The following is a 56,345-nucleotide window of genomic DNA, read 5'->3' on the forward strand; positions in this document are numbered from 1 at the left end:
AGCCGTAGGTGATGCCGGTAGAGAACCCATGATTCAGAGCCGAACAGGAATGTGGGTATGACAACGGCTCTGTACACGCTGATCTTTGTGTGTTTCTTCAAGTGGTTGTTTTTCCAGACTCTTTTGTGTAGTCTTCCAAAGGCGCTATTTGCCTTGGCAGTCTGTTGTCTATCTCGTTGTCGATCCTTGCATCAGATGAAATGGTGCAGCCGAGGTGGGTAAACTGGTTGACTGTTTTGAATTCTGTGTGCCCGATGGAGATGTGGCTGACTTCCAGGCCAAACATTTTGGCAGTTTCCGCAAAACAGGACGTCATGCGCTGGAGAGCTGACTCTGAATGGGCAACTAAAGCGGCATCATCTGCATAGAGTAGTTCACGCACAAGTTGCTCTTGTGTCTTGGTGTGCCTCAGATTGAAGAGACTGCCATCCGTGCGGTACCGGATGTAAACAGCGTCTTCATTGTTGAGGTCTTTCATGGCTTATTTCAGCATCATGCTGAAGAAGATAGTAAAGAGGGTTGGTGCGAGGACGCAACCTTGCTTCACGCCGTTGTGAATGGAAAAGGGTTCGGAGAGGTCATTGCTGTATCTGACCCGACCTTGTGAACAAACCAAGGTAGGACGTACACAGTAAATAGGAGTGCAGTAGAACAGAGGAATTTGGGAGTACAGATTCAAACTTCCCTGAAAGGTGGATAGGGTTGTAAAGAGAGCTTTTGGCATATTGGCCTTCATAAATCAAAGTATTGAATATTTGAGTTGGGATGTTATGGTGAAGTTGTACATGACATTGGTGAAGCCAAATTTGGAGTATAGTATGCAGTTTTGGTCACCTAACTACAGGAAAGATATCAATGAGATTGAAAGAGTGCAGAGAATTTTTTTATTAGACATACAGCATAGCAACAGGCCATTTCAGACCATGGGTTCGAGCTGCCCAATTCATACACAATTAACCTGCACCCCCAGTACATTTCAAATGGTGGGAGGAAACCAAAGGTCCAGGGGAAAACCCACACAGACACGGGGAGAACATACAAACTCCTTACAGAGAGAACGGGATTCAAACCCGGTTCTGATCACTAGCACTGTAAGGGCTTTGCTCTAACTGCTACATGAACCGTGCTGTCCAAGAATGTTTCTGAGACTTGAGGAACTGAAATACAGGGAAAGGTTAAACTGCTTAGGACTTTATTCCCTGGAGGGGTGATTTGATAGAGATGTTTAAAATTATGAGGTACAGATAGAGTAAATGCAAGTAGGCTTTTTCTACTGAGATTAGGTGAGATACTAACCAGAGGACATGGGTTAAGGGTGAAAGGGAAAAAATTAAGGGGGAACATTAGGAGGAACCTCTTCATACAGAGAGTGGTGGGAATGTGGAATGAGCTGGCAACTGAGTGGTCAATGAAGGGTCAATTTTTACATTGTTACAGAGTTCTGTGTTGTATATTGGCCTATGTGTTGTGTGGTTTTATGTTAAAAAGTGACAGTTTGCCTTAGAGAGTCAAGGTGAAGGTGGACTGCTGAGAGAGTGGGAGACAGACTGAGCATGTGCGGAAAATGATCTAAAAATTTCTGGACTTGGATGATAAACCACCACTGGGTGGTGCTGTGGAGTGGAAGAAGGCCCAGAGCATGAGTCATGATCTGGAGGACAGTTTAGAATGTTGGGATTTCAAAAAGGATGAACATTCCGAAGGCTGCCAGAAGGATCCGGACCAAGCCAGTTGTTCCTCTCTCTGCAACACAAGACAATTTTGAATTTTGTGCTCTCTCTCTCAAAGATCTTTTGGGTTCAGTTTACCAAACAAACTGAATTTTGTTTATGATCTTTGCTTCAGTTGAGATCGAAGTTTTGTGAGTCTTGTGTGTTTTTGTGTTTGTTTTGAGTCTAAGTTTTTCTGTGGGCTGGTTGGAAATATAACTTAGACTTTGATTACATATGTTATATTTAGGCTGGGGAATTTATTAGTTTTACACTGTTATAGAGATTTGCATAGTAACCAGTGGGCATTGTTATAAAAGGTGGGGGATTTTGAATTAAAGTTTGAAAGTGAATTTTTTGTTAATAAAGTAATTGTTCATCTTTACCCCTGTATGATATGCCTTCTTTGTGGTTGCTGGTTTGATCTTGTAACAACATTAATAAAGTTTGGACAAGTACATGGATGGGTGGCATATGGAAGGCTAGTGACTGTGTGCAGGTCAGTGGAACTAGGCAAAATAATAGTTCAGCACATATTAGAAAGGCTGCTAAGCCTTAAGATGGGTTTAAAATTGTGATCTTCAAGCATTCGTTTCTCAGGTGGTCAATATTTTTGCTGGAGCACCGGAAGTAATGATAATTCCATCTTTGATGTCTGATTTCATTGAATGGTTGATCCCAAGGTTTGTGTGTGTGTGTTAGTTACAAGGAATAAATCTGAGATATGAATGCAAGATGTACTCATTTCCCACCTTATTTCAAGTTCAAGTTTGTTTATTATCATCTGACCGTACATATACATCCCGATGAAACAACATTTCTCTGAACTGCGGTACATGAACATTCACAATACACATAATAATCATTTATGTACATCAAAATTAACTTTAAAATACATACTGTGTATGTGTATATAGATACAGATATATATATATATATATATATATATATATCTATATCTATCTACACAGTATATATTGGAATAATTTTCTTGGTCACATGATACTGTTCATCAATCTCAGAAGCTATTTCCCAGCAGTAAGACTTGATTTTGATGCACTTGTACCTCCTTCTAGATGATGCCTCAGAGTGGTAGTTTTACACAACTGTTTGTCTTTCTCAACCATTTTGGGCCAGTGATGCTCAATGATCCAATACTTCTAACCTCTCCCAAGGAGAATGCCTCCAACATGGCTTGTCTCGGTCACTGAGATGCGTCAGCTACACCTTTAAAGTGCTCAGGGGTGATGCATCCTTGGGCAACTGAAATCTAATAGAGAAATTCAAACGAGGAAGGCCATTGTGCAGCTATCCGACCGAACCTATGATCCTCACAACACAATCCCCGCTTCAAATACTCCAGTCTTATCTGTGGTATTGGAGTGAAGAGGTTAGCATTAGTTTAAGCAGCAAACTTTCACCATCTGCAGCTCATAAAGCAGAAGAGATTTTGGTTATGGGGGAAGGGCCATGTGAAAAGTAGGATTAGGTTTGAGCATCCTGTCCATTAATGAACTCCACACATTTGCAGACCCCGTGACAGCTGCTCCAGCAATGGAGAGCACTCTGTCCTACAGTCCGATGTGTTGTTGGTGCTGCGCTTCTCCTTCACTTATGTGCTGCTGGCTCTAGTTACCAGCTAAGAACACAATGCTGGGCCAGTCAAACTGCATACTTTATGTAACAGAGATAAAGATACATAGCCAATGTTTTGTGCTTGAGCCCTTCATCAAGTTGTGAGCAAAATGTAGGAAGGTGCCTGATCAAAATGGTAGGAGGAGAGGGCCTCCATTCTGCTCACACCTTTTTTTTTAGACATGCAGCATGGTTACAGGATATTTCAATCATGAGTTTGTGTCACCCAATTGACCTACAACGTTTGAAGGGGCCATAAAATCAGAGTTCCCAGGATAAACCCATGCAGACACGGGGAGAACTCCTTACTGACAGTGCGAGATTTGCATTAACCACTATGCGAAGTGTTCCATCCTTGATGAAGGGCTCAAGCCTGAAACGATGGTTATGTACTCTATTTTTTAAATCTTTGATTATAAAGTACACTGTTTAACCAGGTGAGTTTCTCCAGCATTGTGTTTTTCCTTCGATCACGGTGTCTGCAGACTCTCATGTTTTACTCTATTTACCAGGTGCTGGAGAGGGGAGTATGTGAGTGCACCTGAGTGGACTGCATGTATTTATGAGATGTTGCTGTGTGGCTTGGAGAAGGTAACTCTACATGACTCTTGCATATTAAACAGGAATGTTGGACACAGATTTGCTGATAAGTAAGTGATGAGATCCTGCTGAATGAACCACAGAGTAAGTTTAGTTGTGCACAGTGGGAGATAGAATTTGAGGGTATTTTTTTTACTGCCCTTGCTCACTATTTGCATTTATTTACAGACTCCCATTGTGTAAGTGTTTAACATTCTGTTAAGGACCATTTCTCTGTCCATCTCTCTGGACTGTATATTGGTGACTACACCTGTGGCACAATCCAATTAAAGCTCTTACTTTAGGTTTGGCACAGGCCTACTCTGGAGCAGACTTAACTGGCAACACCCTTGGGTAGAGTCTACCCAAAAGCAGGCCATTCAGGCCATTAACTCCTTGCTGGCTTACAAATGTTTAAATTTTAAAAGGTTTATGAATAAGATTGGACCTCAGTGTGGAGGAGATGCTAAATTGATGGAAAGTTAATTATAACCATATTAGGCAGGAGCTGGGGAGTTGTAGAATAGCTGGTGTTGGCTAAGTCCAATCTGACATGTGGGAGTTTTTTAATGACCAGCTGCTCAGAATTCAGGATAGAGAAAATGTTTAGGACATTGAAATTGCACAGGGCTCTTGAGGAATATAAAAAAAGCAGAAAAGAGCGTAAACAGGGAACCAGGGGGGCTAAAAGGGGTCAGGGAAATAATTTTATACCTATATTAATACTAAAACTGCAGGCAACTAAAGAGAAGGTAGGATCACTCAAGGATAAAATAGGGAATCTATGTTTGGGGCCAGGAAGTGAGAGAGGTACTAAATGAGTTCTTTGTATTGGTATTCAACAAGGAGAAGGACATGGATGATAGTGAGCACAGGGAAGGATATTTTGACATGCTAAGGCTTATTGATATCATGGAGGAGGTGGTGTTGGTTCTATTGAAGCACATTAAGGTGCATAAATCCCTGGGGCCTGTTGAAATCTAGCTCAGGCTATTAAGAAGGGCAAGAGATTAATTTGCTGGAGGTCTTTGTATCTGCTTTGGTGAGGTCCCACAAAACTGGAGAATAGTCAGTATTATTCCTTTGTTTATGAATTGAAATGGGGATAATGCAGTAAATTATAAGCCGGTGAGCCTTCATCAGTGGCAGGGAAGTTATTAGAGAAGATAGGGTAGGATTTACTTACATTTGGAAAAGTATGGCTTTGTTTGGGGAAGGGGTCATGGCTTACAAGCTTGATAGAGTTCTCTGAGGAGGTGACCAAGATGATTGAAGAGGGTAGGGCTGGAAATTTTGAATACAGTACATGGACTTTAGTAAAACATCTGAAAAGGTCCTTCATGTTAGGGTAGGGCTGGAAATTTTGAATACAATACATGGACTTCAGTAAAACATCTGAAAAGGTCCTTCATGGTAGGGTAGGGCTGGAAATTTTGAATACAGTACATAGACTTTAGTATAACATCTGAAAAGGTCCTTCATGGTAGGCTGATCAAGAAGATTAAGATCACAGTGACTTTCAACTCAAAATTGGCTTGACCATAAAAGATAGAGGTGGAGGGGTAGATTTCTTACAATAGGTCTGTGACCAATGGTGTTCCTCAGACCTTGATCATCAGTGCTCTGTTGTTTGTGATATATATTTACAACTTTTACATTTATGTCAATATATTATTGATTATCAGCTCAGAACATTCCATGAACAACACGTTTGAGATGTTAATTCAGAGGGAACTAAGGGTTATGGGGAACAGGTGGGTAAATAGAACTGAGTCCATGGCTAGATCAGGCATGATCTTATTGAATGGTGGAGCCTCCTCCTGCCCCTGTGCTTGTAACAGGCCCAGCCCCTCAAAGTCCAGTTGCAGGAGAGCCCAGACTGTGGCTTCTCACAATGCCTTTGCCATGGCTACACCACTCTCTGGTGATCCCTTAGCGTCTGACCTTACAGTCTAAGTTATACGAGTTGATATCATTTGGTTGTAGTCAACTTCTTCCACTGGAAGACTTGCTTTAGGCAAACCAAAGTTCATTGTCACAAAGTTAGCAACTTCCCAACTGAGGGTATTTGTCTCTGTGTGTCCCTGGGATCAACCAATAAAGCACAGATTCCTCTGTTACACAACTGCTTGAGATGTGTTCCAGTAAAGCTCATGACATCATGAGAGAGGTGTATGATGGTCTCATCCCACTGCAGCATCATTTGGGTCAATGGGTAGAGACTCTAACTGTGCCTGAAGGGGTTGATGAGAAGGGCTGGAGATTTTTAATACATGGACTTTAGTAAAATATCTGACAAGGTCCCTCATGGTAGGCTGATCAACCACCAACCCAGCAAGGTGCTGGTCAGCTCAGGGAACCACCAATACCTAAAGCCTTCGACCCCAGCTTCTGCAGACTTCCTTGTTTAACCATGGGATCTACATCTCTTCCCATTGGGCCTCAAAGAATTTATTGCAGACTACTGCCTGACTGATTTTGGATACCCTCGTAGCATTGCACTACAAAGCACAGTGTCTTGTTTAACTCCACTGCCTGATTGACTTACTCTTCTACAGAAACCTTTCTATGAAATAATTGAAAGGATGAAAATAAATGGAATATTCATGTGATAGCACAGATTCTATCACCAATGTGTATATGTACAGATGGTAGTGTAGGATGACTGTGATTGGCTGAGAGTGTAGCCACACCTACTGGCAGGTCTTAAAGAATTGCTCCTAGCCAGACCAGGTCATTCTAGACTGGTCGACCTACTTGTGATATGCTCCAGTCTTTTAGTTAATGAAAGCCTTGGTTTGGATCAACAAGTCTTTGGATTTTTCGACGCGCTCTACAATTCACAACAGCAGTGTCCTGGGTAAACTTGTACCTCTCATTTTGATCATTTTAGATAGGTCACAGTGTTTGAGCTACCGAAAGAAAATAGGCACACACACTGAGAGCAGTTCAGTTTATACAAATGTTTATTACAAATTCAAAAGCTGATTTCAAACTACAATATGCTAGCCCTTCCCAACTCCACTTATCAACGCCTGGACTGGTCCCAACTGTCGAAGCGAGGCAACGACTGCACACTTGTAGTAGGTTGTTGGGGCGCCAGTAGCAGCTTCTCCACCTCCCTCGACCGGGACGTTAGCTGGACGCTAGAAGTTCTTCTTCTTGCTGAGAGATGTTGCCACCTCTCGGAGAGTCTCTAACTTCAGCAGTGGGACGATGGCTGATATTACCCAAAAGTTGTTTACTTCATATCTTATCTCTTTGAACAAATGATTTAATTATCTTCAAGATCTGACAGTCTGCGACCAACAAAAGACAACTGCATCTCTGGGCCCTCATGGTGTAAATTAGATAATGTCTTCCTATTCAACTGCATCCCTTCTTGCATAAGCTGGTCTAAATCCTCCATTACAAGCAGTCAGACCCATTTTTTGCAACAAGGGGAACAGAAAGGATACCATTTTCTCATGAGTATTTGCATTGCTATGACATATGCATAGCCTGATGCAGCTATGCGCAACAGTAGCCAACAGAATGAGGACATGTTGAGTATAGTTATCTCTCCTTATCTCTGCATATTTATACATTGCATCACTGTGTACATGATGCATTTCTGATCTCTGGATGAAATGGAAGATGGCTCCAGTGACTACTGCTGCATAGGAGTGGAATGTGAACCACACTGGGATGCCATAGAACCAAATGCATTTCTCACTATATGAATAAGTTCTTTCCTGCAATCGAGAGGGAACACTACTCCCACATTTCCAAGTTCCATTGCAACTTGGTTGTTTGCTTCCCCCACTTCTTGATGGATATCCTGACTCTTCCAAGAATATTCCTAAGTGGATCCAATGGTAATGGGAACAAAAGACTGGACGGACTCATTGTCAATGGCCTCACTTTAGCAATTGACTTTGGACTCTCAAAGAGTGTTCAAAGTTGTCACATATTCTCCTTAATTTATGGACCAATAGCGACCCCATGGTGTCGTCCATGTATAGAAAAAATTGACCTGATTACCTCCACCATCTGAGAATATCTGCTTCTTATGGATTTGATAAAAGACTTAATTCAACACAGATAAAGGACAGGACAAGTGTGCCATCATAATATTGTGAAGCTCCTTTCTGACTGAAACTCGTGTTGTCAATTATGAAACACTCAGCAATCATCAAAGACCCTCAGCCTCCAGCTCTGTTCTCGCTGCTGCCATCAAGAAAGAGGTATAGGTGCCAAAAGACTTGCACCACCAGGATCAGGAACAGCTGCTTCCCCTCCACCAACAGACTCCTCAATGACAAACTCATTCAGAGACTCATTTAAGGATTCTTACTTGTGCACTTTATAGATTTTCTTTTGTTCTCTGTATTGCACACTCAGTCTGTTTACATTCATTATTTGTTTACAGTTCTTTGTTTATGTTTATGCTGTGAACATTTTATTTTGCACTCTCAATAAGTGGTAATTCTGCCTTGCCCACAGGAAAAAAGAATCTCAGGGTTGTATGTGATGTCATGTATGTACTCTGACAATAAATCTCAATCTGAAACTGAAAATAATTCTGCGTATATTTGTGTAGATTAGTCACTCAATTTTTGAAATTGCAATGTTTATGGATCATGGAAAAGTGATTTTCATATTTCTTTTTTCAGAATATCCAAAGGCCAGTTATCCAAGGAATCAAAAACAAAAGGAGTCATAAACTCTTGCTTGAACATTTGGTAAGAATATTTAAAGTTGGGTTGATAATTTGATTAGATTTTCCCAGAGGTTTTCTCAACCATCCTTCAATCTTCATTTTAGTTACCATGTCCAATGAAGCAGGTAAGCAGAAACTACAGTATGTACACTATATGAGGTCAATCAATGACTTTCACCTATCTGAAATCAATCTCTGATTACTGATTATACTTCCAGTTCAACAATGTTACAAAATTAAAATAATTTTCTTCTAATGCCAAGCTTTCTGAATTAATAATATCTGGACATATTCTATGATGTATTCACTCCTAATAAACAGCAAATAATGATCTTGGTTGAGAGGTAATTGTTTGTGACCATCATAAACCAGCATTGCTAAAAAGCTCCTCACTGTTCAGTTTTAAGTTTCAGGGAGAATACAGGTACTTGCAGTCCGGCTATTGTGCGATGCATATTGAAGAATGACCATAATATCAACATGCTGGTATGAATAGGTACACTTATTGAATATCTGTTCAGATTTTTTTGGTTCTGTGACGGAGATCTGGATTGGTCACAAGTACATTTGGTAATGATGCATCAGTTATAAGAGGTATCTATCAATCTCACATGTGCAGAATGAGATTTGAGCTGACTGAAAATCCTCTCATATGACCCAGTGGGATTTAGTGGTTTAGTTCAAATTGCTATGACCACAGACCAGATTAAATGTTTTGTGATGTTTTTGCGCCATTTGAGCGAGAATTGAAAGAGAATAGTAGGTCAGGAAAAAATTGGCATTGTGAGGAATTTTCTTCTTCCCTGTGTAACCCTGCAGGCGGACCGACTGCTTTCACCATGCAGTTTGTTCATCTCCTGTCCTTTTGCTGTGTTTGTTGGCCTGTGGAAAGCAGCTCAGAAATGCAGAGGAGAAAAGATCAGTTGGAAGAACACCACCAGAGCAGGTAAGCAAGCCAGGGCAAACGAAGGGGTGACGAGAATTTGAGGAAGGAAAAATGGGAGCAGTTTATAATTTATTTTTAACAGCCTTAATGGATTCCTGACTGTGTGAATGATATGCTATTTTGATTGGTACTATTCTATGTGCTTAAATGATTCAACTCCTTAAATTTACTAGCTATCATTTATTCATATAAATTCTGCCAATGTATTTTATTTTGGAATATCTATCAAGTATATATATATATATATATATATATGTGTGTGGTAGTTCAATGAATTTGCCAGACAAACAAAATTGATCTAATGAGCCTTGAGTCAGTAATAGATTTCCTATTATGGATTATGGGTTCCAAAAACATTAACACTGAAAAGATATTTAGACAGATACATAGAGAGGAAAGGTTTAAAGGGTTCTGGGCCGAATGCAGGCAAATGGGACAACTTGGATAGATAACCTGGCTGGTGTGGACTATTTCCAAAATGTAAAACTCAATGATTCTGTGACTTTCTGACTGATGTGACCTCTAGTTGGGTTCTTGTGTCTGAGAAGATCATGAATGCTCCACCCTCATTCATACATCCAGTAGTAGGGCACCAGAGATAAAGCCTCTGGCATCAGATTACCCATATCCAATCAAAGTGGTGGCACTCATTCACCAACCATTTTCATCAAGATGGTTTCCACAGTCAACCCAAGAATTCTCTGTTCTGCATAAGATGAGGATGCATAGAGTTGGGAACAATATGGACACTTCAAAGGGACAAGCACATGGATGTAATAAAAACAGGGGATGGGTGTGGAGTAGGTTTATATAGGTCAGCACCACATCATGGACTGAAGGGCCTGTACTATTCCATGTTCTTAAAGATTGTGAGGAAAAGGTGATTAAGTAGACCTGAGTCCCAATCCATATTTGCCATAATCTTGTTGAATGATGAACAGGCCCGATGACCTGCTCCTGCTCCTATTTCTTATGTTCTGCAAAACTCTCCAGGGCACTGCAATTTACTGTGTTAGTCATGACTTGGTTTAAGTTTCCAAAGTGCAAAACCTTATACTTCTCTGAGTTAAAGTCCATCCACTGTTCCTTGTCCTACTTTCCCAGGTAAACAACTGAGCGGATGCAAGGTCCCTAAGCATGATTTTTCTGTCTGTACAGTTAGAAAAATGACTGCTTTGTAAACCATGAACCAGGAGAGAGACCCTCACCCTAATCCTGGTATCTTATATTTTGTTTTGTGTGAGCACATATCAACGTTACCTTGGTAAGTCACATCACAGAGAGGAAATAATAGCAAGATGGATGATTTAAAAACAAAGGTAATTGAATAATCACATCAATTGTTTCATGGTGACTCTGTTCTAGTTGTCATGTTCCTGTGGTATATATTACAAAGTTATAGAGCCAACTGCACGAAAACCAACAAGGTAGGGTCGGATACAGCAATGAGCTCTCTGAACCCTTCTCCATTAACAATGGCGTGAAGCAAGGCTGTGTTCTCACACCAACCCTCTTTTCAATCTTCTTCAGCATGATGCTGAACCAAGCCATGAAAGACCTCAACAATGAAGACGCTGTTTACATCCAGTACCGCACGGATGGCAGTCTCTTCAATCTGAGGCGCCTGCAAGCTCACACCAAGACACAAGAGAAACTTGTCCGTGAACTACTCTTTGCAGACGATGCCGCTTTAGTTGCCCATTCAGAGCCAGCTCTTCAGCGCTTGATGTCCTGTTTTGCGGAAACTGCCAAAATGTTTGGCCTGGAAGTCAGCCTGAAGAAAACGGAGATCCTCCATCAGCCAGCTCCCCACCATGACTACCAGCCCCCCCACATCTCCATCGGGCACACAAAACTCAAAACGGTCAACCAGTTTACCTATCTCGGCTGCACCATTTCATCAGATGCAAGGATTGACAACGAGATAGACAACAGACTCGCCAAAGCAAATAGCGCCTTTGGAAGACTATACAAAAGAGTCTGGAAAACAACCAACTGAAAAACCTCACAAAGATAAACGTATACAGAGCCGTTGTCATACCCACACTCCTGTTCGGCTCCGAATCATGGGTCCTCTACTGGCATCACCTACGGCTCCTAGAACGCTTCCACCAGCGTTGTCTCCGCTCCATCCTCAACATTCATTGGAGCGACTTCATCCCTAACATCGAAGTACTCGAGATGGCAGAGGCCGACAGCATCGAGTCCACGCTGCTGAAGATCCAGCTGCGCTGGGTGGGTCACGTCTCCAGAATGGAGGACCATCGCCTTCCCAAGATCGTGTTATATGGCGAGCTCTCCACTGGCCACCATGACAGAGGTGCACCAAAGAAGAGGTACAAGGACTGCCTAAAGAAATCTCTTGGTGCCTGCCACATTGACCACCGCCAGTGGGCTGATATCGCCTCAAACCGTGCATCTTGGCGCCTCACAGTTCGGCGGGCAGCAACCTCCTTCGAAGAAGACCGCAGAGCCCGCCTCACTGACAAAAGACAAAGGAGGAAAACCCAACATCCAACCCCAACCAACCAATTTTCCCCTGCAACCGCTGCAACCGTGTCTGCCTGTCCCGCATCGGACTTGTCAGCCACAATCGAGCCTGCAGCTGACGTGGACATTTACCCCCTCCATAAATCTTCGTTCGCGAAGCCAAGCCAAAGAAGAAAGAAGAGAGCCAAAGAAATACATAAAATTGAAATAGGCCCTTCAGCCCAGCTCTTTCATGTCAACCAAGGTGCCTGTGATAGTCCTGTTTGACTGCTTTTGCTTTCCTCTCTGTGTAAGTCTAAATATCTTTAAAACTTTATAATTGTATAGAGTGTAATTATACAGTGTTTTTGGACAGAGAAACTTAGGGGTGCAGACACATGGTTCCCTGAAAATGGTAACACAGGGAGACAGGGTGGTGAAGAAGGTAGTTGGCATGCTTGCCTTCATCAGTCAGGGCATTGTTGGGATGTGATGTTATGAATGTATGAGATGTTGGAGAGATTCCATTTGGTGTATTGCGTGCAGCTCTGGTTGCCTTGTTGAGGAAGGATATCATTAAGTTGGAAAAGATGCTGAAAAGATTCTCAAAAATGTTAAGCTTGCCATATATGGTACTACTAAATTCTGTGTGAAAACGTTGTCCCTCAGATTCCTTTTAAATCTTTCCCTCTCACCTTAAATCTATGCTCACAAGTTTTAGACTCCCCTAGGCAGTGAGAAACCATTCACCTTATCTATATTCCTCATGATCTTGTATTCCACTATAAGGTCACACTTCAGCCTCCTATTCTCCATCCAGCTTCTCCTTATAACTTCCAGTTCTGGTAACACCCTTGAGTAAATCCTGAATATAGGGAGTTAGGCAGATGGTCAAAAAGCAGAACCTCAAGGATTGTGATCTCTGGATTACTCTTGTCTCATGTGAATAAGGCATACGTGGCTGAGAAGCTGGTACAGGAGGGGCAATCTAGGACCATTGGGATCTCTTCTAGTGCGGAGATGGCTTGTACAAAAGGGATGGGTTGTATCTGAACAGGAGAGGGACCAATATCCTGGCAGGGAGACTTCCTGGAGATACTTTGGAGACTTCAAACCATTCTGGCAGTAGTAGTGTAGCAGATGAGAAAGTTGAAACAAATATTGAAATTAAAGTGAACATATGCAGTAGGCAGGACTGGGAGGGATAGGGCAGGGAATGAGGAGGTCTAATAAGCTAAACTGTGAGATTGATGAATGATATCCTGTAACTTGGGGCCTTTTATAAAGGAAATGATTAAATGATTTCAAAATATTGATGTACAGTACATTTTTTTATATGGTCTCTTTATGTATATATTTGATAATTATGTGCTGTGTAATGTGTATATGTATGTACCGTGGTCTGGAGAAACACTTTCTGGGCTAGTTGTATATGTACAGCCAGATGATTATAAACAAACTTAAACTTGAATGCAAAAGGCCTGACAGGTAGCTAACCATTATGCAAACTGTGGGCAGCATCGTCAGTGTAGTGTTAGCAGAACACTGTTACAACATCAACAATCTCATCTGTAAGGAGTTTGTACTTCTCCCCGGGTCTGCAAGAGTTTCCTCCAGGTGCTCTGGTTTCCTTCCACCCTTCAAAATGTAAAAAGGTTGTAGGCTAATTGGTGTATTTGGGGGAGCACAGGCTGGTGGGCCTGTTACCATGCTGTATGTCTAAAAGAAAATATTTTGAGATGGATAGGCACATTCAACTGGGACATTATAGCAATTATAGAAACATAATTGCTATGTTTCTGTAAATATACAGAAACATATGTTTCCTAGGGATCAAAAGGGCGAGCAGCTTAATGTTCCATGGTACCAATACCCAAATGTGAGAGAAGAGAAGAGATTGTGTTTTTTCATTTGAGAGGACATCACAGTAGTACTTGGAATGAATATTCCTGGGGAAACACCCTATGAGGATATATGGGTAAAATTCTCAGTGGAAATTAAAGGAATGTATGGGGAGATCACAGATGGCTGTGGGAATAATAGGGCTCTAACAGGAGATGATTTTAATTTTCCTAATATTGACTGGGTCTGGTTGAATGCTGAGGAATGACATGGGGAAGAAATTTCCTCATGCAATACGCAGATGGCCCGATTAGAACAGAGGCGACACCTGACCTCTAATTTTGGGGAATGAGACTGGACACGTGGCAGTGAGGATGCACTTTGGGACTGGTGACCACAATTCTATCAGTTTCTAAATCATTATAGAAAAAAAAAATGATAGGACAGTTCCACAAGCTAAAGCTCTAAATTAAGACAAGGATCAATACATTATGCATTTCTGAATGCAGATAGAGAGTCATTTGAACTAGATGGCTTTGTCAACAGGGTTAGAGGCTGAAGAAAGATGAGAGAGGGCAATGTGACTATCACAATTACACAGGGCACCAGCAGTGACTTTGGTAAGTGAATATTATGGATTGGACAATTTAAAGCCTTGGTAAACTCAAGAATGAATTTGAAAGACAGTAACTTGTCAGAATGACTTTTTAAAAGGGAAAGGAGTCTGAGAAGAAGATGGTAGTTTGCAAGGAGAAGGGTACTCTCAACATATTTAAAGGGAAAGTGGATAATACCTGAGGGGTAAGAATCAACAATATAAGATGACAAATAGATGACCTATTTGAAGCTTTATGTGGATTTAGATTAAGTAGAAAACACTGGGATGAAATAGTTATCAACAGTATTCATATTGTTTTAGCATATATATTACACTTCTCGGTGAATTATTGTTTTGTCTTTTTCCTACACATTATGCAGAGATAATGATTGAGAAGGGAGAGGGTGAACAACCAGAGGTCATTGTATTGGTATCAATGGTATTTGTTGAAAGAGAGATGAGATCCTTGCAGACTAAACATGTGGAGTTAGGCAACTGCTCAGAGACATCCTTGATCCTGGGAGGGAACTTATGATCTGCAGTGTCCTTCACAGACACATAACCTCCTGCCCTCCCCACCCCCTCAACTTTTAAGCCTCCTTTCACCACAGTTCTCCTGGCCCCGCCCTCCCCTGCTGTGCATCGGAGCCCCGTCATTGTGCGACAGACCTGGTTGCTGCTCTGCTCTCCTCCCAAAAGTCATCCTTCCCCTGTCACCTCCAGCCAATAGTATCCTTGTTACTGAGGGAAATCCTGTCTATTCCTCCTATTCCTCCAGCTGGTGCTCACACAATGACCTGCCTTCAGTGTCACCTCCTCACTAAAGCTCCAATCTATGATGCTCTCAGCATCATGAACACTGAGTGAATACAATTGCAGTCCCAGCTGCTCAATATTGTCAGTCAGGAAGAGAAATTGGACCTAGTTCCCACAGCAGAAACATACCACTGCCCAGGCTGCCATCTCTAAACCACTAAGACTAGAGAAAGAAGTAAAAGATCTTACCTTACCTTTGCTCAGCCTTCATGCTCAAGCCTGTCAGGACAAAGCCACAGCACTTATACCTCAAACAGACCATTGGAACTACACAATACCCACTCTCACAATGACCAGCAGTCATAGTCTCAGAATAAATGGATAGCTATTTAGGAAAGAAATTTGGAGCAATTTCTTGTTGTAAAAGGTAGCGAATTCTTGTGACACTCTACTCTGATAGGAATTGGAAGCTCAATCATTGTTCATTAATAGATTTCTGGATATTGAGTGAATTGGGTAATAGTGCAGGAGAGGGTGCTGAGGTAGCATGCTCAACAGCCCTGATGTTGATAAGGGCTGATGTAGCCTACTCTATGTAGGCTCAAAAGCTGATCCTACACACTAAGTTCTCATGTTCTTCTGAAGGGCTGACCACTTTTTTCTGTGAAAGTAAACTTGATTGCAACTATTATCCTTCTTGGTAACAAAGGTTGTTAAGGAAATGAAGCAAAATTCTTGTGAAGTCCAGATAGTTGCTAAGCCATTTTCAAAAACAAATTTGTCTTTTTGAAAGCAAATGTAATGTAACACCTTTGAAAGACAGAGGAGATTTTCTAGCTTCCTGGAATGCTGATAACAGAGTTAGGCCATGGTTCTGGAAAGTGATTTATACTTCAGTTATGCCGGGTACCCATGATGACTTCATGTTGCAGGGTTCTGACCCAAAACATGGACCATTCCTTTCTTCCCGCCAATGCTGCTCAGCCCATTCTGTTCCTCCAGTGGTATGCCATTTGTTCCAGATACCAGCTTCTGCAGTCTCTTGTTTCTCAAGACCAGCCTCCTTTAAGAGCATTTATCACCTACATTTGAACATAAATGACTTACACTGAGTATAGGAACCTCTTGAAAATAAGTTATCTTTTAGGTATGAACTGCATCCATTGTCTACATTTGCTGACATTATATTTGGGATTAAAGTAATCTTCCACTCTTTGAAGTTATTGATGGTGCATCAATTCCAGAAATATCTCAGAAATATAATGTGTTAAGATTCTTTAAGAAGACCATATTGAAAGAAATATTACACACACGTCTCAGGGTTGTCCCTAGCTTCACCATTGTGAAATAGCATTTTTTAACATTATGTGAATTCTGCAAGAAGGAAAGAATTATACTTAGTTGCTATCAGTCATAGAACTTACTTTGTGGAGTTCATATCATTGATGTACCATCAATAACTTCAAAGACTAGAAAATGCAGAGAAACTGATAAGCAAATTGGAGGCAATGGAATGCTGGTCAACTGTCCTGGACTGAGGAGGGGGCTGTGTGAAATGGGCTAGCGAGAGACAGAGCTAGATGAAAGGAGACTAGGAAAAGATGGGGCTAATGGAAACCTGAGAAGTCAATGGTCTGTGAAAGGAAAGGCACGCCTATCCTCAACCTCAAGAAGAGCCAAACATAAAGGAATTTGGATCCAAAAGCAGATGCCTGGTAATTCTGAGGGAGAATGATCTTAATGAAACCCCTGGCCACAGAGACAACGCAGAATCCTGAAAGTGTCTTCCCCAGTGATATTCAGCAGTGTCTTGCCCCTTTCACACTAGCAAGTGATCCCAGGAATCAAACGCCAATTGTCCTTTAAAGTGCCAAGTATGAAAGCAAAATCTGCTCAATGCCAACATCAGAAGACAACATTTCACCCCGGGGATTGACAGCCTCGACCCCTAGTACAATCCCTGGCATCTGCAGACTCCTGCATTGCAATCAGCCAAGTGTGAAAGGGGTAATTGCACTGTGGGATTGAAATGACCCAAGTTTTTGCGTGAGTGCAGGAAAAATAGATTAAAATGATGATACAAACTTTGTCATGGGAAAGTTGCAGTGGGAGAGAGAGAGAGAGAGAGAGAGAGAGAGAGAGGAAATAAATAGCAATAGTGGACAATTTTTAAACAGCATGGGAAAATTGGTAGCACTATAGCGCACAATTTATAAAAACCATGGGGAAAAAGCAATGGCGGACTTGACTTCCCAGAATGCCATGTGGCAGAAAAACCCCTCTATGAATGCTCCATGTATGCATCCGGACATACAGCTCTTTCTCTCCTGCATGGAATTCTGGGAGGGCAGGTCCACCATCATTTTTTCTCATGGTATTTATAAATTGTACGAAATAGCACTACCAACTTCCCCACATTGTTTAAACTGTACGCGATAATGCTACCAACTTCCCAAGCTATATAAATTGTGCACTATAGCACTACAAATTTTCCCACCCTGTTTAAAAATTGTCCACTTTTACTATTTATTGCTCGCACTTCCCATGATCCCAGTACAACAACAACAGGCTGAAGGCCTCACACTGTTCTGTACATAAAGCTTAATTATGTTATAATTAGGTATGATCAATTTTGTTCAAATATTAGATCATAATACATTGATCAGGATTTAGGGCAGGTCCACCATCGCTCGATGCGTCATGATGTCACCAGTAGAAGGTAGAACAGTCCTAACCCCAGAGATGGCTCCTTGCAAGTGTGAAAGCGTTCAGTGTCCCAGTTGGGAGTGGACAAATGTGAAAAGCCAAACCCCCATTCCTATCCCAGGACAGTGAATGGCCAATTTAGTGGGATGCAAGTGTGAAAGGGGCTTCTGTTTGAACAGGACAGTGATATTTGGACATACTTTGAGGTTGCCAAGGCAGTCAAAATTTGAAATTTTACTAATGGAAGGTGGGAAGAAAAAATTTGTATCTGAAATGTACTTGTTATTACAGAATAAAATGCCTGTTAGATTTGCATAAGTCTAGATTAAAGTGGGAAAAAGATTTGGGGACAGCAATTGATCAGGAAGCTTGGAGAAAGTTATGTAAAGATGGTATAACTATGATTATTAATGTGAGATATTGATTCATTGATTATAATTTTATACATCAGTTGTATTTAACTCCCAAAAAATTAAAGAGATATAAGTTAATTCCTTCAGATTTATGTTTTAGATGTCATAAAGATGTAAGTTCTTTTTTACATTCTACTTGGTTAAACACTGTTAAACCTTTTTAAATTTTTTTTATTTTTCGCACTATGAACCATATTAACCAAAATATACACAAACATTTCCCTCTTGAATATACACAGTGTCATTTTCTCTCCTTTCCCTCCCTCCTTCACCCCCCTCCCCACCCACTAAACGTTCAACATATATGATACATTAAACAATGTCATCACACAGTGAAAATAAACAAGAAATTTGTGTCATCTTCTTTTACATACTGGGTCAGTTCATTTCGTCTTCTTCTCCTTCTGTCATTTTAGGTGGTGGAGGTCCGCGGTAGGACTTCTCTGTTGTGTTCCATATACGGTTCCCAAATTTGTTCGAATACTGTGATGTTATTTCTTAAATTATATGTTATTTTTTTCCAATCGAATACATTTATTTATTTCTATGTACCATTGCTGTATTCTCAGGCTATCTTCTGATTTCCAGGTTGACATTATACATTTTTTTGCTACAGCTAAGGCTATCATAATAAATCTTTTTTGAGCTCTATCCAAATCGAGTCCAAGTTCTTTACTTCTTATATTACTTAGAAGAAAGAACTCTGGGTTTTTTGGAATGTTGCTTTTTGTGATTTTATTTAATACCTCATTTAGATCTTCCCAAAACTTTTCCACTTTCTCACATGCCCAAATTGCATGTACTGTTGTTCCTGTTTCCTTCTTACAGCGGAAACATCTGTCTGATACTGTTGGGTCCCATTTATTTTGGGGCATGGTGTATAGCCTGTATAACCAATTATATTGTATCATACGTAACCTCGTGTTTATTGATTTTCTCATAGTTCCGGAGCATAGCTTTTCCCATGTTTCATTCTTTATCTTTATGTTTAGATCTTGTTCTCATTTTTGTTTGGGTTTACAGCTTGTTTCCTCGTTCTCTTTCTCTTGCAGTTTGATGTACATGTTTGTTATAAATCTTTTAATTATCATTGTGTCTGTAATCAAATATTCAAAATTGCTTCCTTCTGGTAACTTCAGCCTGCTTCCTAATTTGTCCTTCAAGTAAGTTTTCAGTTGGTGGTATGTAAACATTGTACCGTGAATTATACCATATTTGTACTTCATTTGTTCAAAAGATAATAACACTGTTAAACCTTTTAGGACATGACTTGAGGAGCTTTTAGAGAAAGTTTTTAAGATTGAATTGCCGATGCAACTAATATTATTTTTGTTAGGTAATGTTAAAATTTTGGGTTTGACATTAAGATTAACTAGCTATCAAATTGCGTTTTTAAGATTAGCTTTAGCTATAGCCAGAAAATGTATAGCGATTACTTGGAAAAATTAGATTGATTTAAGTTTACAGCAATGACATGGAATTGAGATCATGTATTCCTTTGGAAAATATAACATACAATTTACATGATAACTATCTTTTTAACTGGAAAGTATGGAGCCCCTATTGAGATTATATGGGTTTAAAGTTTCGAACTTTCTATGGCCCATTATGGTGATGTTACCCTTATTCATGGTATTTAGTTATGTTATTGATGGTTGAATCTCCTTTCTTTCTTTCTTCTATCTTTGGGGTTGGGGTGAGTAGGAAGGGGGAGGGAATGGAGGGAGGGTTAGTGGGGGGAGGGAGTGGAGGGAGGGTTAGTGGGGTGGAGGGGAAGGGATGGGGGTTTGGGGGGATTTTGTATATACCACATGTTTTCCTGTATATGTAACATTATACTTGAACATATTTGAATTGTGGTTTAAATTTTTTAAAAATAAAGTATTTAAAAAAAATAACAGGGCTGTGATTCTTTCAGTGGAGTCATGAACCAGGAGCCTGGTCAGGTACACAGTTATTGATAGGTTAAATAAATGGCAAATGGAATATAATGTGGAAATGTGAAAATGTCATTTTGGCAGGAAAGAAAAAAAGAAACATTATCTAATTAGCGAAAGTCAGCAGAGCTCTGGTACTGCAGATGTGTGTGTCCTGACAAAAGACTGTATGTTAGCACAGCAAGTAAATAAAATAATAATAATATTCAATTAGTGTTTATAATAATACTATAAAAATATAGTTACTAATAATATATATAATTAATAGCAATAGGTTACTTTTTATTACTGGAAAAATTAAATAATGAAGTAAGAAGGGGATGAGTCAACAGACAGGAGGGAAATTGAAAACTTGGCCGGATAGTGCACCAACAACAACCTCGCACTCAATGTCACCACAACTAAGGAGCTGATTATGGTCTTTAGGAAGGGAAAACCAAAAGTGTACAATCCAATGTCCACTGGGAAATCAGAGGCGGAGCTCATTTAAATTCCTGGGAGTCACTTTCTTGGAGGACCTTTGCTGGACCTAACACACTCATGCCATCATGAATAAAGCATGTCATTTCCTCTACTTCCTCAGGAGTTTGTGGAGGTTTAGTATGACATCAAAAACTTTGGTAAACTTCTACAGATGTGTTGTGCAATGTGTGCTGACCGGCTGCATCATGGTCTGGAATAAGGACCCCAATACATCTGAGCAGAAAACCCTGCAAAATGTGGAGAATACAGCCCAGTAGATCACAGGCAAAACTCTCCCCACCATTGAGAACATCTACAGGGAACACTGCCATTGGAGAGCAGTAGCAAACATCAAGGATCCCCATCACTCAAGGCATTCTGTTCTCGTACTGCCATCAGTAAAGAGGTATAGGTTCCACAGGACTTGCACCTCCAGGTTCAGGAACAGCTGCTACCCTTCCACCATCAGACTCCTCAACAACAAACTGAATCAGACTCATTTAAGGACTCTCACTTTGTTATTTATCATTGAATACTTATTTTTTCTCCATTGCAGTCAGTTTGTTTACATTTCTCTTTTATAATCAAATCTTTTCTTGAGTACAATTTTTTTGCACTACCGACAAATAGAAATTCTGCCTGTTTGGCAGGAAAAGTAATCTCTCGGTAGTATGTGATGTCATGTAAGCACTCTGATAATAAATCTGAACTTTGAACTTTGTTATGCTCCATTTATGTGTAGGACACTTGTGATTCCACATTTACTGCATTACAAATATGTATTCATCTTATTATTTAAAGATGGAAGATACTGTGTTGGTAATTCAAAGAAGATTAAGTAGACTAATAGTTTGAATGGATGAGTTATGTTATGAGGAAGGATTTGACTCGTAACAATTGGATTTTAGAGAATGGTAAGATGACTAGATTGGAACATAATGTGGTGAGTGTCTGACAAGCTGCCTGTCTCCCCTCTGGCAAGCCTTGCTGTACTAACATTGGCTGTGCATTATCTCTACTGTTAAGGACACTCCCCTTGGATATAATTGTATATGCATCTATTGTCTTTCATTATTGTACCATGAGTTTCTGCTAATAAAAGCCATGATTATTGTTTGACCACATCGTCTTTGTCTACTTCATCACCTGGCACATCAATTTTATTAGCAGGAATGGATGCAGCTCTCAAGCCAGAACGGCTGATAATCGACCAGTCTGCCCCAAGGGCCAGAGAAATTTTCAACCACTGGATTGCTTGTTTCGATTACTACATGGCTCGAAACAACGTGGTTGATGAGACGATACAATGGGACCACCTGAACTCTCTGCTGGGTGAGGTCCTTTTCGCCGTAACGCAAGGAGCTACCACTCTGGCTATAGCTCGGGAACGTCTGACTGCTTACTATACAATGCCACGGAATGTGATGCTTACTCGACACCAGTTGCTGACTAGACGCCAAAAACCCGGGGAAAGTGATGCTGCCTATGCACTGACTCTCAATTCACGCAAATGAATGTGATGTCAGGGCAGTCAATGTGCAACAACACCGCAATGCCTTGAAGCTGGATGCTTTTGTCAACGGGATTGACTCCAGTTACATCCGACAGAGGCTGCTGGAGACGGAGCCCTTAACCTACGACCGGGCAGTCACTCTAGCCAAAACACTGAGAAGTGCCATGCGGTCCAGTGAAATGCTAGAAACCAAAAAGGAAACTTCCAGGAGTGCTGGAACCCCAAAGGAAAGACAAAGGCAAACTCCTGAAAAATGCTACTTCTGTGATAAGAGCTGGCACCCCAAACAGAAGTGCCCGGCTCGATTTGCTACCTGGAGCTATTGTGGGAAACTCGGCCACTTTGCTAAAGCGTGTAAGGCGAAAAGTACTCCCACTAATAAGAAGAAGAAGAGAAGCACCAAGAAAATGCGTCCTGGAGCTGCAGGAATGGAAGACAACTGTGAAAAGGGGGAATCTTCAGATGAGCAGGCTGAATCGACTTCAAGTGATGGCGAGGCCAGATTCTCTTAGGGGTACAGTATCAGTACTCCTGTCTGTGAATTTAACATGAGCGTAGTTGGGGTTAGTGTGCAGAAGCTGAACTGGTTGGTCTAGGGGGTCTGTTTTACGCGCCCGAGCATGGCTCTTCAGCAGCACAGATCCAGGCTCAGATAAACAGGCTGGCAAGTCCTTACTGTAATTGATTATTGTTTGACCACATCGTCTTTGTCTACTTCATCAACTGGCACTTCACATAAAAGATCCTGAGGGGTCTTGAAAAGGTGGAGATGGAGAGGATGTTACCCCGCATGGAAGAATGGAGCAGCTGTTTGAAAACAAGAGATCATTCATCTAAGGAAGATGCAAGGTGAATACTTTTCTCAGGGTTTTCTGAATATTTGAATCATTGTTTGTCAAAGAATCTGGTGCTGGCAGGGTCTTTGAATATGTTTACACCAGAGGTAGATAGACATGAATAGATATAAATAGATAAGGCATGAAACATTACTGGGGAGAGTTAGGGATATGGAGTTAGAATCCATTCAGACCAGCCGTGATCTTATTGAATGTTAGGCCCTGAGGAGACTGGTGACTAACAACACCCCCCACCCCCACCCCGGACCCATTTCACATTTGTATTCGTGCATCATCAAGGACGAAACACGTTCAAATCCCATCAAGATATTTGTGAATTGAACTCAGCTTGAGAACGAAAGGATGATTTTAAAGTTTTTCTTGACTAATTGTTTCTGGTTTCTGATCAACAGATTCCAAAGACTTGGAAGGAATGATGAAGAAACAAACAAACGGAGCAGGTAAGAAATTCATGTCATGGACGTCTTGTAGAACTTAATTGTTAATGTGCTAACTGTTGTTACAACAATACCTCTAATGCTTCAGATGTTAGCATATTTAAACTACGCTAAATACTGTAAAAACCTGGTATCCGGCACTTATGTGTATTGGTAGATGCTGTGTAAGTGAATTTTCTGGCTAGATTGGGGCTGCGTGTTGCGCAATTGGCAAACTAAAGGTGAGGCATATCAATTTTAAACATCCGTATTTTTACCTGTTTATTTTATGCCAGTTCCTTGAACTTTGGATAACAGGGATTTTACTGTATTCATAGTACTTGTTCTGAATTAAACATATTTATTTAGTTTATCATCTCACAAAACATCAGTACTCAGGACTGAGAAATAAAAAGGCTTTTTTTTTTAGATTTGCATTTGGTGAATTTGTAAAAAAAATTTTCAGGATTATGTAATTACTGGGGAGGCCTGCATTTATTGCTCAACCACAATTGGCCTTTACAAAGTGACAATGAATTACTTTCTTGAATCGCTGCCTTCTTTCTGGTGATGATACCCTACACTGATGTTTCATAGGAAGTTCTAGATTTTAGACCAAGCAACAATGAAGGACTGCAATATATTTCCAAGCCAGGATTTTTTTTTCCTTTTTAAAAAAAAACTTTATTTATGAATATATATAAAATACATAGTTAATAAAAAAAACAAACAGAAAACCCAACCCCCCCAAAAAAAGGAAAGAAAAACCCCTATATACCCCCACCACCCTCCCCATAAACCCCCTGAAAGAAAACACCCTCTATCGAGGGAGAAAATAAAAAAAGCCATTTTTCAGTTACTTACTCATTGCTGCAGAATGTATCAAACCTTTACATTTATCTTCACATAAAAAGAATAATTATTATGTAAATTATATGTTATCTTTTCCTAACAAATGCAAGCTTTCAATTCATTATGCCAACAATTCATATAATTTTTCCATACATTTCCAAGCCACTGCTAAAGCTAACCGAATAAATCCATATCTTTTTAGCTTTTCTGGAGTTAAATACAGCTGATGTAAAAAAATTATAATTCACCAAACTTTATTGTACATTAATCAATTTAGTCACACTATCCTCACACATAATAGTCCATTCTTCTTGCGTTAATTCCAAAGATAAATCTTTTTCCCATTTATTCTTTGATTTATCTAAATCTGATTTAGCCATTTTTTCTTGCAAAAAAGAATACATTTCTGAGATAAATCCCTTCTTCTCTCCATTTACAATTAGATTTTTAAATTTAGTTATCTTAGGTATATTCAATTCCCACCCAAATTTTTTTTACTACTAAAGCATGTACTTGAAAATATACAAAAAAAGAATTTAATGGCATCTCAAATTTTTATCGAAGTCTATCAAAAGAGAGATATATCTTGTCTTCAAAACAATCTGCTAACAGTTTAATACTTTTTAACTGCCAAATCTTTAAATACTGATTATTTGTCGAAAAGGGTATTAATTTATTTTGATAAAGTGGAGTCTGTAATGAAACCTTATCTCTAGTTCCTATTACCAAATCTCTTATACCAAATATCACATAAATGTCATAATACTGGTACATTATAGATTTGCAAAAGATAAGGATTCCATCTAAATATAAATTGATGTATACAGAATCAGAAATCTGTGCTAATTCCACTTTAGCCCAGTTAGAAGGTTGACTAACCTCAAACATCCGACTAATAAATTTTAACTGAGTTGCTTCATAATAATTCTGAAAATGAGGCAATTGTAATCCTCCGAATGCATATTTCCTTGTCAATTTTTGCAACGATACTCTAGCCAATTTACCTTTCCCTATAAACACACTTATTGCTGCATTTAACTCTTTAAAAAATGTCTTTGGAAGCAAACATTGAATTGATTGGAAAAGATATTGAACACAAGGAAAAAGATTCATTTTAATACAATTCACACGTCCCATCAGAGTTAAAGGAAGATCTTTCCATTTAATTAAATCAGCTTTTATTTTTGTTAATAAAGGAATATAATTCAACTTATACAAATTTTGATAATTTGCATCAACCAATACCCCTAAATATTTAATTTTCTTAGTCCATATAAGCTGTGTAATTTGTTTACAGACAGTATAATCTTCTTCTGTAACTGGCAATATTTCACTTTTATTCCAATTAACTTTATAACCAGACATTTCTCCATATTGTACCATTTTGCAAATGTTGTAATGAGTTGAAGATTTGTCAAATATAGTAATATATAATCTGCAAACAAATTAATCTTATATTCCTCTTTGTTTATTTTAATCCCCTTAATTCTGTTATCTTGTCTTACTGTTTGAGCCAATGGTTCTAGCACCAATGCAAACAAGGCTGGTGACAAAGGACAACCTTGCTTAGTGGAATATGTTAAATTAATTATATCTGAAATTAGTCCATTCATCACCACCCTAGCTGAAGGATTTTTAACCCAACCAGTAAAAAAAAGTCCAAACCTAAATCTTTCAAGTACTTTTAAATAAAGAATACCATTCAACTCGATCAAACACTTTTCCTGCATCTAATGCCACTAACATTGATTGATTTAAACAATGTTTTGATGCATTTTTAGTCATCTAACAATATTATCAGAAATCAGGATTTTTTTTGACTGTGAGGTATTGTTATCCTAAATGGGCCAGTGAAAAATTGATTGTATTGAGTTATACCTTCCCAATTTTTCTATCAAATTGAATGCCCATAAGAGTAAAATTAGTCATTGTGTCAAACAAGTAGAGAAATAAATTCTATTGTGTTCCTTCTAGGCAGATTAATTTCAGTGCAGCTGCATTGTTTAATATTGAGTCCAATGGCAGGAACTTCACTTATACAGATTGCATTATTGTGAATGGTATCAAGCTTCTCGAGTGCTGCTGCAGCTGTACCCATGCAGCTGAGAAGTTCATCACTTGACAGGAAGGTTTTGAGGGGAGTAAAGGTCAGAAACCTATTGAAGTGCAAAGCATCTGATGAGGTTCATTGCTTGATGATGGAAGACCAAGCCCTACCTGACCAATCTATTATTACAACATTCAATCTCTGAAAATTAGTCCATATCAAATTTAGAAAAAAGCAGAAAAATCTTAATGATAGAAAACTTTGGCACCAATAATTTCTGGGTCATATATTTCCATCAAGAATGCTCTATATCCTTTAGCTTACACTTTTTAAAAAAAAAAATTATTTAAGATTTTATAACATGAATAACATATAGGATTACATTTAAAAAAAATTAAGAATAAAATAATAAAATTACAATACAGTATCAGTAATCTAAATAAACTATACCCTCCCCAATAATTATTACACATTAATAACCCAACTCAAATTAGTCCAACCCCCCCTTTCCCCCAAATAAAGAGTGAAGAATTAATAAAGTTAATAATATATGTGAGAAAAAAAAGTCCACTTACAAAAAAAAAACATAACCAATTAAAATACTAACAAAAAGAAAAGTAATTAATACTAAGATATCAGACTTAAAAAACATATTTAAATCAAACTTAAATGCATATATTTAACAAACGGAGTTAAGATGAAACATATATTTAACTCAAACTTAATATAACAAATTAGTAAAGTTAGTAACATTGTCTATCAAAAATTCTTAAACAATAATCAATTCTTAAAAAAAATTGTAGCATGAGAAAAAAAAGATGAAAAAAACCTTTCTCTATAGAGATAAACCTTCACCAAATATCAACTAACTTCACATCTATCATCATATTAGTCACATAAACCACCATCTTAAAACAAAATTCAAACCTCATTAAGCATTGTACAATTCAATTTTAGTACTCTTCCACCATTTTTCACTTTTACCCTTGAATAATTATCCAATAAAAGCTCCAATACCATATTTAAATATCCCCAATCATTACATTAAAATTCAGATATCCAAATAATAAAAACACATCTACAATGAAATCTATATCTTCAACAAATGGAGCATAAACCACAAACAAAATTCAAGCCTCATTAAGAATTGTACAATTCAATTTATAACTTTCACCATTATTCCCTTCATCCTATAACTAAAATAGCAAAATAATATACACCAGAATTACCACTCCTTTCACCTTAAAGTTAAAGAAAAAATATAAAAAAAAACTTATCCATCCCATTCACATTTAAATTTCAAATATTCCTTATCTACTGAATAAACTTTACAAAAAAAACCACATCAATTTTTAGTTTTTTAAACAATCAAATACTTTCTTATGCTTTTTTTTATAAACACAAAAAAAACCCTTCACTCTTTAATCTAATAATACAAAAAAAAGGAAAAAAATAAAGGGTAGGAGGTTAAAAATACCCCCTCCCGTCTAAACTGAGCAATGCGGTAACTCCCAAAAAAAAATGGGTGTGAGATAACTCACACGTAGCAGATGACTTTCAGGAAATAGTGCCTATCCAGTTCTCTCCCCCAACTCTCACTTCATCTTAAACTAACATCATCATTATTTAATATCCCTTTTTTTTAAAAAAAAATTAGAAAAAAAAGGACAACTCTTCTTTTAATCAGCTCCAACTGCCGAGTCACCATTACAACCATTCCTTCTTGGAGCACGGCTCTTTTCTTCCATCTCTTGTCTCATTAGAGATCGCGGCGGACTATGTCTCTGTTAAAACTGAGTAATTGGCAGCTCTTGAGCAAATGCTATAGCTTCCTTTGGAGAATCAAAGAACTTTGGTTGGTAACCATCTTGAAAAACCTTCAAAACAGCTGGATATCTAAAGGTTGCCTTGTAACCTTTCTTCCACAACAACTCTTTAGCAGGATTGAATTCCCGTCGTTGGAACATAACTTCTTGACTCAAATCCGCATAGAAGAAAACTCGATTATTTTGAATCATCAAGGGTGATTTTCTCTGTTGTGCATTTCTAATAGCCACTCGTAAAATTATTTCTCTGTCGTAATAATTCAAGCAATGAACCAAAACAGGTCTTGGACTTTGACCTGAAATAGGTCTTCTACGCAAGGCTCTGTGAGCACGTTCCAGTATTATACCTTCCGGGAAATGTTCTTGACCCAGCACCTGCGGAATCCATTCAGTAAAAAATTTTCTTGGGTCTGGTCCCTCCATACCTTCCGGCAAACCAATAATCTTTATATTGTTCCATCTGGATTGGTTTTCCAAATAATCAATCTTTTTCACCAAATTTTTATTTTGAGTTTGTAAGTCTTCAACCATTTTGGTCACATCAAGAACTTGATCCCGGGGAGGAGTCACGGGATGGAGTAGTGGCCGGACGGTGAACTCCAGCCCTCTCCAGAAAAGTCGGGAAAAACAAGAGAAAATACAAAGGCACAGAAATAAAAGTTAAAGAAAAGTGAGTATAAAGGTGGAAAGAAGATGGCGACAAAAAAAGAAAAATCAAAATCAACGGTAAGAAGAGAAGAAGAGAAGACAACGGAGGAAGAAGGAGAAGGCCTTACCTGTCCGAAGAGGCCCGCTGTGGAGAGAGAAGCCCGCTTCCTCAGGTCGGTAGAAATAGGACTACAAAAATGGCTCGCTGAGCCGAGTAAAAGTGCGCAACCGCGCATGAAAAAAAACACACCGACGGGAGGGGGGACCAGCTGGGGAGTCGATCTCCACAGCCGGCAACGACAGCTGCAGAACACCTGCAGCAAGAAGAGACCACAGAAGACAATGGAAACAAGAAAGAAGAGAAGAAAAGGGCAACAAAGAAACAACAGATGGCCAACCCAGAGGAAGAAGAAGAGGAAGAGTACAGTGAAATAGAAGAAGAAGGGAAAGGCAAGATAAAGGATATACTTTCTCTTGTTAGAGGATACATGGAGTCATTTAAAGAATGGCAAACACAGGAATTTAATGATTTAAGAAGAAGAATAAACAACACAGAAGAGAAAATGAATAAAATAGATATGACCTTAACAGAAATGGGAAAGAAAATGGACAAGATAGAAGAGTGGGCAGTAGCAGCAGAAATGGAGGTAGAAGACTTAAAAAAGAAATTGGAGGAATCTAATAAAAAAACTAAAGAGACACAAGAACTACTAGCTCAAAAAATAGATATAATGGAAAATTATAACAGAAGAAATAACATAAAGATAGTGGGCCTTAAGGAAGATGAAGAAGGCAAGAATATGAGGGAGTTTATAAAAGATTGGATCCCTAAGACCCTAGGATGTTCAGAACTACAGCAAGAAATGGAAATAGAAAGGGCACATAGAGCATTGGCCTCTAAACCACAACCACAACAAAAACCAAGATCTATTTTAGTAAAATTCCTAAGATATACTACAAGAGAAAAGGTACTGGAGAAGACAATGGAAAAAGTAAGAGAGGGCAACAAACCACTGGAGTATAAAGGGCAAAAAATCTTCATTTATCCAGATATAAGTTTTGAACTCCTAAAGAAGAGAAAAGAGTTCAATATAGCAAAGGCGATTTTATGGAAGAAAGGATATAAATTTATACTAAAGCATCCAGCGGTATTGAAAATATTTATTCCAGAACAACAAAACAGACTATTTTCGGATCCAGAAGAAGCACGAAAATTTGCAGAACAATTACAAAAATAGACTGAAGGATGAAGACGGGTAATGAGAGTAAAAATGATCACGATTGATATGTATGTGGGTAAAGACAAAAAGAGACTGAGGGATGAAGACGGGTAATGAGAGTAAAAATGATCACGATTGATATGTATGCGGGTAAAGAGGTATAAGAGTGAATAGAGACAATGTGCATACGTGAATGCATCTGTACTTAGAGGAAAATATAGATAGTATAGACAAGAATTAATAAGGGAAGGTAATGGAATAGAGAGAATAAGGAGGGAATTAAAAGAGTGACCTTTGTTACATATGAAAAGTGAAATCTTTTCTGGGGGGGCTGGGTGGGGGGAAATAGCGGTCACTGCAAAATCAGTTGACGCTTGCGAGTGGATTCGCAAACCCAAATGGAGAAGGGTGATGTGGTTGTCCGACAAGGGATAAAGGACAACTCAGGAGGGGAAGGGGAGATTGGGGATAAAGAAGATATAAACAGGAGAATAAGGAAAATGTTGGATGTTGTAGGAATGTTGTCTTATAAAGAGTTGAAAATAAGAAAACAGAAATGGAAAAGGAGGAAAGGTAATGATGGAAAAATGGAAAGAGAAGATAAACAAAATATAAAATTTACTGAAAAAGGAAAAAATTGATATAGCATTCGTCCAAGAAACACACTTAACTGAATTGGAGCACAAGAAATTAAAGTTGTATAGGTTCTTCCATCTCAAGTGGTGCAGTTTGCAGCGCCACCACTACAGTTGACAAATGCCTTTCCCCAGCCGGTGTTTCAGCTCGTAATACTTCAGCTGATGATACTACAAGCAGTTCATTCATAACATTGCCATCAGATGCTACTGCGCATGTGCGAACCTGAGTAACTCTTTGTTCTAAAGGCTGTTTGGCGCCCTCTTTAAAGGGCTCTACCAATGTAACATAGAGCTCTGCATCCGAACACTGTACCTCTCTCCTGGGATCCATTTCATGCTGAGTCCCGGTGTCTTTCCTGTAGGTAGACTCCAAAACTTGAACTTTTGGAAAATGTAGTTTTTTGATGATCTGTTGTCGTTTTTTTTTGCTCTTTTCCACCAATTGTACCATCATAAGTTAAATTAACAGCACTGAAATTATCTAAGCTTCTAAAGAATTTTAACGGGCATTTCTAGACAAAACAATAAGATAGAGCCAGGAGAGGACTGGAAGGCACGTCTGATCCTTACGCCATCTTGCCACACCCCCCAGCTTACACTTTAGATATTATTGTACTGCAAAATAATATTTTGCAAACAAAAAGCATCTGAGTTGCATTCACATGAATGGATAACATTGGTTTGCATATTCTCTCTCTGGAAGAATGCAAGTCTTTTTATTTTCTCACCAGTAGTTTTCAAACTTTTTCTTTCCACTTACATGCCACCTTAAGCAATTGCTATGCCATAGGTGCTCTGTGATTAGTAAGGGATTACTTAAGGTGGCATGTGAGTGGAAAGAAAAAAGTTTGAAAACCACTGTTTTAATTGTACCTAATTGACTCGTTATGTGCACCGTTTCATAACTCCAAAGGAAATGAGCCAATGACAATTTTTCTCAAGCAAAATATTTCAGTAACAATTGGGTCTAGAGTAGTGGGTCTCAACCTTTTTTCCCCCACTCAAATACCACCTTAAGCAATCCCACAGGGCATCTGGGGCATAGGGATTGCTTAAGTGACATGTGAGTGGAAAGAAAAAGTTTGAAAGCCACTGGTCTAAATCTTGAAATTCCTTATCAAACTCTGTGAGTGTGACTTTGCTGTAAAATTGTAGTGGTTCAAGAAGGTGGTTCACTACCAACTTCGACCAGCTGATCAGGGGTAATTAGGTATCAGCAATGTTCTTGCTGATCATATTCTCAAAGGAATAAAAATAATGAAGCAATCATTTGGACATATTACAAAACACAATGTGCTGGAGAAACCCAGCAGGTCACGCAGTATCCATGGGAAGTCAAGGGCAACTGATGTTTCTGTCCATTCAAATATATTGATTTACTTTAGAAAAGCCTCCATTCAAATTAATGGTGGCGAAGTTAGTTCAATGTTAAAAGGGTTACTCATGGATAATAGAATACTTATAATGCTGAAAGAGGCCATTCAGACCATCATGTCTATACTGGCTTTCTACCAACTCACTAGTTCTAACCACTTACAATTAAATGAAATTAAAATTAAATTATACTAGCTTCTCCTCAGCAGATGGGTGGAAGAAATATTTTTTTTTCTTGGTAGAGATTCCTCACCTCTTTTGTATATCTCCCAATCCTGGTGTCACATAGAATCCCCTTACACTCTTAACTCTAACTAAACAATCTCATCCTTTTGCTCACCAGTGAAATATTCACTGTATTCAGTAATATTGTCCTTTCTCTTTCCTGTCCATTCTGAATGTTCTCTATCCAAGTATGCTTTATGTCCAACCTTGCCTATTTCTGATAGCACCATCATGTTAGGTTCCTATATTGTGGCCATCTGTGCCCAAAGCAATCCCTGCAAGTAGAATAGTGATCCAATGTGCAAAGTAGTGAGCAGTTGGATTTATGGCGAGAGTTGGATCGGGAGAGATATGGATACACTGAATTAATTCTCTTCAGTGTTGGATTTATGGCGAGAGTTGGATCGGGAGAGATATGGATACACTGAATTAATTCTCTTCAGTGTTGGATTTATGGCGAGAGTTGGATCGGGAGAGATATGGATACACTGAATTAATTCTCTTCAGTGTTGGATTTATGGCGAGAGTTGGATCGGGAGAGATATGGATACACTGAATTAATTCTCTTCAGTGTTGGATTTATGGCGAGAGTTGGATCGGGAGAGATATGGATACACTGAATTAATTTTCTTCAGTGTTGGATTTATGGCGAGAGTTGGATCGGGAGAGATATGGATACACTGAATTAATTTTCTTCAGTGTTGGATTTATGGCGAGAGTTGGATCGGGAGAGGATATGGATACACTGAATTAATTCTCTTCAGTGTTGAATTTTATTCCATTTTGTCTTCCAGTTCTTTACTAAAGAGGAGCACTGATGTAACAAAATCTTATTTAACAAAATCTGAACAACTTCTCCGAGTGGATGATCATGACTTCACAATGAGACCTGGATTTGGAGGTAGGAACCTGTAGCTCATAATATTGGAAACACTATATATGAAGTTGAAACTTCAACAGGAATTTTGGTTGGGTTTGTAACACCTGATGTTTACATATTACCTTTTTAAGATTCAATATTCTTTTATTGTCATTTAATAAAACTGAAAATGTAGTATTAGATAAAATTTCTTTTAATCCAGCCCCTTTCACACTGGTGCTTGAAAACGGGAATTAAATGGCAATTTAGCGGTTCACCTATCAGTGTGAATGCTCCAAAACCAGTATGGGACTCCATTTTGACCCAGGACTCAACCGCCAAGGGAAGTAGTATCAGAGTTGATAGTTTTGAATTGGCGCTTGTTTTCTGGATCCCATTAGTGATGCACTGATGTCGTTTATTGCTTGCGACCTCCTGGCAGGACAGTTAGTCAATTTGGAGAGGTGGTGAAGGCAGGTGTAGTGGTTCTAATGTGCAGGAATGAGAATTAGTAGTGATCTAAAGATAATGGTGGAGAATTGGGGAGATCGGGAGATGCAGGAACTCCTCTCGATCAGGGCTGATGAGAAGAATGTAAAACATATAATGGGCACCATGAAGGATGGCCCATTATATAAGAGGGCTACCTGCAGGTTCAGGGACCTAGATTTGACACTAAAGTCTGCTAGATTGTGAGGGCAATAACAAAAATTTGATATTAGGTCTGCCAGATTGTGAGCAAGCTAGTCTGTGGTTTTGTCTTCAGTTTGATCAATCTGAAGCCCACTGCCCCACTCTCCCACCATCAACCCACCACCAACCTCCAACGATAGATAGTGGTGATTAGTAAGGGATTACTTAAGGTGGAAAGAAAAAGTTTGAAATCCACTTATTTCAATCAATGCTTGCAGTAAATTGTGTGCATGTGTGTTTTATTTCCACTACGATTTCACTGCCCTGTGTTTACGTAATATGTCTTTCAGGACGTCACCACTGGAGGTGGACCTCCCCTTTTTCCACGGTACCAGGGAGGTCATGTGAAAGGGCGCACTGAACCGGATTTCCTTTGTTCAGTGTGAACGACCCTACTGGGATTTAAAAATGGTCATTCATACACCAATTTAATGGGTTTTCAATGTGAAAAGGAAAGATTTACCATCAGCAGAAATTGCCCAGTCCCCCTTACAGTTAGTGAAAGAGAAGGAAAAGATCCCCCCCCAAAGTCTATGGATTTGATTCCAGCTCTCCCGCAGCCTCCGCAGCCAGACAGCCTTCAGTCCTAACCATTGGCAACCAGAGCTCCAGATCCAAATCTCTGACACAATCAGGAAGCGCTCAATGCCCTTGGCACCTTCTCGCATCCTAGTTCCAATACCTGGTATCCCTTCAGCCAGTCTCCAGCAGTCCGCAGCCTGATGTACGTCCTTTGGCCGCAGTTGCTAGCAGCCTGCAACCTGCTTGGGATCTTGAACTCTGAGTCACCAACAGCCCACTCCCTGTGTTTTTCAGCCTCAAAGCCCCTTTGCTGGTCTTCCGCCATGGCCACCATCCCATGGGTCTTCTTTTCTGCTTCTCCTTCTCAAATAGGTGGTGGTCTCCCCATTTTCAGGTGGCCTGCGCCAGTCTTCCGCTTCCCCAATGTCTGAAACCCCTCAAGGACACGACTGAACATAGATGCTGCTATCTTGGGCTCAGACCCCATGGTCACAGCATTTTAAAATAAACCATTTAAAGCCTGTATGGTGCCGACAGCAGTTGAACTAGGCAGTGGACTGGGCATTTGGACCCCAAGAGGGAACGCTGTGTCTCTGCTTCTGGCTCCCCAGTGGAGCACTGCCATTCTCTTAAAACCTTTGTCACCAGTTTTATTGTCTCTACCATAATGTTCATACTTCATGCTTGTGGTAATTTCAAGGATGATTTTTTTCTCAAAACTATAGAAGGCATCCATAAATTATATTTATGAATTCATGATTCAGTGTGTTTCCACAGGATTACAATATTTAATGCTGTAGTTGGCCTTAAGTATACATAGCACTAAAGCTATATATTCCTCATATTGGATGGCATGTTCCAATTGGTCACGATACTGTTGTTGGAAATATTATGTCATGTGGCTTTCCATCTCTTGAAATTGAGATGATTATGTATCTCGACACGGAATAGATACAACCAGGGAAAATCGCTTTTAGATAGGGCACACAACTAGGATTTTCACTGCATCTTGCAGCGTGTACCAGTAAACTCTTTCAGCAATCATCATCGGATGACATTATGAGCTTTAAAGTCACCACTTTGCATTTTTAGCCACAATAAGTGTAATGTCATAAAGTGAAATGATATAAATGTCATAAAGTCATAATGTCATAAATGTCATGAAGACAGACATCATGAGATAAAGATGGCCAAAAATATTTTTTGTTTGTTAGGAATATATAAGTTGGCACAATGTTGACGACTGAAGGGCCTGTACTGTGCTATTATGTTCTATGTTCTTAATATCAGCGAGAAAGGGAAGTTTGCCTACTTGTTCTTGTAAAGGTTTTTCTTGTTTCTTTAAAGAGCTAAGGAATTTATGCCAAAATGTTTTTTCAACAAAAGAAGATGTGAATGGGTTTTGACATGTGTAGAGTTAAATATTATCCATTTTAACTTCTGTGGAAAATCTTTCACATCTACCAGTTGGTTCAGTTGTCATCTGATCTAAGGTTAGATTATATTACTTTAACACCCCTCCCCATTACTACACTCAGCTTCCTCCACTATCAGGGTGAGGGCAAATGAAAAGGAGTGGAACAGCATCTCATACTGGGTAGTCTACAATCCAATGACACGAACAATGAATTAACCTCTGTTCCTTTCACTTTCTTTCCTTTCACCCAGGTCCTCTCATACACCCTCTTCATTCCAAGCATCACTCCCCAACCCCCTGTTATCCAGCATCTTTCCCTTCCCCTCCCAAGTTCCTACTGCCCATCATCCATACATTCAATCCACTAGCTTTCCTCTCCCCTCCCCCTACTTTTCCTGTCTGCCCACAGTCCCTCCTTTATCTGGTTCCAAATTCCTCACCTTATGCTCTATTCTCTCCTCCCGGCCTCTGCTGCTACCTCCAACCTTTCCTCCTCCACCTCATTCCATTTGCCCATCAACCTCTCCTCACCTGGATCCACCTAATGCTCACCAGTTCCTGCCTCACCCATTCTCCTCACCTCTTTATAATCTCCTCTTTACACGCTCAGTTCTGATGCAGGGATTTGATCTGAAATGTTGACAATCCTTTTCCCTCTGCACATGTTGCTGAACACTGATTTCCTACAGCAGCTAATTTTTCTTCTTCCTCTGTACTGACAAATAGGCAAGTCTAGATGATATATATGTGGACTTCACAGAGTCAAACCTGGCACCTAAATTATTGAGGAAATTTTTGCAGTAAACATTAGAATGTTTACGATCCTTCATCTCCTTCTATGAATTATTACAATCATTAAGATCAGCCCATCACAATGAATAAATTAATGAAGCAGCACTCTTTAAAGAAGCATCCTAGAATCATAATTTTAGATTTTAGGGGGAAAAAAACAGGATTAGCTTTAATTTTTAGAAAAGAAACTGTCGACTCTTCCAAAGAGAAAGATTAAGGAAAGTACAGTTCAGATCCATTGGATTGGATTCAGTAATTATGTTATTTAAGTTTTTTGCATGACTGCTGGTCTGCAGGATGTTTCATACTTGAAATAAAAATGTGAATTTTTAACTTCTCAGAAGGATTCTAACATTGCAGCCAGTTATTTTCTAATTTTAAGGAAATAATGAGTGAGATATTAGATGAAAAAGTGAGATGTGTAATTAACTTTTTTGACGATTGAAGGTGTGTTAAAAACCACGTGTGAGGTGAACCATTGCCAGGCAAATGGGAGAGCACCCAGCAGAAATAAGTAGGAAATGCCAACTGAGATGTCAATCAGAATGTAAAACTAATATAATGCCAGTATCTCTATTATGGAACTCAACATTCCAATCAAATTGCTCTATTAATCATGTGTGAAAGGATCATCCCCATAGCTCTTTTGAGCGATGATTTTTTTATTATCAATTGTTAGGCATTTGGCAGCTATGGTTGAAGTTGCCCAAGTGTGGGTGATAGATGCTGACTTTGAGGCTTCTGTGCAAATTGTTTCCCCAAAGGCAAGGCCACATTTTGACATTTCCCTTGAATTCCTCTTGAAATAGGACTTGACTTGGAGAACTGGCCATGACACAGATTAAAAGGGGCTTGTTCCAGTTATAGCCCAATGATATTCTTCTACATATGGTAGTGTATAAACTTGTAATATCTACTTTACTGTTCTTTCTCAGATAGGAGTTTCACTGGATAAATGAGCAGATAGGATAAAACATTTATTTGGTACTTGTCCACTCTGCCATTGTAAAGGTTCCATTATTGTCATGTAATATTACATTTAGAATGTAACTTACATTAAATTCTTTAACTACCGTAAGAAGACGGGGAATCACCACTTTGTCAAACTCCCCACTCAGAAATGAGGCCCTAGCGAGAAATGAACTCACGACCCCTGATTTACAAGACAAATGCTCTAACCACTGATCCATCAGAGCCACAGAAATGGACCATTCCACTCTACAACCCCTGAATCCACTTAATTCTTGTACTGCTGAATCCCATATTGAATGCATCACTAATCCACCAGTTTTCATCACTTCCTAATCTCTCCTCCCATAGACTTTCATTACCCCCAGATTATGACTTCCACTGTAACAAACGCCTTATTATCTCAAACACTGTTACCCATGCCCTAATACATCCCTTCACATGTTCCATTCTTGTGCTTGTGAATCTCCATGAAGCATTGACTTCAAAAGTATCCTTTCACACATGATTAATAGAGCAATTTGATTGGAACGTTGAAATCCATAAAGGAGATACTGGCATTATATTAGTTTTACATTCTGATTGACATCACAGTTTGCATTTCCTACAAAAATATTCTCCTATTTATTAATTAATTCATGAGCTTACTTCTGCTTTTTTTCTCTTATCCTCCACTCCACCACATGCCCTTTATTTTGGTTCTGAACTATTTAGTGATTGTCAGCACTCTTCTACTTCTTCAGTGGTTGGCCCTCTTCTCAAACATTCTCTCCTGGAAACATTATACTTTCTAACTTATCCCTTCCAATTTTCAGCCTTGGTAATTTTCCATTAAACTTTTCTCAAGGGTTGATTAATACCAGAAGTTTTCCTTTCATTTCTTCCTTAACATTTTCTGCGTAAAAGTGTTCAGTGTTTCTTAGCATTTTTGCTGAACGATGCACCTTCGATTTTCTGTTTTATTTTCCTTGAAAATTCTTGTGACAGAAATTGTGCTGGTGGTAAAAAGTATCTTTGAAATAAATAAAAGCATTTTTACACAGTTGATTGGTGTAACAATTGAATTGTGTAAACAATTTGTTTTGAAAGATTGAACTATAATTTTATTTAAAAATTTTATTTATAATTTTTATTTAACAAGAGAGAGACTCCCAATGCTGAAATCTGGAGAAAATGAGAAAACAATCAGTGGGAGAAAGAATTGTTTCAGGTCAGAATGCTTCAGGACTGCATTTTAACATCTCAGCTAGAAAGTCAACCTTAATTTGTCATTTTCTTTCCACGCTCAGGTCCATCAATACCTGTTGGTGTTGACGTACAGGTAGAAAGTCTGGACAGCATATCTGAAGTTGATATGGTAATACTTAAATTTGCATAATATTTCAGCATCCTTTGGTTAGATTGTGAAAAAATGGCTAAATTACAAAATATAATTAGGCTTTTGGATCAATATATGGTGATACTTCAGAGAATGAAAAATAATGCTTGAGGTTATCAGAAGTTTAATCTGATCAGGATTTTTTTTTGTGTGTGTGATGCTTTCCTACAGGACTTTACAATGACCTTGTACCTAAGGCATTACTGGAAAGATGAACGCCTTTCATTCCCAAGTACTAACAACTTGAGCATGACCTTTGATGGGAGACTGGTCAAAAAGATTTGGGTCCCCGATATGTTCTTTGTTCATTCAAAAAGATCCTTCATCCATGATACCACCACAGACAATATCATGTTGCGTGTCTATCCTGATGGGAAGGTTCTCTACAGCCTGAGGTCAGTGAACAATTACAGAATGAAGCATGGTGGATACAATCGCGTGAGTAGAAGAAATAGTTTGTTATATTGCCCGTGTTTATTTTTAAAAGGACATTTGCTCGCATGCAAATCAGACCCACACATTACGATGATATCTACTTGGGAAGTCTTTAAAAGGATAGAATAAATAAGTTTCATTTCCTGTTCTTGCTACACTCATGGTTTGTAATCAGCAAAGAAACTGCACTCAGAAACTCAAGTTGATTTACTACATATTCTCATTGGACAATATTTTAATTCCAAAATCTACCAATTAAGTAAGACAAAAGATAGAACCAATTCTTCTAATATTTTGCCAAAGGAGAATTGCCAGTATCCAGTCCCTTTCTATCAGTGAAGCCACTGAATAGCAGCTCCTCCAATAACCCGTTTAAGTCTGGAATTAGGAGAGTTAATTTCATTTCTTCTGTCAAAAAGAAGGTCCTGAGAAACTGGGTGAGATCCGTGGCTCCCTGCCAGGGTAAAAAGATCAGAAGTATTCTTCTTCTTTGGCTTGGCTTCGCGGATGAAGATTTATGGAGGGGGTAAATGTCCACGTCAGCTGCAGGCTCGTTGGTGGCTGACAAGTCCGATGCGGGACAGGCAGACACGGTTGCAGGGGAAAATTGGTTGGTTGGGGTTAGGTGTTGGGTTTTTCCTCCTTTGTCTTTTGTCAGTGAGGTGGGCTCTGCGGTCTTCTTCAAAGGAGGTTGCTGCCTGCCGAACTGTGAGGCGCCAAGATGCACGGTTGGAGGCGATATCAGCCCACTGGTGGTGGTCAATGTGGCAGGCACCAAGAGATTTCTTTAGGCAGTCCTTGTACCTCTTCTTTGGTGCACCTCTGTCACGGTGGCCAGTGGAGAGCTCGCCATAGAACACGATCTTGGGAAGGCGATGGTCCTCCATTCTGGAGACGTGACCCACCCAGCGCAGCTGGATCTTCAGCAGCGTGGACTCGATGCTGTCGACCTCTGCCATCTCGAGTACTTCGACGTTAGGGATGAAAAGCGCTCCAGTGAATGTTGAGGATGGAGCGGAGACAACGCTGGTGGAAGCGTTCTAGGAGCCATAGGTGATGCCGGTAGAGGACCCATGATTCGGAGCCGAACAGGAGTGTGGGTATGACAACGGCTCTGTATACGCCTATCTTTGTGAGGTTTTTCAGTTGGTTGTTTTTCCAGACTCTTTTGTGTAGCCTTCCAAAGGCGCTATTTGCCTTGGCGAGTCTGTTGTCTATCTCGTTGTCGATCCTTGCATCTGATGAAATGGTGCAGCCGAGATATGTAAACTGGTTGACCGTTTTGAGTTTTGTGTGCCCGATGGAGATGTGGGGGGGCTGGTAGTCATGGTGGGGAGCTGGCGCCTGCAAGCTCACACCAAGATACAAGAGAAACTTGTCCGTGAACTACTCTTTGCAGACGATGCCGCTTTAGTTGCCCATTCAGAGCCAGCTCTTCAGCGCTTGACGTCCTGTTTTGCGGAAACTGCCAAAATGTTTGGCCTGGAAGTCAGCCTGAAGAAAACTGAGGTCCTCCATCAGAAGTCTTACCTATTTGATAAATGGGCAAAGTGAGCACTGACTGATCATGTGGCTGACATGAAAAGACAACAGTCAGATGGTCAGTGGGCACTTTTCAAAATCAGAAGACTCCACAAGATAGATCATCAAGGTGTATAGGAGTTGGTGGTTAACATCAGATCTCTTACCAGAAGACATTCCTCCTCAGTCAAAACCAGTGGCATAACCACTACAGATAGGTGCATATGGAATGCAAAAAGGAGCTGTTCTATTTTGACTTTTCCCTTCCTCCATTCCTATTGATTACAATGCTACCACCACCCATATCCTGCAAAGAAAACATCTCTCAGTCATTGCAGGGTCAGGGTGCAGTGATATGATCTCTGTTTCAGCTTCCTTCACTGAAGGGGTTAAACATCAGTTTGATCAAATTTTCTCATTTATGAGGTTAAATATCCATCTGTGGTGATATGGCTGTATGTACTGGCTGGGCCCGCCCTCTGGGGGGGTCTCCTTACCTTAGCTCCTCCCTTGATACTTCCCATGTGACCCCTGGCCATAAAGGTCGAGTCCCCTCTCCTTCCCACTCAGTTTCCTAGCCTAGACCTGGGCCAGCAGTCGCTTGCTTAAGAAAGTCTATCGTTCCCTTCAGTCTTCTGTCTGCATCATTACTGGGCTACTGACAGCATCCAACACCATCATTATTTTTCACAAAATATATACACTGAAGAAAGGTTATCAAATTGAAGTGATAGCTCTTACTCTCTCCTCAAATATTGCCCAAACCAGTTGAGCATTTCTCACATTGGTTTTGATTTTTTTCAGATTTACAGCATTTGCAGTTTTTTTCTTTAATCTGCCTGCAGTTCTTTGATTTCACATGCAAGTTTTGCAAACACTGCTTTTCCTCATCAGCTATGCACTCCTGAAGTGTTTTGCAAATTCATATTTGAATTAATTCTGTGGATTACTTCTCTACAGTCAAATAATTGGTATTCATGTGCTGACAACATGTAAGGATGTTCATAACATAGTCTCAGAAGTGGCCTGTAACTGATAAAATGGTGTATAAGATCGTTCATTGCACAGTTAGCTTAGCACAATGGTTCTCCACCTTTTTCTTTCCACTCACATACCACTTTAAGTAATCCCTATGCCATCAGTGCTCTGTGATTAGTAAGGAATTACTTAAGGTAGTGTGTGAGTGGGAAGGGAAGATTGAGAATCACTGCTTGAGACCTAATTGCTACTGAAATATTTTGCTTAAGATAATTTGCCATTGGCCCATTTCCTTGCACATAACGAGTCAATTAGGTACGATTAAAACAGTGGCATAGTGGTATGTGAGTGGAAAGAAAAAGGTTGAGAACTACTGGGTTAGAGGAACACTATTACAGCACCAGTGACCCTAGTTTGAAGCCAGCACAGTTCTCCTTGTGTCTATGTGGGATTCCTCTGAGTACTCTGGTTTCCTCCTACCTTTCAAAATGTACTAAGGTTGTAGGTTAATTGGGGTATTTGGATGGCATGGGCTCATGGGCCAGAAGGGCCTGCTGCATGTCTAAATTTAAAAAGCATTAATTTAACTTAAAATTTATTGTTTCTACATTTGTGCTTCAGTTTGAAGCAATAGTCACATTTCTGATTACATTGTCCGCAGGGTTACAGTAACATCAATGTGTTACATGGACTTCAGCCGCTTTCCTCTCGACATGCAGAGCTGCTCACTGGAAATTGAGAGCTGTAAGTCAGGCACTGTATCACATCAAAATCTGCTCACTGATGCAAACATGTTCTATCCTCTGAATAAATCCACATGAAATTTTTGGAAGTTCCCAATGAAACTTGAAATGCTTTTTTATTTATAAAGTAAAATAATTCTCAATGTTTTGAGCACCATGTAATATTAAATTAATTGCAGGATTAGAATTAGACAACACAAAATAAGTCATTGAATTTCCTTATGGCTTCACTGTAACTTCAGTAGGATATACATGCACACTCAAGAGAGATGAGGTAAGAGTCCTGATGGATTCTGGAAGGCCAGCCGAGTAAATCCATGCAGATCAATGCTTAATGATGTATATTAGACTCTGATAACATTTGAATCAAATGCTGAGCAAGTGCCTCCAGTGGCTTGGACCAGCTGGACCACAGAAGGTAAGTGAAAGAACCTTCTCTGGTAGGGGTCAGAGAAGCAGCCGTGCACTCACCCCAATGCTTTTCTGGCTGCCACTGTATTGAACAACTTTTAGTGGACTTACCATAGCGCTGATGGGCTGCACACTGCCTGACCTCTGTCTTTCAGGTAAGGGTTGCTGGTTCAAATCTGTTGGGTAGGTGAATTCCTTCCTTTCCAACCGCTCCAGCTGGCTGCCTAAGAATCATCGCTTTCATGTTAGTTTTTGTGGAGATGGAGGTTTAATTTTGTACAATATCCTTGAATAGATCAGTGATTCAACTAAATTTTCATTTCGTCATTTAAAAATTATCTTCTTAAATGTTTCATACTGAAATATTGTTTTCTGCACCATACTGCCAAGGCATTTATTTATTGTGGCTTATTGAGGAAACTTTAAAGGGAAGAACTAGAGATGACCCTTGTTTACATGTACATAAGTGTTATCATGTACTGGCCATTCATTTAAAATTTATCCCATGTATTTCTCATCCCTGCTGCACCAAGGATTAGTCATTTTATTAGCTAAACTGTGCGGTACTGCATTAAATTATAGGACTTTATCAGTTGGTTATCATTCATTTTCATTTCTATGATGGTTATGTTTGTTTCAGGTTCTAGAGATTTATTTTTACTTATTATTGAAGTTTGGTTATATGTTTCTTTCTTTTGTGGAATTTTATCCAAAGCTACAGATTAGTGACTTGCATTCCACATTAATTGTCCAAATTACTCAAAGTGTGTTGTATTTGATCCATGTTTTCTCCAGATGCTTATACTGACGATGACCTCATGCTGTACTGGAAGAGTGGAAATAAGTCTCTGACAATAGATGAAAAGATTTCTCTATCCCAGTTCATGATAAAAGAATTTCACACGTCTACTAAGCTGGCTTTTTACAGTAGCACAGGTTATACATTTATGTTTTTTTTAAAGTGAGAATGATTTCATTTTCCTTCCTGTATTTCAATTTATTGGTGTTACTTAAATCAAAGATATTATTATTTTGTATTGTTTCTGGACCTTTTTGTATTGTTTCAGTATCTTTGGTGTTTTTTTTGTCTCTCCTGACCAGAGTTGGTCAGGGTGGGGTGAGGGGTGGTGGGTGGGGGCATGATAATGGCAAAGGGTGCATGTGGAAGGAAATCCAAGCTGCGATGATAAAGCATCTGATGAAACTGAATGAGAAAAGGACATATGTGAAAATGAATCATTTTGAAAATGTCATATTTTTGTTGGAAATTTTAAACATTTGTGTACCTTCCCCTGGCAGGGTCTAACACTGTAGTTCTTAACCTTTTTCTTTCCACTCACATACCACTTTAAGTAATCTCTATGCCATCAGTGCTCTGTGATTAGTAAGGGATTGCTTAAGGTGGGATGTGAGTGGGAAGTGAAGGTTGAGAACCACTGGTCTAGACCCAATTGTTACTGAAATATTTTGCTTGAGAAAAATTGTCATTGGCCCATTTCCTTTGGAGTTATGAAACAGTGGACATAATGAGTCAATTAGGTATAATTAAAACAGTGGTTTTCAAACTTTTTCTTTCCACCCACATACCACTTTAAGCAATCACAGAGCACCTATGGCATAGGGAATACTTAAAGTGGTATGTGGTTGGAAAGAAAAAAGTTGAGAACCATTGGTCTAACATTAGTCATTCCAATGTGCTGGCTGTAGCTATAACTATAGACTCTTATTTCAGATATAGTTTTAGTGCATCTCTACTGTATACTTCCCAAGACTCTAATGTTTTATATAGAAAACAAGAATTATCACTGGGATGTCTGAATGGAGTAGCACTGACTTCTACTGAACCCTTTCTCTCCTGAGGACATCTTCACCTTGCAATGGATGTCGAGGAAGCAGTTCAAATAGTCTAGGAATACAGTTGTTGCTCCTGATCACTTGTGCATGCCATCTTCTTCAGCATTCCCTCAGGACTGAGGATGACTTCCTTCTATTTCAGTTTTGTGGGTTCTGAAGTGAATAATAAAGCCAATGTGGGAACCAAGATTCTTCAACAGATGACGACTGCTGGAGAGGACCGGTGGAAAGTTTTAGGAGTGGTGAGGACTTTCTGCCATTAACGCAGGGCCTCTCTGTGCTCTTGATGCACAGTTTTCATTCTCAATACCATCCCAAATGCCCTTTTCCACTTTGAGGAGCCTTGGGCAAAATTCCCCAAAGTTGCATTTCTATAAGGAAGCTTCAAGCATATTCTTGAATCTTTTCCTCTGTCCAACTGGTACTCTCATCTAGCGAACGAGCCCAAAATAGAGTCTGTTTGGGAGTTTAATCTGCCTATGTGAATAACTGACTGGATGGAATAAGGTCCTCTAATACAGGATATGTTGGTCTGGGAGAGTACATTAATATTGCTATGTTTGGCCTTTCAGTGACTTTTGAAGAGGCAGCATTAGTAATACTCTTCCATAAACTTAAGGTGTATGTTGTGGGTTGTCCGGATCTCAGAAGCATACAGGAGGGCAAGGAACATGCAGATGGTATCCAGCAGATAAAGAGTGGATTTAAAAAAGGACTCGTCATCCTTCATTTCTCTTTTCTCTTGTGTCCCTCTGATTTTAAGGTGGATCTATGAAAGTGAATCAAGGCTCAAGCAACCATTAAACATCTTGAACATCTCAATATAAATAGTTATCACATTCCCCTTTTCTCTCCTTATAACCCACCCTGATGCTGCAACAACCTTGATCAGTCTGATATTAGTATTTATGATGAACTTGAACAGGGATCAACCCTTCAATTTGAGCCTGGTCACACTGAAAATAATCCATTACGGTAGTTATATTTTTTCTTTGCTGTCTTTCTGCACTATTTGGATATAAGGATAACCAATGATCTCCTCCATCAATTCATAGGTTGGTACAATCGCTTGTATATCAATTTTACACTGCATCGTCACATCTTCTTCTTTTTGCTACAAACCTACTTCCCAGCCACTCTGATGGTCATGTTATCTTGGGTGTCGTTCTGGATTGACCGTCGAGCAGTGCCAGCCAGAGTTCCACTAGGTGAGATGAGTAAAACCTTGTAAGCTGCATCAGCCAATGTTTGTGTCTCAGAGCATCTAGCCCAGACTGGCTCAGGCTTTGTGAAAGTGTAACTGTGAGAGAAGGTGGGAATTCACTTCGTATTATTGTTTATATCACCAAATGCCTAATTAGAAAGTCCCACCACAGTCCATCACACCTGAACACTGCTGATAGATCAAATTACTTCCCTCCTCAAATGCAGCTCTTGGTGTAGATCTTGTCTTGGGCTACATGAGGAAACCACAACATCATGGATGGAATTTACTGCCATGCTCATCATTCAAAAGAACTTCTGAGATTTTCTGGAGAAATCATTTCCTACATCTCATGTATGTATGTATTTATATTTAATTAGGCAAGGGATGGTGGGAACTGTGTACGGCAGAGAGGTAACTAGAAAAGAAATGTCAGCTAATATTAAATGAAAAGCGACTAAAGGTATGGTCATAATTCACAGGTTGAGAATAAGTGGCAAAGTTGCATTTAACATAACATAACACGTATTTATAGGTCTTCAGTGGGATTAAGAAAGGGTGAACTTCCCTTTGATAACAGTGGAACGATGGGATGCATTTTTACCCGCAGTTTGCCTGGTGCAAAGCTTTCTCTTTCAAGGACACGTGTTGTTAATTTACTCTATATGTTCCATCATTTTTGATTCTTTGTAACTATATATGAAAAGTTTAACACACCAAGGAATGCAAATGTTCTGGGTAGAAAGGGAATTGTGATTTGAATTGTGCCTTTGGCAATCTGAGGATGACTTGTAGTGAAGTACATCTGAGGTGAAGTCATAATTCCAAGGATGGAAACAAAACAGCCAATTTGCATGTAGCAGAGACCTAAAAACAGCAAGAATCTGTTTCATTTGCTGGCTGATGGAAAAATATTGGGCTCTTCTCCACTACAATGCACCATGATCCTTGGTTTGCATTTAAGAGACTGGGTCGGTCAACATCAATATTTGAAAAAAAGGTGAAACATGAACCAACCCTTGTCAATTCATTGCTATCATCATGTATCAAGACTCATGTACAATTGTAAGAAAATGAGGAAATAATGAGGAGATAGTGCAATGCACTAAATTCTTACATTGTTACAGCCACTCAGGGACATAAGATACACCAACATCAAATGTTACATTAAATTATCACAATATGCCAAAACAGAAAGGAGGTAATAAATGTAAAAGGAAAGATAAATATTCACATTTGCAGGTGATGTTTCAATAATGCAGACAGATCTTAGAGTAGTTTATAGTTGTGATTAGTGTAGAACGGGGACATTCAAGAGCCTGATAACCAATGAACAAAACAGATTTGCTGATGTACTTAGTTTTCCATCCCAGGGAGCAAACATACGATAATGTTTATAATCAAACATATATATTTTGCTTGTGGTAAAGTAGCGATTGAGACCTCAGACCATAATCAACACTCCTTTGTAGCTATTAATCAAGGAAATCTATCAAAAACATCAAAAGTCTCTGGAATGATACCAATGGCATTCTATTTCTTGAATTCTCAGAATTAAATGGGAAGAATGATGCACAAGGCACAAGTGTCTCACCCAAAGCCAAAACCACCAGCATTGATACAGTGGTTATCAGACAATAGCTGCACTGTGCTGGTTATTCCGTAAGGGAGACAGAGGAGTTTGTTGCTAAAATCCTCTATCCCTAGCTCCATGGAGTTTTTTTTTAAAATGACAGAGTTCAAGAGCTTTATAAGAGTGCCATCAGAATATTTTTGAAAAAAATGGAGATTCAAAGTGAAAGTTGAGAAGCTGAAACAATGATGGCATCACTCTGTTGTAACATCTGAAAGGGGAACCTTCTTACCTTGAAGAACTTCATCTCTTACCATCAAAAATTAAAATTTCCCCATAAGAAAGCAAAGAGGAGCAAATAAGAACATGGCTGTCCTCCCTTTCCTAGAGTGTTAATTTGTCTATGGGTCTACATCATGAAAATTGTGTTCAGAAGTTTCTATAGGGTCTCGTTGTTCGATAAAGATAATATGATCATTTAGTTTTTCAAATTTTCTCAGACTTTTTTTCTAACCTTTTCAGTCAGACAGTGTTCTTATTCAATTCCTATTTTGAGCTTTGTCAAAAATAAGGTCAGAGAAATAATTAGGTTTAATTTATATCTATATGAATTTAGCTGTGTTAATTCTCATCAAATTTAAATTTATGTTGAATGGTGACATACATAAAGCATATCTTTTCCCTGTGATTCTAGGTATAACGACGGTTCTGACCATGTCTACCATTATCACAGGAGTGAATGCTTCCATGCCAAGGGTGTCATATATTAAAGCTGTGGACATCTACCTATGGGTTAGTTTTGTATTCGTCTTTCTCTCAGTGCTGGAATATGCAGCTGTGAATTACCTGACTACAATACAAGAAAGGAAAGAAAGAAAACTCCGGGAAAAGGTGAAAAAATTAATACTGTACTATTGTTTGTGCTAATTCATCTTTAAGAACTTACTTTAAAGAAGATTAAAAAGATATTAGTCTTACATCTTCTGTTATGGAGGCCTTAACCTTTGTCACAAGAATTATTGTCACTTTTATAACATAAATAGATGTTGGGAAATTTGGGGTACAGTGAGATCCTACAATTGGCAATGAGATGAATGACCACAGTGGAAGTGGCTCAATATTGGCCATTGTATTGGAACAACTAAGCACAAAAAAAATTACATAATGGTCTCACTGACAATTGCTAAGCAAAAACAGATTCAGGAAATGTAAGTTAAATACGGAAAATGTTGGAAATGATCAGAAGGTAAGGCAGCATGACTGGAGAGAGAATGCAAATAATATTTCAGATGAATGATTTTTTTCATCAGATCTAAAATGTTAACTCTTCTGTTCATATTTGGTCCAAGATTTTAATGCAGGCAGAAGCCAAGTTCATCGACTCCTAATAACACTGTGATGTCTTCCATTGTGTTGTTGATTGAGGATAGATTGATGCTGTGGTAAATAGCCAGATTGGATTTGGCCTCTTTTTTTTTGTCAACAAGACACAGATTATTACATTTTTAAATTGAGACAAACAGCACGGAAACAGGCCCTTTTGGCCCACAAGCCCATGCCGGCCAATCACACCCAAATGAGCTACAAACCCCAGTACATTTTAAATGGTGGGAGGAAACCCATGCACACATGAGGAGAACATTCAAACACCTTACAGACAGTGCCAGATTCGCACCTGGGTCACTGTAACAGTGTTGCCTAACCGTGCCGCCTTATCCTTGTGTAGATGTTAGTGGTAAAAAGACAATGCTGAAAATACTGTATTATATCGAGAGGGTTGTGAGGTCTTACTGCCTTTTCTGTATCCTGTGCACTCAGACCTCTCCTGGTGCCATACTCATTGAACTAACTTAGTTAAAGCCTTGCTTCTGCTTCTATGATGTTTGGAACCATAGGAGGAACTCAACATGGTTTACCAACCTGGCATTTCTGGATTTGCTGCTCAATAAAGTCAAAGGAGAAGCAGACACAGGGTTGAGAAAGGATAACTGGGCTAGAAATTGGTTAGTTTTCTCAATTTGAAATGTGACAAACAGGGCAAGGAACTATCACCAGAGATCAAAAACTACAGATTCTCTAGACCTCAACTGAAAACAGAAAATGCTGAAAATAGTCATCAGACCAGCAAGCTCTGTAAAACAAAATTAAGGTTTCAGTTCCATGACACACATCTGACCAGAACCATTAATTTTCTTTGCCTCTCCATAAACGATGCCTGACCTCATGAGTATTTACTACACTTTATATTTATATTTATATTTATGAAGAACGGTTAGCTTTTTTGAGGTGCAGAACCATTTCATAATTTCCCCATAAGAATGCTATGTTAGAGAAATAAATTATTTTAGGTACTAACAGTTGCATCTAATAAACAACTCTGCTAACAGAGATAAGTAAGATAAAGAGCTGGAATCTGAACAGTTTTGTAACTTGGCAGTTCGAAAATGAAAGGCGAGATGTAAATGACTTAATAAATCAGACTTACAATTATGTTGAGGAGTTTCAGAGAGCAAATTCATGTCAAAGTCTTCAAATAACAACTCGCTAGAGAACTGACCAAATGGTGTAGGTTTGTGCTCTCATAATTTATATCCAGTAATGAGCAGTATACTGTAACTCTCACTTGTTCGACATAGCAACTATTTTAAAGCTTAAACACTCCACCAATATATTTCAATGCTGAAATGGACTGATGGACTAATGGGCTGGTTCAAAGAACTGATATCAGCATTGTGGATCAAATGGTCTTTTTCTTGACTGCATGCTTTTACAATTTTATTGAAGAAGAATTAAACACAGTGAAAAATTAATAGCTATATCTTAAAATGGCAGGTGGTCCAGTAGTTCAATGGCATGCTGAAGAGTTCCAAATATAATGAATGCCCAAACCTTAAAAGAGACTGCAAAAAATTCAATGAACATTAATCAAAGCTAAGGCAAGCATATTATTCCTCAGAGAGCATCTACGATAATTGTACACATGAAGAAGATCAGATGGGATGACAGAGCCATCTGGCCAGAATGCCAATTGAGAAGCATTTGAATTCTAAGATCAAATCATATTAGTTGGTGTCCAAATTCTTATTCTGGAACTATTGATTTCTTAATGTTTTCTAATTTGGAATCAAGATGAAAATTACAACAAAATATTTTCAGAGAAAATAACAAAATGCCTCTTGACAAATATTCATTTCTGAGGAAATTAAATAAAAAAGTAATGTACAAGATCTATTTCTAAGGTAGATAGTAAAATAATATTTAAATTTGCTCAATTTCATCTAGATCATTAAATAGTTCAGCAGCTCCAAATTGGTACCATTCCCCCTTCATTCAGAAATGTTAATATCACTGCACTCCAAAATCTGGATCGGAAAATATAAATTGACTCTTTGTGAAGGTATTAAAAGAGCCCACCAGTTCAATTCAAGGATCCAGATCAGTTTGATTCAAGTGTTCCATTTACTCCATAACAAACCGAAGAGAAAGAAAAGGCTGCTCCAAACATCACCTGGCTATAATACTGAAGAGCGAACTGCACATCTAGCCACAATGTTCCAGTACATTTACAACAGTGACATCTATCAGAAAACCAAAAATACTGCAGATGTTGGAAATGTCAAGTAAAACTAGAAAAGACAGCAAGCCAGCATCTGCAGAGAGAGAAACTGTGTCAATATTTGAGGTTAATGATCTTCCATGATGTTACTATTTCCAATTCTGAGGAAGGGTACCTGACCTGAAATTTTAACTGGCTAAGTTCTTCAGCATTTCTGTTGGGTTTTAGTGTTTTCTATATTTTTACTATTGAAGTCAATCCAAAATAATAAAGTACATAACTATATCCAGTCTCCTAAAAGCATACTAAATGCACTTTGGCCAATTCCCACAGAATCAGTCTATTCTCAATCAATCAAGGGGTTTGAGATGTTGACGACAGTCTTGGAATCACAGAGAACAGAAACATTCCCTTCAGTCCAACGTACCCATGCCAACCCATCTATATTAAACCCATTTACCAGTTCTCGGTAAATATTAACAGCCTAGACTTGGGGATCTAAGCCACAATTTCTAAACTTGGCAGTATTATGAACTGTAAAGAGGAGAGTGATCAATTGAAGCAGGATGTAAACAAGTCACGCCAGGTCATGCAGACATATTGTGTGGTGAAGTTTAAAATGGAAGTGACAATAGAGAATGAATGTTGTACAGGAGCAATGAAATTCTGTGCATAAATGAGTTAAAGTGGGTTGAGAAAGAAAATAATAAGGAATGCACAGTTCTAGGCACTGTCAATAAAAACAGGGATGTCCAAGCTGAACCTTAATGAAACACTGGTCTTTCTGCAACTGGAATCTGGTTTTCACTTATTGTCTCCACATTACGTGAAGGATGTTGAAGCACTGGAGGGGTAACAGAGGAGAAATACAAGAATAGTTTCTGGGTCGAGGGACTACAATTACAAGGATAGAGGCTGGGACTCTTTCCTTTACAGGAGAAGGCTAAAATCTGATAGATTTATAGAAATTGATAAGGTTTCTGGACAGTGTGGTAATGTATGGGAGATCATGGGATTAAAATAACAAGGAAAGGAAGCATGACATAAGGGAATCCCTTTTATGGAATGCATGGTTAGAAGCTTGGATGCAGATATTGTGGAGGCAGTTTCTACAGTGGACTTCAAGAGAAAATTGGATAACCAAATGGTGAGGAAAGATTTGCAAGGCTATAATGAAGCAGGCACGTAGGTAGAACTAGGAGGTTGCTCTAGTAGAGTCAGCACAAACACCATGGCTTGAATGGATTCCTTCTGAACCATAAAACTATAGAGCACTACAGCACAGAACCAGGATCTTCATCCCATCTAGTCTGTGCCGAACTATAATTCTGCCTTGTCCCAATGACATAGCCCTCCATACATCTCCCATCCATGAATCTATCCACATTTTTCTGAAATGTCAAAATTAAGCCTTCATTCACTTCAGCAAGAGATGGTTCCATGTTTTCACCACTCTCTGCATGAACTATAACTGTCGATTCACGAAATCTTGTAACGGTCAATTATAAATGAGAAATAAATTCATGCCTTATTAGCCACACCCATTGCATGGATACCATAACAACTTCTATCTTATATTCAACCTGTCTCCTCCCCAGAAGGTATCTGCTTATGTCAATTAATTTCTGCCTGCTCAGAATTAAATAAAATGGAGATTTTTTCAGGCCCCGACCTGAAACGTTGACTGACCATTTCTTACCATAGATGTTGCTACCTGACCTGTTGAGTTCCTCTTGCAGCTTATTGTTTGGTTGATGGGAATATATTTGCCTTGGAAATAATGAATAAACATAAAGTATATGAATAAAAGAACAGCCAAATGAAGGGGGCTAAGAATTATGAGGCATATTCTCAAGAGATGCACAGAAGCTCTTCCCCTGATCCTATCAAATGATTTCCTTCATATGTTTTTCTGTTTCAGTAATTGATAAAGACTTGATCTGTTACAGCTACCTTGCACGTGTGGAACACCTCAGCCTAGGCCCTTCATGGTGGAGCGAACATACAGTGATGGGGAAATCAGCAACCTGGCTGAATTTGCTGATTCTGCTTATGTGCCACCAAATGGAGAAAAGCAGGACCGAGATCTGGTACATCCACCAGTCACCAATGAGACAGCTGAAAACAAGGGAAAAAACCTTCGAGGTTACATATGGATCGATACCCACATTATCGATAAGTATTCCAGACTGATATTTCCAGTTGCCTACGCACTTTTTAATGTGATATATTGGTCTATTTACTCATAGAAATGGGTGCATGTACCTTCTCTTATCCGACTGAACTCAATGAGAAGGAACAAAGGTTTTGATTATGGAACTGAGCCAATTCTCAATGAATAGTCAAACTCTTATCTGAAATGCAAGAAGCTGAGCTGACCGATGGGAGGTGACAGCAAAGTGGCTTATGATCTTCTATTCAAAGTGAGCTCTTCAGTTATGTGAAACGTCCATTGGTGCATTGTTTTTTTGTACTTGTTTTAGATGTACTTTGAGTTCATTGTTTTGCTTTTTCTATGGTACATAAAAAAATTTCCATGTGTTCTCAGTAAATCATGGTCCATGAAAGGTTTTTCTGTTGTAGATAAGAAATGTAAGATTTGTTCTTTTAATATTTATCTTTTTAATTTTTAAAATCCCAATTTTTATTAAAAATTATCTCAAAATGTATTCTTTTGAAATGTTAGAGAAATAGTCATTATATTTTACTGAAGAGTTATATTCACCTCACCATAAATTAAGTATTGTCTCAAAGATTTTCTTTGGTCGCTCATAGTGTAAATCTTGGATATGGCTTCAATAAATTAATGACAGCTAATTATCAATCATACATCCACAACATCCTAAGAAACACAATTTTCAGCTTAACATTGGCAAAGAATTATAGATTAATCTTTGGTACATGATCTTTTAAAGAAACAGTGATACAATATTTTTATTTCCAGATGACCATCATGCATTCTGATTTTTCCTAATCTAATAAAACTTCAATTGCCAATTATGAGAAGTTCTATTATTGGCCACCAGCTGTGAGAGGATACCAGAAAATTATGGACTGCGTACTGCATTTTATGACAAAGTAACTCAGTCCTTTCCAGTCATCTAATTGGCAATAAGTACAAATCTTGTGAGTTGAAAATATTAAAGTATGCTCATTGCTGGCCAGATATGCTCTCATTTGTGAGTTTTCCTATAGGTTATTGGATCTTGGATGAACATTGTTCTAGGTTTCTGAAGTTGGATTCTAGGAAATTGATCTTTGCTGCATATCTTGATTTCACAGGTTTCATGTAGCTTTTATTTTGTGCTTTTAGCTGCAAAGTGCACTATTTTTTTTTCTTTCCCCTGTGGAGGTTGTTCAGATATTTTTCTCCAGTCATCAATGAAGCCAAGTGGTCCAAAATGTGGTCTAGGGTCAGTCCACCAAAAGCAATCATGAGTTTGCAGGGACTACACCAAGCCATGTCAATTGAAGCAACTAGCCAGTAAATGGTGGATGAGTATTTGTAAGGCAATTATCAAGTCAAATTGAATTTATTGTCATCTGATTGTACAAATACAACCTCGGTGCAAAACATGCAGACACATAACCAGACATAACACAAATACAGACAAATGATACATATGCAGGACCAGTATTTTATTTATAAAAATAAATAAATAAATGTTGTTTTGAACAAATGAGAGTCTCAGATGGTTAGTGGAAATAGTTCTTTGGTTGTTCAGCATCTCACTGCCTGAGGGAAGAAGCTGTTCCTCAGCCTGATGGTGCTGGCTCTTATATTTTTATATCTCTTCCCCGATGGGAGCAGCTGAGAAATGTTGTATGCAGGGTGGAAGGGATTCTCAATGATTTTGCACGCCCTCTTTACGTAACAATTCCGGTAGATCACGTCAATTGCAGAGGGAGGGGGGAGGGGAGAAGGAGATTTCAATGTTCCCCTCTGCCACTCTTATGGTCCTGTGGATTGATCTTTGATCTATTTCTCTGCAGCAACCATACCACACTGTGATGCAGTTGGCTAGGACGCTCTCAATAGAGTTCCTATAGAAGGTTGGCATAATGGTGGTCAGTAGCCTTGTCCGCGTCAATCTTCTCAGGAAATGCAGACACTTTTGCGCCTTCCTGACAAGTGAGAAGATATTGAGTGTCCATGATAGGTCACTAGTTAAGTGAACACCAAGGAACTTGGTGTTCTCCATTCTCTCTACTAAAGAGTTGCTGATGTGTAATGGAGGGTGGTCATTCCTGTCTTCATGAAGTCTATGATCATCTCCTTTGCCTTGTCCATATTGAGACTCTGGTTGTTAATCTCACACCATTTCATGAAATTTTCCACCTCTTCTCTGTAGTGCGACTTGTCGTTGTTGTTGACTTGATGACACTGTTGGAGATGGATCTGGCAATGCAGTTGTGGATCAGTAGCATGAATAGAAATTGGCTGAGCACACAGCCCTGAGGTGTGCCAGTGCTCAGTGTGACAAGTATTTTATATTCTGCAACTGACCTGGACAGACTATGGTCTTTCCATTAGGAAGTCCAGAATCCAATTAGAGAGAGGAGTGTTGAGTCCCAGCGAGGACAGCTTCCCCACCAGCCTCTGGAGAATGATCATATTAAATGCTGAGCTGGAGTCAATGAACAGCAGCCTGGCGTATGAGGCATCATTCTCCAGGAGGGCCAGGACGGAATGAAGTGACAAGGCTGAGAATCATCTGTGGAAATGTTTCTTCTATAGTTGAATTGAAGTGGATCCAGCATCTCTGGGAGGTGTGCTTTGATCCGTTCCATCACCAGATGCTCGGAGCATTTCATAATGGTGGAGGTCAGTGCCACAAAGCTTATTATTATAACTCTTATGCTGTCCTCTACTGGATTCTAATGAGTTTGCAATAAATGTTTCAGTTTTGTATCAATTATCAGCACAACATTGCAAAACGAGGTGTGAAACAATAGATTGTGCGCTTTATATGACAAAAAAACCCATTCCTGCTTGTTAGTAAGCTGTGTGCCACAGTAGTTACAAAATATCTTTCACCTACAAAAATGGCTGCAAATTCTTCATTAATC

At 39.1% G+C, this 56,345-nt stretch overlaps 1 protein-coding gene across 6 annotated transcripts; it reads left to right on the forward strand.

The window, feature by feature from the left end:
- Positions 1-1,724: 1,724 nt before the first annotated feature.
- LOC138736997 (gamma-aminobutyric acid receptor subunit rho-1-like) lies at positions 1,725-54,900 on the forward strand. 6 transcript variants are annotated; one of them, XR_011340706.1, is made up of 13 exons: positions 1,725-1,861; positions 8,579-8,647; positions 9,445-9,571; positions 23,517-23,564; positions 33,165-33,271; positions 38,912-38,979; positions 39,172-39,395; positions 42,596-42,678; positions 43,884-44,024; positions 45,998-46,150; positions 48,414-48,610; positions 53,225-53,698; positions 54,220-54,900. XR_011340706.1 is itself a non-coding variant. In XM_069887341.1 (13 exons), the coding sequence occupies exons 3-13, from the start codon at positions 9,465-9,467 to the stop codon at positions 53,584-53,586; spliced, it is 1,386 nt and encodes a 461-aa protein (XP_069743442.1). In that variant the 5' UTR covers positions 1,725-1,861; positions 8,579-8,647; positions 9,445-9,464; the 3' UTR covers positions 53,587-53,848. The 6 variants fall into 6 exon arrangements, 5 of the variants coding, with proteins under 5 accessions (XP_069743442.1, XP_069743441.1, XP_069743443.1 ...); XM_069887341.1 differs by lacking the exon at positions 54,220-54,900 and having other exon boundaries at positions 53,225-53,420; positions 53,525-53,848; XM_069887340.1 differs by lacking the exon at positions 54,220-54,900 and having other exon boundaries at positions 53,225-53,848.
- The last annotated feature ends 1,445 nt before the right edge of the window (positions 54,901-56,345 follow it).

Source organism: Narcine bancroftii, chromosome 6 (assembly GCF_036971445.1).
Source record: "Narcine bancroftii isolate sNarBan1 chromosome 6, sNarBan1.hap1, whole genome shotgun sequence".
Taxonomy (NCBI): domain Eukaryota; kingdom Metazoa; phylum Chordata; class Chondrichthyes; order Torpediniformes; family Narcinidae; genus Narcine; species Narcine bancroftii.

Coding starts and splice junctions, on each gene's coding strand:
- LOC138736997 (XM_069887340.1), top strand. CDS start 9,465: ATGCAGTTTGTTCATCTCCTGTCCTTTTGCTGTGTTTGTTGGCCTGTG. Junction 39,396..42,595: donor AAGGTTCTCTACAGCCTGAG/GTCAGTGAACAA, acceptor CATTGTCCGCAG/GGTTACAGTAACATCAATGT. Junction 48,611..53,224: donor AAAGAAAACTCCGGGAAAAG/GTGAAAAAATTA, acceptor GATCTGTTACAG/CTACCTTGCACGTGTGGAAC.